Here is a 72,089-nt window from a genome sequence, read left to right as displayed (position 1 = left end):
AAAAAAAGGAAAATTAAGGCAAGGTCTACAACCCATCTTCCTAGACACTGTCAGTTTACCTGTCTAAATACTACAGTCCTGCTTTGAACACAAAGAGTAGCAAACTAGTACAAATTTTCACTTTACTATGCCTCCTTGTCAAAAATTTAACATAAAAATTGAAACTAGCCATATTTTTTCCCCACACGTGCAAGTTTCTTTAAGGTTTTGTACTCCTCTTATCTTGAAGGACCTAATACAGCTCTCAGAATGGCTTCAGTATTTGAATGCTGATCTTCAGCCTTTCACAGTATATCTCTAGCTTTCACAAGCAGAATCAGCCTATTGCTTCTCCTATTGCACTCCAAGGGAAGGACAACACCTGGGTTAGATTCTGAAAGTAGCAGAGGAAGTCAAGTGATCTTTAACCATAATCTGGAGGTGGTGGCAAATCTCCAAGTCTTTCCACCCAGATGCTGTGTTACTTGGTTACAAAAGAACTGATACAGGCTCTTCTGCTCTTTGAAACCAAGGTAAGAAAAAAGAATCCTGTTTTGTCCTCAATGCTGAAGCCCAGTCTTTTTCAACATTGAATTAAAAAGGAGGAAGAGAAGAGGTTGGAAAAAAAGACAGTCAGAATGCTAGTTGTAAACATGGTCTTGCCGATTTATTTTTTTATTAATTTGAGCTTTTCCCTCTGTTTAAGCTTCACTTCATTATTTGCAGTTAAGTGTAATGCAGCTGGAAGATAACGGTTCCTCTCTGAAAATTAGATGCTATTACGTGAGTTGTTTCAGATTGGCATCTTGATATTAAAAGATAATTATATTTTTAGAAGTAACCAGGAAATTTGTGCTTTTACTTCAGAAGCCACAAGCAAAATTTTGCTCTTTCAAAATGCATACATTCATGAATGGTTAAAAAAGCCAATTTCCCCTTGGACATCCATCATTTATCAAGCATCTTGAAGAATCTGATCCTACAACCCTTGTCATAAAAGAGTCCCATTGAGGCCAGTAAGGTCAATCTCAGAGCTACAGAATCAGGTCTTCACATCTGAAACAATCTTAACAGGCAAAAAAATGTTTTGCAGGCTACACTAAATCTACTGTCCTGAAATATCCTAAGCTTCCAGTGGTGATTTCTGGATAAGCTCTCACTGCTGATCTGTCCTGACAATTTGGCAACAATCTCCACACTTGGAATTTCAAAACTACAAATAGAGATTGTGAGGATCATCTGTCTCTCTGCAGTATGAATGTGATGTGTTCATCGGCAGATAAAAAAAAAAGAAAAGAAAAGAAAAGAAAAGAAAAGAAAGAAAAGAAAAAGAAAAGAAAAGAAAAGAAAAGAAAGAAAAGAAAAGAAAAGAAAGAAAAGAAAAGAAAGAAAAGAAAAGAAAAGAAAAGAAAAGAAAAGAAAAGAAAAAGAAAAGAAAAGAAAAGCTCATCTTAAGAAAAAAGTACATCTAGGACAGCTAGGAAAGGAAGTCTAGTAGTCCTACCTCATCCAGTTAGTTCTAGGTGCAACCTTTGTCTGAAGGAGAGAGTAAAAGGGCGTAGACTTCTGTCCCTTCCTGTACATAAACAATCTGGCACCACACCAAGATGTAGTACTACCAGGATCAGAGGTTAGCAAACTATTTTTACTTCTTTCTTCCTTTTTGCACAGTCTTATGTAGTCTATTGTAGAAGTTTATACAATTATATAAATATGCAAAACAGGGGTAGATTTACGAAATAATAATTTTCTTTCTTGTTAATTCTCCAGGTGCTTTTGACAGTGTTGACAACTACCCATGTAGAACATTTTCAACCTAACTAACAAATTCAGATGACTCAGAATTGGTCTGAAAAAGACTAGTAAGGTAAGCATGGTAAAATTTGGAGTGCTGAACAAGGATTTAATCGGGTTGTACTCTATTGGCCCTGTAGGCCCCTTATACTGACAAGAAGCTCTCCAGCATTCTTTGTGGATGACCCCACCACCACCATGTCCTCAGAGGAGTCACAGCAGGAGCTGGGACAGGCAATGGCAGCAGAGCCCTTCACCCAGGGCAGGGACAGTCAAAGAATCACAGGATCACAGAATTGTAGGGGTTGGAAGGGAACTCTAGAGATCATCGAGTCCAACCCCCCTGCCAAAGCAGGCTCCCTACACCACATCACACAGGTAGGCATCCAGGCGGGTCTTGAATATCTCCAGAGGAGGAGACTCCACCACCTCCCTGGGCAGCTGTTCCAGTCGTCCAGATGGGGATTCACAAGAGCAGAGAATAGGGGGATAATCACTTCCCTTGCTTTGTTGGCCACTCCTCTTTTGATGCAGCCCAAGACAGCACTGGTCTTCTGCTCTGCAAGTGCACACTGCTAGCTCATGTCAAGTTTAACATCTATCAGGACCCTGAAGTCCTCAACAGGGCTTCTCTCAAGGAGCTATTCTCACAGTCTGTAGTTACACCTGGGATTGCCCTGACTGAAGTGCAAGCCTTGCACTTAGCCTTTGTTGAACCTTATTATGTTCACGTGGGCCCACCTTTCAAGCTTGTTTATCCTTCCTTTGGATGGCTATCACTTCCTTTTGTCACATGAATGCACCATTCAGTTTGGTGTCACCTACAAATCTGCGTAGGGAACACCTGATCCCATCATCTATGTCACTGATAAAGATGCCAAAGAGTAACAGCCCCAGGACAAACCCCCTGAGGTCACCGCTTGTCACCAGCCTTCACGTGGATATAGAGCCATTGACCAAGTAATCCCCTATGGAGCAGATCTGCTGAAAGACTTCAGTGGTAATAAATGACATCAAGCTGAATGTGATCCAGCAGCATGCCTTGTCTGCACAGGTGGTTGTATAGCAATCCTCAGCCACATTATCAGGATAACATTCAGTAGATCAAGAGAAACTCTTATTCCTCTTTGCTAAGCACTCTGGTTATTTAGAATGCTGTATAACAGTTCTGGGCTACAGAACAATTTCAGCTGGGGGCAACCAGAACAGTCAGGGCTGAAGTGCTAGCCTTGTGAAGATAGTCTGAGAAAACAGTTCAACCTGGATACAAGACAGGTTCAAGGACACTCAAAATCAGTACCTATGAGATTACTCTGTTAACAAAGAGATGCACTTCACAGAAACGCATGGTAAGAAGATACCGAGGCATAAACAGAAGTGAGAGGCACAAACTGGTTGTGAGTAGAATTTTTATAAATCATGAGGACAAACACTGAACCAAACTCACCAGACTGTGCATGCTCAGTCCTTGGAGGTTTTAAAGACCAGAAAGTCCTAAGCAACATGACCTGATGTCACAGTTCACTTTGCTTGGAGCAATATGCTGCACTAGAGACATTCCAGTATTCTCCCCAACATCAAGTATCTATTTCACTTCACCTTAAGTCCCTTCCCTGAATTTGGTATTAATACAAGTCCATAAAACATAAACTAACCTCAAAAGGCCATGTAATAGTTGCACTGCTTGCACACTGCCAGCTCATCTTCCCCACAGGTGGGCAGACAGGGCTCTAGCCTGATAACTGGGGCATTTCTTTGAGGCTAAGAACTGCAGGTACAAGAGCAGAAGGGTCTCCCACTTCCCAGACAAGAAGCGAGCAAGAACAGCACAAACACCACTAGCTGCCATAGCACTGGGCATAAGCTGAACACAAAGCTACCTGTGTCTCCAACAATGCCTAGAGGTTGAGCAGAAGTCAGCTCTGCCTCAAAAGCCAACGTACCTGTCAGAAACAAGTAGGCCATTATTGAACAACCAAAGTACCTAAGCCTGGAGTGCCACCATTTTTTCCTGAAGGAAAGGCTCTCTTGGACTTCAGAGGTCACCACTGGCAAATGTCACTGTGCACAGGTTGTCTGAGGAGCTTTCCTGGCCATAGGAGCTAACATTTCAACTAAGATGGACTTACAGCCCCTGTAGGCAACCCATAGCTTTTTGCTGAATTTAAGTGGGGGAGCTGTCAGTATTCAGTGCCTATTGCATAGCAGAGCTCTCAGAAAAAAAGAAAATCATAGGCTTATATTTAGCAAGTGAGCAATGAAGCAAAATGGCATAGCAAATGCTGACGGTAGTGGTGAGGGTGTGGGGGTGTGTGGGGGGCGTGAAATCTGGCAAGAGTTTCAGGAGAGTGAGTTTTGGTATTTGAGTTTGAGAGGTAAGGACTAGATGCCTCTTACACCCTCTGCAGCAGGTACTGAAATTCCAGTGTTGCAGATTTAACACCATCTGAGATTTCTTCCATCTCCCACCCCTCTATCTTGTTTGAAAAATATTTACAAGGAGATGAAAGGCCACCTTCAGACATGTGACCATATATGCATGCTGATGCTTTCTATAAATACAGTTTTGCTAACGCGCTAAGCTATGTTTTACTGCAGTGTGGCATCATGGTTTCTGCTTCACAAAAGCTGTTTCTTTCTCTTTTCAGACCCCTGCTACCCTTAGCATCCAGCTCTCAGCAACATGACTTTTGCCCTACCTTTCCAGAGCATAGGAAAGCAAATATCCTCTTTGCAGCAGCTGCAAAGAACAAGGTCAGGTTCTGTATCTCAGACCAACCTAATAGACACAAATACAGCAGTGATTTAAGAAGTCTGATGATTCCAGTCTATATTTGGGGTTGCAAATCATTTTGTGTTTAGTCATCACTCATTCCGGGTTTCTGCTTGGATTCACACAGAGTTCTCTGATGTGTAATTCAGACAGTTCAGGCAAAACGCACTGTCCTCATTTCCCTAACTTTCCTTTTGTATTTTCAACAACCCTGTCACATGTATGTGTTAGTAAGCCTATTTGAAACCTGTTTGCCCTTGCATATCAGCATGGATAAATTTGTGTGCCTGGCTATTTTGTGATGACAAGATGCTTTTAGAACTTGCTTTTATTCCCCCACTGTTCCACACCGTGAAGTAAAGGTTATCTAATAGAGATAGAAAATCTGTTACCCTAAAGATAGGAAAAGGTTTGCACAAATGTGACAATCATTTGTGTTTAACAGCACTAAGCTCAAAACAAAATACCGGAAACATCTAATAACAAATCTGCAGTTATACATACAATCAGCAGTCAATGTTGTGCTGCTTGTTTGCATAATCTTCCTCTATTTAGTAATCAAATAAAGCCAATGAAATGCTTTCAAGCATTCTAAGAAGAAAAACAACAACCCAATGAGAAACAAAATATCCAAAGCAGAAGCCATACTTCTGCCTTCCTATTCTTTCTTCTTTCCTCTTGCTACTACTAAATATGCTGCTTTTCCCATGCAATTTTTTCCTTTGAAGTGAAAGTAGAATGTATGTACTTAGTTTTATCTATCAAAGAAAAACAAAAACAAACAACAAAAGCAGGTACAATTTGTTACTTACTTCATTTGGTTCACACATTATGAGTTCATAAGGCCTATGCTGTTCACCATGAAGATTTCCCTCAGACGATATGGGACTGCATGATTCTGTATGTGCCCACTTATGAAATAACCTTACACTGGACCTAGCCACAGAATGGCTTCAAAATTCTATCTGCTTGTTTTCATGTCTACACAGATATGCACTGATGATCTGGCTAACAGCCAAGGAGATAAAATTTGTTTTACTTTAAATCACTGTCTATAAACATCTGTTTTGGACACTTCTGGGAAGAAGCTTTGGGGCTAGATGGACTTCTGGTATGGCTATTTTTATGCGTCATCTAAGGACTAGTACTCATGAGGGCTGTGAAAGACAAAGAGTTGGAACCCCTACTCAAGAACTAATAAAGCACGGCAGAAAGACATGTGAAAGGGACAACTGGAAGCAACAAAAGAAGGCCATAAGAAAACAATGAATATTAGTTATTCTAAAAGTTCAGGAAACAGTCATTGAGAACAGATTTATAACCGTACTCCCTTCCTTCCAGTATTTGGTTTTTAATGTTATTCTAACATACAATACTGGCTTCTAAAGATTAAAAAGAAAGGAAGAAATAATGAAAACAATTCAGAAGCAAGAAACAGCTATACAAATCCAACCTTGAAATAAGACGCATTTTACTAGCTGTGAGAATAAACAGATTTGGAAACAGCTTATGCAGTAAGTGGTAGATTCAGCATAGACTGGAGCTTTTAAAGATTAGATATCTAAAGTGTCCTCAATCCAGTGAGGAGGAAAAAAATAAAGTCATTGATTAGATGACCAGAGTAGTCTCTTCTGACCTTCAAATCAGTGATTATATAGATATCCTTATTTTCCCTTATTCACTAGCCTTGTAGGGGAAAATTTCAGAACCCAGGGAAGAATCATTCCCTTCTCCTGAGCTTTGCAATGCACTGCTAGATAGGAGCTAACTTGAGCCTGTGCAACCCCATAGATAAATCTATCCCTGCTTCAGGCATCCCCATGCAGGGAACAGATATGCTTGGTAACTGGACGGATATGTTCTAGAGCTTTCATGTCATTTTCTCATCCTGTCAGTCTTGTCTACTGAGACAACCAGCTGGCTGAAGGGTGGATCTGGTAGGCCAGTGCTTTGAAAAACTGCAAGAAACCTTTTTCATAGATGCCCAACTGAAGACGAAGCCAAACACCATGCTTAGGAGAACAGTGTTTTCTCCAGATGCTTTAGCCTCTGAGCAAAGGCGATTTTCTACTATCATATACTGGCAGACTCCAGCATAATTCCCCTCTTCACACAATCTGCATGTCCCAGGTTTCCTGCTATTTCAGGAGTCCTACACCATAGCAGCAGCCATAATTGCGCCCTCCTTACAGAAGAGACTGAATTGTCCTGGACTAATGCAAGTCACTGGGCACAGATGAGGTTATTCAGGGGAATCTGAATAGCTTGAAGTGCAGAAACAGTCAGGTGAGCTGACTTGTAACCCTGGAAAGCCTATACAAGCTGCAAGTTTGCTCTTTACTGCAGCTTTCTGTCACATCAGAAGCAAAGCAGCAGAGGGAAAGCACAGTGTGCTATTCTTATGAGTCATTCCCCTGTTCTGCTGCTTTATTTGCATTTAACATATGACATTAAGGCCTTTTGAGAGTGACTAGAATCAAGAGCAAATTAGGATAATGTCATATCAAACAGTCTTCCAAGAATATCTTTAATATCTTCTTTCACACGAGCCTTCCTGTAGCATGCATATACACAGATCACCGTAAAGTAATGCCTCCTGTGTATTTCCATGGAAACTACAAACAGTACAGAGAGCATAAGAGTTTGGCAGTGTACCTGAGAATGTTCTCTATTTTTCCATATAGTCACCACTTTTAGCTACACATTTTCACCAGCCATGAACAAGAACTACAAGCCAAGTACATGAAAACCAGCACCAGTGGAAGCAACTCACTGTCACCACTGCTGAAACACACCACCCATTGCCTCACTGTGCTCACAGACACTGTTTGGTCTCCAGAAATGTTCAGCACAAATCAATGAATGTCAGCAAGTGCAGTTTTTCCCCCACTCCCCCTACGTGGAGGAATTCAAACCCCTGCCTCCCTGTTTACCTCATATGCACTTCCACATCAGACATCATTCTGTCAGACCGCCTCCCTGCTGCCATCTGTCACATGGCAATGAAATGTAATAGAACATCGGTGGGAAGGTTCCACCTCTACTGCCAGATCACCAACATTCACCTCTGACTTTGTGGGCAAAAATAACAACACAGGAGGTATTAGTTTTGAAGGAGCTCTCATACATAGCTTTAGAAAAAGCTTCTGGCTACTTAACTGCCTCACAGTGCTCTTGAAAACATTAAACATCTATTCAAGACTCTCAGAAAAATGTGTGTGAAAGATGAACATGTTGCAAAGCACCTGTTCTCCTGAATCTACTAAGGACCTAAAGATATTTTTATCTTTTAAATTTTTCTTACTGTTTTTCAGAAGGCCCATTGTCAGTTTCAGGTTTTCTGTTCTCACACAAAGGCAGCAGTCACCACAGGGCTCCATTTTACTTTATTTTCAAGCTGTATCCCCCAAGCACATCCAGAAGTAAGGGCAGAAGTTATCAAACGGTACAACTGACACTCTTCATCTCAACAAGGCCTGAATATATACAGGAAAATAGTTCTGTGCCAATAGTAACAGAAAGCTCTTTTAAACAGAAACCAATTATTTTGCACCAGTACTAAGAAATTTTGTGAGTTATTTATGATTTAGCCACCTCTAACCCTAGACCATCTTAGTGCCTCACCGTTCAGGCCTGTTTAAGGTCCTGTAGTCTCTCCATAGCAAAATGAAGTCCGGTGCAAGCAACCTTGTATTCTCTGTCACACCAAGTAACTCAGCACAAGAGCTCTTGAGAAATAGTGCCCATCAAGAGCCCCACACAAGGGATCCTCTTGGTAAGGATGACTTATATATGGGGAGGGGAAGAAGGATACTGTCACACTAAACAGACAGAATTATCAAGGTTGGAAAAGACCTAGAAGATCAGCTAGTCCAACCATTACCAATACTTCCAGGCTAAATCATATTCCTCAGCACCACATCCAAGCGTTTCTTGAACACTCCCATGGTTGGTGACTCCACCACCTCCCTGGGCAGTGCATTCCAATGCCTGACTACTCTTTCCAAAAAGTAATACTTCCTAATGTCCAGCCTGAATCTCCCCTGACGCAGCTTAAAACCATTCCCTCTAGTTCTATCACTGATTACACGAGAGAAGAGGCCAACCCCCAGCTCACTTCAGGAAGCTATAGAGAGCTATAAGGTCTCCCCTGAACCTCCTCTTCTCCAGGCTGAACAATCCTAGCTCCCTCAGCCTTTTCTCATAAGGCCTGTGCTCCAGACCCCTCACCAGCTTTGTAGTCCTCCTCTGAACACGTTCCAGGGCCGCAATGTCTTTCTTGCAGTGAGGGGCCCAAAACTGAACACAGTACTCAAGGTGCAGCCACACCAATGCCGAGCACAGGGGGACAATTACCTCCCTGTTCTTGCTAGTAACACTGTTTTTGATGCAAGCCAGGATGCCATTGGCCTTCCTGGCCACCCGGGCACACTGTTGGCTCATGTTCAGCCGAGCATCAATCAGTACCCCCAGATCCGTTTCCACAACACAGTCCTCTAGCCACTCCGCCCCAGGCCTATAGCGCTGCCTGGGGTTGTTGTGGCCAAAGTGCAGGACCCGGCATTTGGTCTTGTTGAACCTCATCCCGTTGGCTTCGGCCCAGCTCTCCAGCCTATCCAGATCCCTCTGCAGGGCCTCTCTACCCTCAGGCAGATCGACACTCCCTGCCAATTTGGTGTCATCTGCAAACTTATTGAGGGTGCACTCAATGCCTTCATCCAAGACATCAATAAAGATGTTGAAGAAGACAGGTCCCAGCACCGACCCCTGGGGAACACCACTCATGACTGGTCCCCAACTGGATTTAACTCCATTTACCACCACTCTCTGGGCCCGGCCCTCCAGCCAACTCCTTACCCAGCCAAGAGTATACTCATCCAAGCCACGGGCTGCCAGCTTTTGTAGGAGAACAGCATGGGAGACAGTGTCAAAGGCTTTGCTGAGGTCTAAGTAGACCACATCAACAGCCTTTCCTTCATCTATTAGACGGGTCACAGGATGGTAGAAGGAGATCAGATTGGTCAAGCAGGACCTGCCCTTCATGAACCCATGCTGGCTAGGTCTGATCTCCTGGTCATCCCACACCTGCCTCGTGATCTCCCTCAAGACAATTTGTTCAATTACCTTCCCTGGCACCGAGGTCAGGCTAACAGGCCTGTAGTTCCCCGGATCCTCCTTACAAACTTTCTTGTAAATGGGAGTCACGTTGGCAAGCCTCCAGTCTTCCGGGACCTCACCCGTTAACAGGGAGCACTGAAAGATAACGGAAAGCGGCTCAGCGATCACCTCCGCCAGTTCCTTCAGCACTCTCAGGTGAATCACATCTGGACCCATGGACTTGTGACAGTCCAGTTGGAGTAGTAATTCCCTGACCACTTCTTCAAGAATCACAGGGGGTTCAGTCTGCTCCCCAGCCGAGACTACCAGGTCAGAGCGTGGGGAGCCCTGGGAAGGACCGAGACGACTTTTAAAGACAGACGTAAAGAAGGCATTCAGAACCTCTGCCTTTTCCTTATCCCTCTTCTGGGGAGCTCCTACTCAGAGCAACTTAGCCAGGCATTGGTAAATCTCAGCTCCCAGCCTCCAGGGACTGGCGAGCTCTCCACAATACAGCTTCAACACATCTTTTCTCATTACCACCATTTTTTTTTTTTTCATTTTTTTTTTAAACCTTCTGTTTACCAAGCTTACCTCCAAAAACTTCAAAAATCCAAATTCAAGCCAACTCAGGCACTTTGTCTCCAAATCCAGGTGCATGTACCACAGCCGTACAGAAGCAAAACACTAGCTGTTTTCTCTTAAAGAGCAACACGCACCATGATTGCCCACAAGATGAACACTACTACAAGCATTCACATTAGGAGAGGAAAGGCATGGGGAAAAAAAGAATCCACATGGCAAACATTAATGGGCTGTGCTGCCAGCTGCACAGCAGTAAGGCAGGCTGAACAAACAAGGGTCCATGAGTCTGTGTGATACCTATGCTCATCCCTGCAAATTTGTTTGGCCCTTGCATGGAGAATATGCGAAAGAGTTGATCACAGTTTTCCTCCTCCAGTATAATTTCAGTTTTTAGGTAAATGATACCCAGGAGATAGATAGCCAAAAATCCATTCTTACTAATAATACCAGAAAAAAAGAATAGAGCCTCTAGCATTTCAGACATTATAGCTGTGAGCTAGGCAGAACATCTACACATCTATACATCTCACTTCAGTAGCTTGTCCAAGAAAGACTTCCAGCAACAACACAAATCTCAAAATCAACCCATTACTGCAAAATGCTCAAACAGCTCTGCCTGTCTCTGGTTTTAATGCAATATATAAAGTTTCTTACCTTCCTAAAAACAGAAGAGATTTCTGTTTAATAACTGTTAATGAAAGTTTGGTGCAAGTCAAATTAGGAGCAAAAAAAAACCAAAAAAAAAACAACTAAAAAACAAAACTTAAGTGTTCATTCAGTTGCTTTTGAAACTTCAGAAGCTGGTCTAAAATATAAAGTTTCAGTTTAATCTCTTCTAGTACTTTAACCAGTGATGCAATGTTAGTGTCTCAAGACACAGGATGGTGCTATTTGGTACACCTTTATTCCATTATCAGAAGGCTCCTACTGATAGTTGTCCCACTTGCTGGATATGAATCTGGGGCCATTCATTACTTCTGTAGTGTTTTTTAAATGGCCACAGCCTGGCTCCTCAAATGTTCTTGACCAGGTCAGTCGTTTTAATTCTGCTTTTTAATTCCCTGCAGTCACAAGGCCTTTGACACCTTATTCATTGTAAGCCTTAACACAACTCCACAGCTTCCCAAGCACTCAGTATGCTGGAATGATGAGGTCAAAGACTAGAACAGGCTGTGAATTTGACTTCCTGCTGCTGACCCTGGAGTTCAGAAGCTGCCCTTGTCAAGCCAGAAGGAAGCTGAAAGTAGTGAGTACAGCCACATCTCCCTGCTGCTGCTTTGGGCAGGGGCTGCAGTGGTGTAACAGTTCAGCACTGCACAAGTGATCATTCGCTCCCTCCAGATGAGTGAAAAAGTACTCATTCTTCTCTTGTTGACCAAGAACATTCAGCCAGATACCTGCCAACATTTTGCAGTTTGCTGAATATTTATCTGTTAAAGGGAGATGCTGAAAGTCTTGGGTGTAATGCCTCAGTTAGAACCATTAGCTCTAGCCACAGCATCTTTTAGATACTGATATACTTTGGATCGAGACTTCTGTTTAGTGATATCTTGTGAAAGCTGACACCTGCCCATGGGAAAAAAAAAAAAAAAAATTAAAGCAAGTGAATTGGAGACCTTTTGTATGAGTTATTCCAGTCAAAATATAGGAAAGACTAATTGAGACTTGTGATATGCAGTTGTTTTTTTTTCCCTGAAGTGACTTGCATTAACAACGCAAGATATATCAAATATCAGGTATTTTCCACCAAGCTAAGTTACATTAGGTCACCCTAACAGCTCTACGTAAGCTGTATCTAGAAAATGGGGTCAGCCTTCACAAATATCTAGGTTTAAATGAAAGAATCTTCAGAAGGTGTTGATATGACCAAGGTATTCTCTAATTACACATTCAAGATCTGTGCTGGCACGCATTCTTATTTAGCACATGAAGTCAGTCCACACCACTTTCAAACACCTATTTCTGAATCATAGAATTACTCAGGTTGGAAAAGACCATAAAGATCATCAAGTATAACCACAGTTAACCACCTACAGCCTAACCACAGTACCCTAACTCTAACAACCCTCTGCTAAATCATATCTCTGATCACCACATCCAAATGGCTCTTAAACACATCCAGGGACAGTGACTCAACCACCTCCCTGGGGAGCCTATTCCAGTACATACCTACCCTTTTAGTAAAGAAGTATTTCCTAACGTACAACCTAAACTTACCTTGGTGCAACTTGATGCCATTTGCCCTCATCCTGTCACCTGTCACCAGTGAGAAGAGACTTGCCCCACTCTCACTCTAAGAACCTTTCAGATACTGGATGAGAGCAATAAGGTCCCCCCTCAGCATCCTTCTCCCCAGACTAAACAGCCCCAGCTCCCTCAGCCTTTCCTCATAGGGTTGATTCTCCAAGCCCTTCACAAGCCTCGCTGCCCTTCTCTGGACCTGCACCAGCACCTCCATGTCCTTTTTGTACTGAGGTGCCCAAAACTGAACACAGTACTGGAGGTGAGGCCTCACCAATGCCGAGTACAGGGGCAGGATGACTTCCCTAGTCCAGCTCACCACACCATTCCCGATACAAGCCAGGATGCCATTGGCCTTCTTGGCCACCTGGGCACACTGCTGGCTCATATTCAGCTGACTGTCCATCACCACACCAAGGTCCCTTTCCATCAGGCAACTTTACAGCCACACCTCCCCAAGCCTGTAGGGGTGCCTGGGGTTATTGTAACCAAAGTTTGCTTCACAATCAGTATCAGCTGATGGAGAGCCTTCTAGAATTCCTTAGGACTTATGTCTTCCTTCAAATTCAGATCTCAAACCTTGATTTGTACTTATTGACTTTCTGTAAAGAAAGGAGTGCTGGTGCATCTATTTTCTCTCAAGCTCCTATGTTAAAAATCTCAAACATCTATTTCCTTGCCTTCCTCACCCTCTTCCAACTCCTGGTCCTTTATCTTTGTGCTCTCTGTATTCCATTGTTTATTGCACTCAACTCTGCTCCTTAGTGTAATAAAGCACTCCCTTCTGCAACCCCCTAGATTTTGACAGCTTAATTGCAGCTAGGCATCAGCTGAACAAAGCAGGGGAACAGGGATACAACAAACTAAATACTGTGCTCTGCAGTCTTCAGCCACAGAACTCTCCTTGCACCCTGAAGATGCAGGTGGTCACATACGATTTTGATCAGCATGTAGGCACTGAAGGGGAAGAACAGTGGCTATTCACCACCAGCAGACAGAATATTCTGAGCATTCATCACAAATGAAGACATATACAAGGATATGCAAACAGCTTTTTTTCTTCAGATATTTAACTAATCCAAGTGAAAATCTTCATTCCCTTTTGAAGCCCATTTTCTGCCAAACTTGCACAGAATCCATTTAAAGGAATTATGAGCTTCTCCACACAAAGACGGGGAAAGGGAAACAAACAACAAACCAAAAACAAGAACATTCTGAGTTACCTTTACCTTCATCTAACATAATTCTGCTATTTCTCAAGACAGCCAAAGTCAGTGTAAATAGGTCAAGTGGGAAGATTTTTGAACAACTGAAAAATGATGAATAACTGAAAGCAATGTCTTAAAACTGCTGAGTATGCCCAATTGACAGTGCACTGCCCAAGTATAGTCCCAATCACCACTGCATCAAAGATTTTACCATAGATAAATCCAAGGAATAAAACATAACAGAGGCAAAAGTTAAGGCCGAAGTTTTATTTGGTATTCGTTCCTAGTATCCTACCTGGAAGGTCCATATAAGTTGAAAGGGAAGATTCCTGTGGTTTATTTCTGCTCTTTTGAACCAGAAAGTATAATTTATTCTCCCACCAAGAAGCACAACTGCCTACATCAATCTCAGGTGCATTAGCGGGAAAAATAAATGTTTTGAAATGCAGGGAGAAATATATATATATATGTAAAATATGAATGAATCACCAAAAAGCACATAATCAGATGCTTCTGCAGTCACAGTTATAATTACACACAGTGCCCTGCAGGGCAGTCATACAGAGGTGAATACATTTTACTATGTCATTGGGGTAATACACTGCTAGCTGGAGTGAAAGCATCAGTCTATGATAAAAGTCAGTGTGGAACATCTAAAGGGTTTTCTTTTTTTAAAATCCTATGTACAGCTCAGGTACACATGATCAGAAATATTCATCTTAGAAAAGACCAATATACCAAGATTATTGCTGCCTAAAATTACTTTCCAATCCCATTTTACTAACAGCTTCTGACAAAGCTAGTGACAGCCTTGTCACAAAGCAGTAGGTAAAACTGCAAGAATTAATGACGTGTTATTTATTTAACTTCCCTTGTAATCTGATTCGAACCCTTCTATTTGAAAATTCATTGTTTCACCTAAATCATCTTTTCTTCATTCACACTGTGCTACTTGGTCTCACAAGTGCATTAAACACTTACCTCCTTTTGTTTAGGAATGAATTTAAACAAATGGAAAACACTTAACCTGTTTACGCTCCACTAGAACTTAATTCTGCTTTTAATCCTGAGCCAGATTCCTGATAGATTCATTTCTACTATCAAGTTGAACTTGAGTCCCTTTCTTCCTGATGAGGCTAACAGAGGAAGAAGATGCTACTCAGCACAAGCAGTGATATCAATTTTTGCTCCCGCTATTTGATTCTACTTTATTAGTCATACTCAAAGCCGCATTTCATCTTGTAGTTTCCTTCTCAACTTCCTCTCCTTAGCTACACTGCCACAGCTCCCACTTCTAACAATACACTATGGGAAAGTAATAACTACAAGAGTTACTGAGGAAGAAGAAAGTCAAAGGAGAGGCAGACTAGAAACACTTTTCTCTCTGATTAGAGCGCAGTTGTATGGATAAATATTGCTCCTATCATGCCCGGTTATCCCTAACTAACTGTCAAATCCGATGTACAGATCCAGCCATTACTTACTGATAAGCTGCAACACAATAATCCAGCCAAAAACAAACAAACAAACCAAAAACAGTCAACAAACCCTATTATGAAAAAAAATCCTGCCCAAGTACCTATCAGCACAGTTCAGCCGCCATCTTCTAGGCCCAGTAAGACCATAGAAGCAACAAACATTCAGCCAAATCACATTGTTTTCTTAATTGTATAGCATTTAACTGGGTTTTTTTGTTGTTGTGTTATTTTTATTTCTTTTTCTGAGGGCTAAATATGACTTTGAAAAAATCTTCTTGTCTAATGACCTGCAAGAACCAAACTTTCGCTTCACACTTTTTAGCCATGAAGTCACCAGCAGATGAACCCTTTCCCTGTTGAATGAAAGCTGCACTCTGGGCAACCTCACACTCAGGACTTCCTGCACTTGGCTCCTAGGGTGTTTGCTCTGAGATCACAAACAAGCACAAACCTTGATGCCCCAGTCAGTCAAGCACTGTCCTCTTCCCCTGGTTTTCTGCCATCCATATAGAAAGTTGTTGTTTCTCTTGTTAAGGGTGCCATGCTGACAGTCAGGACAGCATCTCGCCTGCAAGGCAGGCAGCTGCTCCCACTGCTGCAGGAGCTGTGCATCAGAGCCCGTTCATCCCTGCTGACCCTGATGCTGCCTGCCTAATCCCAATAAATCATAGGCTCAGACAGCTCCTGCAAACACCCCCTGATGGGCACTAAAAGCAAAGAGGAAGTAGAGCACAGATTTTTTATCTTTGTCATTCCTGCAGTTGTACCAGCTGAGTGCTGCCTTACAATATTCACTCCTGCAAGTACTCTCCCAAGAGGAACTTGTACTGGGGAAGATCAAGCTGTGCTTTCTGCTGAGCACAAAAGTCATACAGGATGACCAGACCTTGACTGCCACACAACTTTCCTTTCAGCAATGTTTTTCCCTGGAAAAGCACAGCCTGTTTTCTTTAGAACATTCCCATATAACAGTGGCCAGATAAAGTCAGTGCCCTGAGCACCTTGTGATGGCATTTCTTCCAGGTTGCCCCGTGAGATCTCAGGACTTGTCTGTGCTTTGCTGCTCAAGAGTGAGTGCAAGAAACATGCACTTCAGCTGTCCCAGGAGGACAAGCCCTGTCTGGAGCTTTTAAAGCACGTCTGCAACATTTAGTTAAATGTTCATCTGGGCATGGAAAGACAAGGCACTGCTTTTCCTCCAGATAGGAGGTGGCAACATTAAAGGGAAATAAGACAGATGAACTGGGGTCCTGTCAGTAGAAAGTTACCTGGATTTAAATCCTACCACTGACACCTACTCTAACATATAAGATTTCTACTATCCTGTGTGGCACAGAAGCAGCAGCATACCCAAATACAGGCCAGTACCTGCAGGTGCAGCTTGTAGTCTCTTAGGCAAGAGTAGCAGAAATTACTCAGAGGATAACACATGAATGAGCCCAAATGAGTCCAGAAACAGACTACTTAGGCATACCCACAAAGGCACTGAGATCCAGGTTGAGGGCTTGGATTTAGATAACATAGTTCCATTGATCACTGCTGCAGTATCTACAAAATAATTTGCTTTTTCACTTCATAATCACAACTGAGCCTATAATTATTTAGCACCACATGCCAGCCTCCAAGCAAGTTAAAGATAAGGCACATTCATCAACACTGCCATTGGTTTGCTTATGCAGAGTCAATGCCAGCCACACCACCACTGGCTGTGGGTCAGGCACCCTGCAACTCCTTAGCTACAGGATACATGTAAAACAAGCATAGAAACATCTAAAGTGACTATGAAAACAGGAGAGGGAGAAAAAATAATAAAAAAGGAAAACCAGCACAGTAATATTTGCTGGAAGCAACAGATTGTTTTGGGTCAGGATGATTTATATAATAATTGCATTTTGAGCAAAATCTTCCAGATGATATGTGCAAAACATAAATCACAACTGACTGAACTTGTTCATCAACAATGGGATGCTTCCTTCTTGGAGAGGGAAGAGAAGAATTAGAAGCATTTATTGCAGTGTGCTGAAAAATAACATAATACAAGCTTTCTATTAACACATTTTCTTCTGAATTCATCTATCTTTATAAGAGATCCATTCCTTTCTGTAGTCCCCACATGAAACCTCAGCTTCTTTCTGTTCTGTTTCCTGCAAACTCTTTCAGCCAGCATTACACCTGACACCAAGCAGCTGTTTACTTTTAATTGATATCAGCAGTGATCAGGACAGGAAAAAAAAGAATATTCACCAAACTGCAGCCAGGATGCAGAGCAGGTAAGTCTCATCTGGCCAGGGTCCCTCCATGCTTCCTCCTTGCCCTCCGGGGCTGTTGGAGATGCATGCAGATAAACACCTTCGTGATGTCCTCACCTTGAGCACTGTGTGTAGTTTGAAGCACAACAGCACAAAGAGAGCATAAAACTGTTAGGGAACGTCCAAAGGAAAGCTACAGAGATGGTGAAGCACCCAGAGGACAAGTGAGGAACAGCTGAGGTCCCTGCATTTGCTCAGTGCAGAGCAGAGGAGCTGAGGGGAGGCATGATGGCAGCTGCAGCTCCTCACAAGGAGAGGATGGAAAGCGCTGAGCTCTGCTCTATGTGACAGCATGGAACTGTGTCAGGGGAGGGACAGCTGGGGGTTGGGGACAGGTGCTGCACCAGAGGATGGCAGGCATGGAACGGGCTGCACAGGGCTGTGGGCACAGCCTCAAGCTGCCTGAGTGCAAGGGGCATCTTCAGACATTATTGGAGTGCGTGACAGAGATTTGGATGGTGCTGCGTGGAGGCAAAAGTTAGATTTAATCCTTATGCATCTCTTCCAACTTGGGATATTCTATGATTTTCTTAAACAGCACGAAGTTAGTCATAGCTTGCCTGAATTCCAAATGATGGTCTATTAACTTCTCTTTACAAAACACCTGCAATTCTAGAGAGAAGAGTCGGGGGTAAACGTGTTCCTTCTCTCCAAGTATCTGTCTCCAAGCTGTGAATTACAAGGCACATTTGAACAGCTTGAGCACTAATTCAGAAAGATGAGCTGTTGTAACTTCACGCAAAGAAGTTGAAGAGATTTCACTACAGCATACTTTTCTTTCGGTTACTTTAGTTATTGAACACTGTATCCAAACAAACTCAGCAGGCACAAACAATCCACAGACAAATCCCCAGGATGATATTTGAAGGCAGGAGCTGTAAATAACACATAGGAATGACAGCTGGAGTCTTTAGCAACATGGGATGATTCGAGTCCTCTGTCCCCATGCTCTGAATTTGTCCTGCAGAATCCAATGGCAATTTCTACACCAAGGTATTTGTGACACTTCACTGCCACCAAGAGTTTCCAGAGCCATAGTGTACTTTTTTATTTTTCTTTTTTAAAGCATTTTTTTTTCTCCTGATTTCAGGGGAGAAGACACCAAAAAACAACGAGTAAATGCTACTTCAGTCTGAGCCATTCTTTTCTCACACCAATGCAAGTTTTCCTCACTCCCAGCCTGTTTCATCTCAGCAGTCTGGGAAGGCATTGTTTTGCTCCTAGGGATTCCTGTACTTGTTCAATGTCAATGACTCCTGCTGCTAACACAGGGATTGTTATGGTTGAAGTGAATCAGAAGTTCAGAAAACAAGCAGCAAGAACAAAAGTTATTTGTTTGTAAATATTGTAACAAAAAAATAATAATACTGATCATATTAATAAAAAAAATCAGAAGACAAATGGAAAGTTCACATTGAAGTATATCAAGATGACCAGTAGCAGCTCATAACTGAAGTCAACAGGTGTTTTGTGAAGAGGACTCCTATCACAGATTGTAGAAGTCAATGACAAACTCTCATCCTACACACACATCCAAAAGTTTTCACAAGACGTAGTCATCATTTATTACAGATGTAGCAGCCTCGCATTCCCACCCACTACATAGCTTTAATGTTTCATATGTGAGAAGAGAAAGGGAACTGAATCTGCCCCAGAAGGTCTGCTCCCCTACTCCTGTCAGCGCTACCTCCAAGTCATAACATAGGCACCTTAAGAGGCAAGCAAATGACAAAGCACTATAGTTCCCTAAAAGCAAATCCTTCCAAAGATGCTGACTTCTAATTTTATTATCAAATGAGCAAGCGCTCATTATTTGATAAGATAGAAAGTGAAATACTCAGCAAAATTATGATGTCTAGGTACACTTTGGCACTAAGGAGAACAAACAAAAAAACCCCACACTTCAGTTTTTCTCTAATCTTTCATTGGAATATGCAATGAGTGATATTTCAAATAGATAAATGCTGCTTCATTTAAAAACATTAGGCTTTTCAGAATTTTAATCCTTGTTTTTATAACAGCCACTAACACAGAGGCACTAAGAGTAATACAAAGCCTGCTCTCTAGTAGGTACTATTGTTTCCCAAGAGAAATTTGCTCCCCTTCCCTCCCAGTGTAATAGGACACAATACATCACTTAGCAGCAGACCTTATTTGCACGTTTCCAGAAGCAGTAAACATTTAGAAGACAATTTCCTTCTATGTTTTTTTCCTTATTTGATTAATTCATAATGATGAAATTAGAGATTTCCTCCTCACTTAAACTTGATATAAGCCTCGTTTATGGAAATTCAAGATTAGGATAATTTGAATGATTCCATACTTTTGATGTTTTATAAGCATAATGAGAGGAAACAACTTCATATGTTGTTTACTTCATTATCTAGAGGTCAAGTAGTTATTTGGGATGCAAGGGATAACAGTAATGAATTATAGAGTAAACAAAGTAACATCATAATTGCTTATACATATTAAAATAATGCCTGAAGACAAGCTACTATTCTGGCAACACACAAACAACTCAGCCCTTATCCATAAGGAACTGTTAAGCTTTAAATACCTGAGACAGCAGAGGACGAGCACAGTAACAACAAAGTAGTCTAGAAATAGAACAAGAAGAGTTATGACGCTCAAGTATCAGGTAGTTGGCTTCTTGGTTTGTTTTGTTTCCTCCTTTTAAGTCTTTGCTCTAGGGCTCACTTAGAAAAGCAACATCTAAATAAGAGAGAAAGCCTAATGAAAGGTAGGAAATCAAGGTGAATAGCCAGAAGAAAGGAGTCAGCCTAGTGCACAGAAAGAATGAAGCATAATAAATAAAGCGTATCAAAAATGCCCTGTTCCCAAAAGGCAGCACAGCCTCCACAGCTACAACAGATGCTCTAAGCCTGCTACCAGCAACCACAGTACCTTTTCCTGGTGCCTATGCTTTCCAGTCCTTAAGGTACAGCTTCTTCCTGGATTAACCCCAAGTTCTTGCCAGCTAATCTAGCTGAAACAGAAATCGTGGTTTACAGCATTGCTGTCCTGCAGCTGAGAGTGGTAAGGAGATGAATGGTCCCAGGTGGAGTGTCTTGCCTCTGCAGTGGCAAATGAGGTAGCACAATCTACTTTCCCATCCTTCACAGGTTAACATGGAGTTCATCATATTCATTGAGGAAAATAGCTTGAATCACTCAGTAGAGTCTTATCTAAATATAAATGTTGTAAGAGCAAAGATAAGTGATTAAGCTATGTTTAATTAGTATAAATGCATATAGCATACTTGTGAAACTCCTTATCTTTTTCTTCTTTGATGTCCTGATTGATAAGCCTCTGGAGTGTGCAAGCATTTCAGAGGTTACTAGCAAGCCTAAAAGGGGCAAAGGAGTAAAAAGAGGGATAGATAGTACAGTAAATGCAGTAACAGTTAGCAATATTGAAAACAGTATGAGGAAAACAAATGTGAGCCTCGAGCTCTGAACTGGGAGCCTTCCACTTTCTAGCCCAAACAGTAAGAACCTTTTATAAACATCTAAGTACCAACAAGCACAAGCTCTACAAATTGCCTCAGTTCCCAGATACTGTATATGGTGATCCTGTGCCTATAAATTCATCTCATACCAAATTTAAAGTGATGTAACCTGAGGAACACTTCTACATGATGCTTTCAGACCTTTGACAGGATCCCTAGAGTGGTGGGAAGCATCTGAGATAGACTGTGCAGCACTGCAGTCACAACCATGCCACCCCTAGAGAGAGCAATGGGGGAAACGTGAAGGGAAACTCAGATGAGAGGAAAAGTGCCTGTGGTGTTGAGGCAGGGCAATGGGTGCATGATGTGAGAGGGAAACTAGGCTTCATGTGGCCATTGTTTCTCTAAGGAAGCTGTAATTGTCACAGAAATCACTTGGGCTTTCCTCTATCTGAAATTACACTCTCAGATGGTGGTTACTTGCTGATAATGGACTGCAGCTTCATTTGCTATAAAACAGGGTGCAAATGCCAAGGCAGTTAGTTATATTGATTTAAACCAGCTGAGTATCTCGCCCTGAACATCATGCAAACATGTACCACAAAGGTGTCATCTGCTCAGTGAATTTACAGACATTCTCTGCTAGCATGGGTGGGCTTGTCCTTACAATTCACTGCTTCCTATGTCACCAGCGTTCTGAGCCCAGAGCTGGCACAGCCATACTACAGCTTGCAGGCTTGGTCTGGACCAGAGTGCCTTGCTCACAATTTTGCCATACAGAGAGGCAGGGATACTGCACCCCAATACCCAGACAGGATGTGCCCAAGGTGGGGACTCTATCCCAGGGCTGGGAATCTCTCTGCCTCCCTCCTTGATCCAACTCCAGAGCCCCTATCCCATTGAGGAACAACCCTCACCCACTGCATTTGGTCAGCACTGCAGCAAAAACCAAGGAACTCATGGGTTCACATGCAGAGCTTCCCAGTATGTGAATCCCAGCCCTGTGGTACCATTAATGAGCATTAGAGAAGGCATTAACTGCTGCTGGGAAATTACAGTTTTCCTGGCTATTTTTGTCTCAGGGTTTTCTGTGTAAAGCTAACTTGGCACCATGTCTCTGTGATGACTATTTACATAATTACAACTGGCTTCTGCTCCAACCCACCACCTAAGGAGTCCCAGACTTTTTCACATGGATGAAGGAGAACAAAACATGTACATTGCTTTTGAAGTCTGTCTCTGAAAATCTCTGTTAGCAGCAAGCACTGATTACATCACACAAACAGACACGTTTTTCAATACGGATTTCAGATTTCCTATTCCTAATTATTTATAGAAATGCCCTTTCCCTCTGGTATATATAATCTCCTCAAACCCTAGTGCTTTCTTGCTGTGAAAAATGATTCATGCGGGGCTGCATGTATTGTGTTACTGTGTGTTTGTTCATTGCCACGCATTTGCTGATCCAGAAAACTGAGTCTGAAAATGGTTTCTGGGGAACAGCTCCCAATAAAAACAGTGCCAGTGGCCTCATCCAGACTGCAGATCCTTGAGGTACTACTGAAATTAACTTGAACTGCATGCAGAAGCATAAGTGAATGTTTTTACATGTTTTCTATCAAATATTTATAGCATCTATTTTATCCTCATTGGCAGATTTTGCAGCAGATGTTTTAATGAGTTTACCCTCACGGAAGATTAGCTCTGTTAATTTACAGAGTTAATTGTAGTGCTGGATGAACCTGCCATGATTTAAGCAGGCAGTCAAGATGAGAACTGGAGTTTAAACATTTCTTTGAACTTTGATCAAATCAGTTTGGACCATGAAACCAGACAGAAGCCGGGATTCCTATGGGACCACGGTCAAGATCCTGCCAATACATCACGGAGGTGCAAAGGAAAATAAGTGCTGAGGAAAGAACTTAGGCATAGTTTTGGTGAGCCTAAAGTGTTACTACAGGACCAGACCAGCCTGCAGATAGACTGCAGAAAGATGTGCACAGTCTTCAGACTGCCCTTTTCCCCATTTCACCAAAATTTTGTTGCTTTTCTCAGGAGCTGAGCAAATGCTGGCACCCAGCTGGTGCAGGGATGTTTGCCTCATGCTGAAAGCTGACTCCCAGGGCCCCACTCTGATTTAATGACTTCACATCAAGTGTCTTACTACCCTGTAGCAACAAAGCAAAATCTGATTCTCAGTGATGCTGAGACAGCTCCTGCAGATCTCAGGAAGGCTGCACGCAGCAGAAACCTCTGTGAGTTAGTGCTGTAGGGAGCTTTGCTGCCCTCTGTCACACACTCACTACTCTCCAGTGAAATTATCTACAGCATATTTTTAAAAGACCAATGGAATGTGAAAAAATCCAATGACTAAGTGTTGTTTTCACCTTTTATAATGGACTGCTGAGAGAAGTGTACTTTGTCACCAATGAAAAGTGTATTTTAAGAGGTGGAATTGTTTGTTATGAGAAATCACTAAGGTGATCCATTTTGACATCTTAATTATCCTGCAGCACTGATGAGACCTCACCTGGAGTACTGTGCCCGGATGTGGAGCCTTTAAAACAGAAGAGGGAGCATTGCATCCAGAGGAAGGCCACAGAAATGACCCAAGGGATGGAACACCTCTCTTGAGAGACAGGCTGAGAGAGCTGTGGCTGTTCAGCCTGGAGAAGAGAAGGCTCTGAGATGATCTGATAGTAGCCTTCCAGTACCTAAAGGGAGGCTATAGGAAAGAAGGGGACAGACTCTCTAGCAGGGTCTGTTGTGACAGGACAAGGGGAAATTATTTCCAACTAAAAGAGGGTAGATTCAGATTGGATATAAGGAAAAAGTTGCTGTTTTTTTCTTTTATCATAAGGGTAGTAAGGGACTGGAACAAATTGCCCACAGTGCTGGTGGAAGTCCTGTCCCCAGAAATACTCAGTCAGGCTGGACAGGGCTCTGAGCAACTCAGTCTAGCTGTGCATTGCAGGGGAGTTGGAACAGATGACCTTTAAAGGTCTCTTCCCACTCAAATCATTCTATGACTCTGTGATGCAACAAGATTTCCACAGCAGCCTAAAAATAATGCTAATTTATTTACATTTTGAAAAGAAAACACCTCTTGAAGCACAGTAAATGGAACATGAAGCAGTAATGGAGCACTTTGCTTTGTGACATGACATCCTAAGTAGGGAGCAATGTAACCACACAAAGAGCATTACACGTCAGGTTGGGGCAGGGGAAGTTTCCCTTCTGTACTGGAGCTGGTCTATATAACCACAGCATGGGATAGACTGCAAAAAAAGAGCACAGCTAGGCAGCTCAGATCTCATCAATAACTCAACTCATTAGCGGTGTGTGGTGACTTGAACTGCCATTTACCTCAGTAGACTTAGAGGAGTGAATTGGAGCCTTTTCTGATTTTTCTTTCAAACATTGCTGCTGCTCTGTGTAAATACTTCTTCACAGGCAATTAAAAGACCAAAGACAGGAGCAGGAGTTAGAGAGACAACACTGTGTTAATTAGATTTTTTGCAAGTAATTGACCCAGTCATGCAAATGGGCATCAGAGATTTGTTACCGCTGTTGCTGTTTTATCTGAAATTTTTTTCATTGAATTAACTTAAGGGCTTTTTTGTTTAGTTTTTTGTTTTGTTTTTGTTTGTTTGTTTGTTTGTTTTTAACCAGACTTGAAGATTTTCAATAACAAAAGATTTTGATTCTTTTAGGTTTGGGGGGTGGAAAACAGCACTCACTTCTTGACTGCATCTAAAATTCACTCTAAAAACAATCTAAACTGAAATAATACTAATGTTGTTCCACAGAATGAGAAGTATGAGCATATGAATAAGTATAAAAGTTATCTTCACAATGAAACAAACATTAAACATCCCAATAATTTATTGTTGAAGCGTACAGTATTCAAAAATGAATATGAATGTGAAAATCTTACCAGCTGGAATATCAATCTACATCGTTTGTTTTTATAAAATTAGTGAAGAGCACCAATAAGAAGAAAAGCCTATTTCTTGAAACTAGATCTGTACCATTAAAGCATCTGTGTATCTGCTGCATTCCCATCCCTTCTTCTCTCACAGCTTCTGGAGGCTGCTGAGCAGCACTGGAGAGGTGACTGGCAGAGGAATGTGCCAGAAGTCGAACAGAAGTTTCACTGGAACATCAAGCGAGATGTCTGACCAAAGAGAATTCTGATTAATGTTCACAGAAGACACACACAGAAAGTGCGCAGAAAAACAAATGCTGAACATCAGGTTTCACCGTCAAACAGCAGGAGGTGCTGTGTTCACTCCATAGTGGGCTCTCTGCTTCTGCGTGGGAGTAGCTCTACCCTGTGGGAGAGCTGAGGCATCTGTATCTGTAAATAATCACAGAAGAAAGTTTAGACAGCACTGAAACATGCCGCAATGAAGGGTTGACAGAGGGTGTTGGAGGGGGAGGGAAGACATTTGTGTTGTGCTTTGTTTCCTTAATTTATTCTCCTAGCTGGGACTTTGTTGGTTAAGTCTTGTTCCCCAACTAACATCTCAAAGCCTGCAGGGGCACTGCATGTTTAAGCATTCTGTAAATCTAGATTTGGATGTATGTGGCCTTCTTCCACATGTGTGCAGGATTTATTTCAGCAACAGAAAATCTATCTTTTACCCAAGCACTTCTTCCCTGTCATGCCACTAAATCCCACCTCCCTCCTTATCTGGAGGCCATTAATTCCCACCACGCCTGGAGACGTGTGACTTGTGGCCTGGCAATAAGGCTCTTTCATCTGTAAAAGGACCCAGCTTTGTGTTAGCTGGGAGTGTGAGCAGAGAGGCTGAAGCATTAACAAGCAGAATTAGTGGGTTTGCCAGCAGCTATTTAGATGAGATTAAAGAAGGTGTTAGGAGAGATTAGGTGCGGATGGGTTTGGAGATAGTGATAGGGGTCAGTGGGGACATTAGGGAGCATACAGGGACGGCACCGTGGAATCCCCTGGATGAGGACAAGGTTTGTATCAATGACAAGCAGTGGAAGTGGGAAGGCAGGGCATGAAGTGACTGTGTCCTGCAGGATCTGTATGACAATTTCTATATACTCCTGTCCTAGCCCATGAATGGCTGGTCCAACCCTAGAAGTCATCTTTTCTCTGCTGCTCTTCCATCTATTGTCTGTAAGTGATGGAAATTAGTCTTGAGAGCATACTAAAAGCTACTAAAAGTGCCCCCCCCCCCAACCTTCTTTTTTCTAAAGTTAATAAGTTCGTGCTTCCTGCCTCTCTACCCCTCCACCCCTCCTCTCACTTTTAAGCGCTCCCAATGATTACAATAACAAGATCCACAAAAGAGTGAAACAGGAACCCTGTAAGTTCTTAGCTTTGCAGTCATTTCTAACAGTTGTGACTCTGCCCAGGTCATACACGTCTATTTTTCAGAAAATGCAGATGATGCAGAAAACACCTGCAGGGCTACAGAGTCTCTTCACAGCATGACGGCATGACTGAGGCAGGCGGGGCACTCTGGGTCTCTCCGTTCTTAGCCCTCGTTACTCTACAGCCCCCTGCTGTAAGCAGGCGGCAGGCTGAGACGGCTCGGAGCAGCGGAACGAGCGGAGTCAAGAGAGTGGAGGCGGCGGGAGGCCGCCAGGTGGCGGCATTGCACCGCCCGGGGAGCCCCGGCGGGGTTTCCTGGCCTTATTTCCGTAAAGCTCGTTTGTCCTATCTACACATCGCTCTCATTACCTGTCCAACGAGCTGTTTGCATTGAGTATTTTATGAGGCTGCGTGCCCTGTCCTTTTCCTCCCATCTCGGCTTGGTTGCCTGCATTTTTCACCAAAGGGATTCAGCACACCATCTCTGCAAATAAACAATTATCTGGGTGTGAATTTACACCACTTAGAATCATTGAATTATTAAGGTTGGAAAAGACCACTAAGATCATCTAGTCCAACCACCAACTCACCACCATCCATTAGGTTACCTCAAGTATCAAAGTCTTCAAGGTCACAGCTTTCTGTGGCAACCCACAGACCAAAAATGTAGAAGTCTGATTTAGAAATTCCAACCTTGGAAATGATAATGATTTGAGGGAGAAAAATCCCAGAGCAAAACAAAAGATTATGTAATGTTTATAAATATATAGAGGGTGAGTGTTATGGGGATGGAGCCAGGCTCTTCTCACTGTCATCCAATGATAGGACAAAGGGGGAATGGGTGCAAGCTTGAACACAGGAGGTTCCACATAAATATGAGAAAAATGTTCTTCGTTGTGAGGATGACAGAACACTGGAAGGGGCTGCCCAGAGAGGTTGTGGAGTCTCCTTCTCTGGAGACATTCAAAACCCACCTGGATGCATTCCTGCGTGACCTAATCTAGGTGTTCCCGCTAAGGCAGAGAGATTGGACAAGATAATCCTTCATGGTCTCTTGCAATCACTGACATTCTGTGATTCTATGATTAAAGAAAAGGAGAGCCACATTAACCACTTGCTAAAACCTCCCAGCATTTTGATAAAAGAAAGGAGTACTTGGTACACATTTTATGAGGAGTTGGGTTTTTCTTCTTCCAGATGTGGAGGTGGTGTGTGAGATACAAAATATTACAATCAAAAGCTAAAAGGCAGTTTGCTACCCAAACTGTTTTGCAAGCAATGGGAATTTGTTGGTCTGTGGTTCACCATGTACCTTCTATCTCAGTGTGTTCACATAAATGAAGTGTGCAAAATAACTACTTTCTCCATGAATTAGTGCTTATTTCTTAGTACAGACTCTGACGTGGATATAAAAACTCAATTTCTGAATGAGAGAAAAATCCACCATTGCTGGGAAACAACTGGGATGTTTCTGCTTTGTCAGACCAGTCAGCAATGCCTGTAGGAGCTGGTGCGTGAAGGTAGTTGAGACAAAACACATCACTAGACATGGCTGCACGGAGCTCGTTGGGCTTTGTCCTTCTGCATTTCATCTGGCCTTCCTACACACTGCTCTGAGAAGCTCCTCAAGGGGAAAAAACAGTAATTAAAAATAAGCAGGAGTGATTTTTTTTCTCTTTCAATTTCTTTCTTTCTATAATTTAGGTATGTTTTCCACAGTTTTATGAAATACAGTTACCTAACACAATTTGCCCCAAGCTCTTCCCTTTAAGATAAATGTTACTGGACCACTTCTCAGGGTAACTGTAGAAAAACCCTCTTCAGCTGAGAGGGTTGTGTTGATTTCCATGCTAGAGCTAGGGATGAAGTCCCTGCTGGGATATCCACACATTTTTATGAAGCTCTTGTTCATACAAATACAAGTGATGTTCAGAAATTCCTTTTCAACTTCAGCTCTGAAAACTCTCTGGTTTTGTTTTTAAATAGCTTCTACTCTCATAATTAGGACCAGAGGGAATGGTTTCAAGCTATGGCAGGGAAGATTCAAGCTGGACATTAGGAAGTATTACTTCTCAGAAGGGGTGGTCAGGTACTGGAATGGACTGCCCAGGGAGGTGGTGGAGTCACCGAGCCTGGAGGTGTTCAAGGAATGCCTGGATGTTGTGCTGAGGAACATGTTTTAGTGAGAGCTATTGGTAATAGGTGAACGGTTGGACTGGATGATCTTTTAGGTCTTTTCCAACCTTGGTAATTCTATGATTCTATGATTCTATGAATTGGCTGTCCCTTTCTCATTGCTTTATTCTGCTACTTCTGTGGTGTTTGTTCTCATTGCCTACTGAAATTGTTGGACATGAATCATTCAGCAATGTCATTTCCAGAACTGAGTTCAAATATCTTTAACTAATCAAGTCCTGGGCAGTAATTTCCCAGAAATGGTGCTGAAAACATTGGTCTCAGACAGCAACAGCAGTAAGGCTTTGCAGTTAGATTGACCCAGAATGCTCACGGAGCACACTCAGTGTGTCTATACCCAGTTCAGAGAGGATAACACTCTGTGCACTGGAAAATAAAGACCATATTTGTGGAGCAATTATTAATCCCATCTTCTATCTATTTGTGTCTTCCTTGAAGTTTGTGACCTGGAAGCCTAACAGAGACTTGCAGGGCTGGATATCTGGCCTTTGTGTCCACACTGCAATGCCTCTCTGGAGAAGATCCAAGCACCAAAACTGGCTTTCAGCATAAATTGGGCTGTCTCAGTTTCATACTTAATGAACAGTAAGTAATCAGTGTCAGCCTTATTGAATAGTATCCCTCTCCTTAATGAAAGCTGCATATATTCACTAGCATGCTATAGAGAGGTTAGCAAAGATTTATGCTCTTCTTCAAGCACACTCTAGAATGTTCTCTGTATTCACATAATCAGTAGCTTATAAAACCTTAAAGGGAATTTTTATCCCAGAGACTCCTATCTGTCCCTACTGACCCAAGAGAACATAATGGAGCTGTGTCAGGAAAGGCTCATGTTGGTAAAGTTTCCTCCTCAAGAAGGTGGTTGGACACTGGAACAGGTTCCCCCGGCCAGTGGTTACAGACCCAAGCTGCTGGAGTTCAAGCAGCATTTAAGCAATGCTTTCAAATGTTTGAGCAATGCTTTCAAATATAGGATTTGAATTTTGGGTGGTTCTATGTGGAGTCAGAAGTTAGACTTGATGTGGCCTCATTCCCCTCCTTGTGGGTCACAAGGTTAATGGCATTCATTTTTACCAGACCATTTTCAGTCACACCATACATAGAAAAATATGCGAGCAGCTTTAGTTACCTTGTTAGATAAGTTAAGGAGCCTATAAAGCTAAGTTTTACTGGCAGCATTAAGGGGCAGTGCATCTTTAACAGTCACACAGTACTGCAATTGTAACTGTTTCTCTGAGCATTAGGCCTGAATAACTATCTCTGTGGTACCTTTTACTATTTCCAGCTCTATGAACATCTCTTCCATTTTTTCAGCTAATGGAAACCCTACTATATTCCTTTTTGCAAAAGCAGCCCTACTTTTTCCTTCTGTTCTCTATGTTCCCCCATTACATGTGTTCAAATTAAATGGTGTTGTATACCTAAGCATTTTTTTTCCAAGACAAGCTTTATGGATTCCTAAATGTTAATAGTTTTCAGGGAGAAAAACAACAAAAATGCCTTTCAGTCCATATGTTTCTCAATAGTAATAATAACTCTTGTGCTGTTCTGTTAAAGGAACGTGTTTCTATGCTGTCACCCAAATCATGAGGTTTTTCCCATGTCATAGCATTAAAGGCTTAGTTGATCAACAAAGAGAGTACAGGGTGAGCAAGAGCACTGTGAACAAATAGCACAATCTGTGACCAAATATCTCTCAACACCCTAATTGCAAGGAAACCACCACATGCTGGTGGCATTGCAGAATACTTTAACCTGTATACGTAGCCTGCAGCCTTCACTAAAGATAACTTCATGACATCTTGCTAACAAACCAAAGCACTGGTAACACAAATTATTCCCGCTGTGCTGAGTGATACCCAAATGCACTGTGAACTCAACCTTATTTTTCTACCTAAAGCATTTGTGCCATCCCATGCCTGTAGGGTTTGGGACACCAACTTATGTAGTCACAGTTTAATGCTGCTGAACACTACAGTGTCAAGATGCTCTGCTTTGACACTTTAGAAGAACATTTCACAATTACAATTTAATCTTCTCACATGTCTGTGGTTTAGGATTTCCCACCTCATGCACAGATAAAGAATTTCAGCAGATGCTATCCTAACTCTCTGAAGCCAAAGAATTAAACTATATAACTCTTGTTCTTACCTGCAAGCATTAGAACACAGATGGTTGTTAATATTTAACTGTACCTTAATCTTTTGCTCATGAAAAATATTTACACATCTCATATTAGGGTAAGAGATACTTCAGGCAATCAGGATTTGGATATTGTCCTGTATTCTTGTGTTTACACATCTCAGCTGGTATCAGAAGCCTTCTCAATCCCTGCCATACATTGTATCCTGATGTTCTAAAATTGAAAGTGTATGGTAGACTCTGTCTGCTATATTCATGCACCTAGAAACAGACCAGTTTCTTGGAGGTGATGCAAGTGCACTGCTTTGTGAATTTCCATAGAAGATGTGGGCAATTGTTGCCTACAGAAAAACCTCAGCTGGAGCCTGTCCATACTCACTATGCAGTCCAGCATGGAAGTTTACCTGCTGGAAGCTACAGCAGTATAAGTCCTGCCATACTCACAGATATTTGTCCTATCTCACAGTCTTGCCATTTTTAATTTTTTTTTTCAGCACTTTTAAAAGTTATTATTTCAATGTGGACACAAACTAAAAATTCCAAAATGGTGACTGATTCTGAGCAGCTGATTTGTCATTTCTCCAAGGCCTTTATTTTCAGAGGGTTCCTGGTCAACCTTTTATGACTCTCAGATCACATTAAAACATCACAAGCCAGATAAAATACATACTTTTATAATGCCCACTTTTAAATGGCATTACTGGCAGAGCCAGAAATGAGATGAAGAGATTCTATTATGAGAAACATTTAGGAGGTTGCATTAAAAGAAATGTTCAGCATAAGGCTTTTGTAAATGCATGGCTAGGGAGCTTTCTGGTCTCTAACCCTCAAAGAGAAATGGGAAGGTGAATTCTTTTTAACAGAAATATACATATATATACATATGTGGACAAAACTTGTGTGCCTCCGGTGGCGCAAGTGGTAGGAATTCCGCCTTGCAACACTGGAGGCCCAGGTTCGAATCCCCCCTGTGGCGCAAGTGGTAGAAGTGCCGCTCTGCTACACAGGAGGCTCGAATTCCGGGGGTTGGACTCGATGATCTCTAAGGTCCCTTCCAACCCGCATGAGACTGTGATACTGTGTGATACTGTGAAGCTTCACGACTGGAAAAGAGTGAGATTTCATAGTTATCCGCATCCAAATGTGGTAAGGTTTGGATCTGATTTCAGAAGCAGACAAATAAGTCTCTACTTAAATATTTTGTGAAGTTATGTTGAAGTCTCATAACTATTGAGTCTTCTGTGTGGTTTCCATACAGTTTTGACAAGGATCTATCAATTCCAGACAAATTAAGCTCTCTCAAAGTCTGTGAAATAGACAGCTGCATAGACTGTTCACATACCCCAGCTCAGGGAAAGACAGCAGTGGGAGCTCCTGTGTTAATGGACCCTGGGGAATCCACTTAGGAGAAAAATTACTCCACAAGCCATCATTCAGGGAAATACTTACTTCTTTTATATACCAGTCACATGATATAAATTATGAAGACGGTTACAGTAGCATTGTGCTTTCAGAACAAATTTTAACTTATGTTTTTACAGTACCTCAGTTGCTTCAGACATTTTTCCACCAACATGAGGCCCTTAGACCACTTCTGAGTTCTTCTGCTGGCCTCTGCTTGTAAGGGATATTATTTTCTTCTCAAGGGTAATGTAGCAAACTTTCCTGACACTGTGAAAGTCACAAAAATGCAGACTTCAGGTCTTTAGAACATGCTAGGTGGATGAAACAGACATCAAATGTCTCTCTTGCCATTTCCAGAGGTTCTCAGCTTCTACTAGAAATAGTACAAGTGCATTGATCTGTTTATTGACTAAATTCCTACCAATTTCCCCCCCCCCCCCCCCCCCCCCAACTCTTTCTGTTCTGATATACATCACTGACTTAGGCACACAATTCTCACTAACTGTAGAGTAGTATCCTTCATCCTTATCACTGACAGCTCTCTTCCCACTTGCATTTACCAATCTAGTTTCTTGGGTTTCCAAAAACAAAACAAAACAGAAACCACAAAACAAAACAAAACAATAACCATCTTTCACTGCATGTTGGTGAGACTCATAGACAAGGGCTGGAAATGAGGACCGTTCCCTGAGGATAGCTCAATGGTGTTGAAATGAAATAAATGATTTCAAGTTTTGTCTGGGGAATACATTCAGCTGGAAGATTTACCATTTATTGAATCTTTAGAACACATTAAAAATTAAAGATTGTGATAAATATTCAAAAGAGAAAAAAATCATTCTAAGTGTCACGTGATATTTCAACATACAATGCCAAGAAGCAGAAAAGGTGTTCATATGTGGAAAATTCTTAATTAATATTCCAGTAAGTATTCTCTGGCTACTTCCTCTCCTGCCTTTCACTTACTGTGTAAGATTTTATTCTGTGAGTCATAAATCCTCAATCCACACAGGAAAATGCCTGTTATAGGGGTAGGGTAATAGGGTAATAGTTTCTCATAAAAATTGTGATGGGCACTATCAGCCTATCTACCAATAGGATACTTACCTCTTATTTGAAATGCATATTCATTAAGCAATAATTCTTTTTTTAAGAAAAAAAAAAAGCTGGATTCTCAGCCTCAGCAATTAAGCATGTTAATTATCACCAGTATTCTTAAGTAATCAAAGCATTACTTCACCTTTAGAGAAGATTCTCTAAAAAACAAAAGAATATAGTTCTCAAATATCAAAATTACTTTATTTTATATTAAAAGAACTTGTAAATAACTTCTCTGTTTGTCAAGTGATGAGGAAATCCTATTTTAACTGCTGAAAAGAGGACTGAACTCCACTGGAACTCTGCATTTCCCCTTTTGACTTTCCGTGCTAGCAGGGATGCAGTTCATTTTGATATAAAATGACAATAGTAGGTGAAGGACAGAAGTAGGGGATCTTCATTCGGTTTCTGGTCTACTTCTTATCTGTTTCTTTGTAAAACAGCAGACACCTGTCTGGTGATCAGAATTGCTACCTGCTGCTGGTTTCTTTTAAACTGCCTTTTATTACCTCTCTTCCAGCTTCACAGCCCAACACTGAGGTTTCTGTGACAGAAAACTGCAGGTTCCAGAAACAAAACCAACCTGGGGCTGTCAGAGCAGGCTATCAGAGATGGGATAGGTGGGTGGCTGAACTGCAGCTGTCAGAGCCAGGAGAGAGCTGTGCCTCTCTTCTCACTCCTGAGCCACTTGAACACCCTTTGTAGGAATCAGAGACAATTGCAACTTCAAAACTATTCTCTATATTGTCTGGGTATACAGTATTGTCTTAAGATGCCTGAAGAAAAAAAAAAAAAAAAAAGAAAAAAAAAAAAAAAAAACAAAGAAAAGAAGAAAAAAAAAAAAAAAAAAGAAAAGAAAGAAAAAAAAGACAGAAAGAGAAGAAATAGCCTTGAAAAGGAAGGTAAGAAAGATACTCAAGAATCACAGGAGAGCTTTTTCTCCTTGCAAGACAGTCAACATTTGAACTGACTTGCCATATAAATGAGGAGAATCTAACCTCAGTGATGACTTCATGAAAAATCTGTAGACTCACACTGTTTGTAATACCTAAAAATGAAATTAAGGCCTGTCATTCAAACCTACTGCTATAGCCTTCTAAAATCACAGCTTTTCATCTTTGAGAAATCCATTCTTGTGTTTTTCCTCCTTTTCTGAAGAGAGGAAAATAGCAGGATTTGCAGTTCATTCAGCCAGCACTTCAAGAAGTATTATTATTATTGCCATTACAATGTGGATATCTATGTTTAAACACAGATTATGAGCAGCATATCTCTGCTTTCTCAGTCAAGCTGCTCAGCGACTAGTGAACTGAAGAGTTCACATCTGATTGCGTACATTCATTTCCCCAAGGATATCCCATCCTTTGTCCTGCCTCTGCTGGGAGTTCCTCAGACTGATGTATGGCCACGTGAGTAGGGCTGACTGCAGTACTTTGCTTTTGCCATCTTACACAACTGCTCTGTGATCCTTTCATTTGCTTACGAGCCAAGTGGAAGATTTTCAGACGAAAGATGCCTGGGAGAGGGAGAGCCCAGGGACCCCAAGACAGTGCAAGCTTAAGCCATTGGTAACAGAACTGTGCTGCAGTGCTATCCTGAATCCCACATTTTACACACTTCTGCAAAAGCATAGGAGTAAGTTTATATTTATTTTGTGGACCAGACATAGGCTGCCAGTCTGAGGCTGGGCAAACTGCTCTGTTTGGAGTGTTGACCAAAGAATGCTGCAACTCTGACTGAAGGGTCAGGATATACTTAATTGATGACTGCACCAAGCAATAGGAAATATCTGAACATTGGAAATGCTTTTTAATTCCTAAACCCAGCACACTTTCCTGATCAATGTATACAACCCAAAACTCCTCCTTGTCTCAGGCATCAGAATCATTCTCTTGAGAGCAGAAGGCAAGCTCATAGTTGGTGCCACACAGTTTTCAGACTGCCTCCAGCCTGCTGCAACACTTTGTATAGAGCAGACTTTTGACTACTGTGAATCAGCAAGATGAGGAGCAAGGCCAGGGAGTGCTGCCACACAAGCACCTCAACATCATCTTACAGACTCCTGTATTTTCAGATATTTTCTGTTCAGAGCATGTATGGGAAAAGCATTTTGTCTGCTCTTAATCCCACCTGTAGGATTTCTATCTGTTTCCCTTTTCTGAGGAAACTTTATAATATCACTTCCTCTGAATTAGCTGAAGGGCAATAGAAGAATAAGGAATTCAACTGAACGGCATTTTCTCTGCTGTGTTCAGAATAATTTACTCATTCAGGGAGAAAAATAAACAAAGATCATCTGCATTACTGATTTGGAGGGGCATCTTGCTTATGTCTCACAGGCTGAAGAGGTTTTCATGTGATGCTTCTCAGACAGAGCCTTCCTTATCTTCCATCCACAACACCTCTGGGTACCTGTTCCAGCACCTCTCCGCTCTCTCAGTAAAGAACTTCATCATAACATCCAACTTAAATCTCCCTTATTTTAGTTTAAAACCATTCCCTCCTCGACCTGCTACTATCTACCCATGTAAAAAGTTGATTTCCCTCATGTTTATAAACTTCCTTTAAATACTGGAAATCCACAATGAGGTCTCCCCACAGCCTTCTCTTTTCCAGGCTGAACAAGTCCAGTTCCTTCAGCCTATCTTTGTAGGAGAGGCTTCATAGGATCATTTCTATTGCCCTCCTCTGGATCCTCTCCAAAAGCTCCACATTTTACCTGTGTTTGGAGCCCCAGATTTGGATGCATCACTCTAGCTGGGGCCACTTGGTGGCAGAATATTTAATCTAAATCTCTTGTCTTTTAGTTTTAAACCATTTTCCTTGTCCTATCACAACAGACCCCATTAAAAGTGCCTGGAATATCATCAGCAGCTTTACTGATTTTTTTTTTTGCAGTGTTATTTTCATCTTGGAAAGTGGTTCAGAAAATGCCAAGGCTGTAAGAGCAGCCTGTTTTCAGCAGCAACCTTTTGGGATCATTGAAAACAATGACTTTGGTCAGAGACATGCTGACCAAATGAGCCCTTGCTGCTCTTCCCTGCTCCATGAGAGCACCCACCCTACATTGCAGCTCCTCCTGAGACAGGAGGGAAATTAGTCCACTTTAAACAGCTCTCATATAAACCAGACTGCAGTCATGTTAAAAATAAATAAATAAAATACGTCTGTTTCTGGAACCTGACTGAAGTCCAATTTCTTTAAAGGTTGCATGATACAGATATCCCATTAACATCTCTGCAGCTGCAGGAGAGATTGATTCTACTTCCCCTCTTTTGCCAGGGAATAGCCTTAGCAGAACTTTCAAATTGATGGTAATTCACCAGTTTCAAAGGGCAGATGAAATAAATCTTTAGTAAAGAGGTTTGCCCCAAGAAGAAACTGCCAGTTTAAAGAGCTTAGAGCTCCAAGTCATCGGCCTGTGTGCTCTGTGTAATTTAATACTGGAGGATCTTGGCTAACTTCATTAAAAGGATGACAGTGAAATTGAGATAAATCATCCCATGAGGGGGAAGGGAAACAATTTGGAAAAATAAAATAATCAGCAGGACAAGCTGGTTATATTACAACACAGATAACTTCTACATTAAAGTGAGTTTCACTGACATAAACTATAGAGTTTCACTGACATAAACTATATGTTTTTGCTTCAGAGCCTATGCTGTTGGGAAATGAGATATATTGTATAATTCATATACGTGCATCTGTAGTTGCTGGATCCTTATTATGTTCAGTTTTGACTACTTTCAATCCACTAATTGAGTGAATTTTGTTCTTTTTTTATAGTCATTTTTATATATTCACAAGCCAAGTAACTAAGGATTAGCTTCTGATAATTAAAAATAATTACCTTTTTTTTCTAAAGCATGAAAATATTGCCATGCTCTACCACCTCTTAATATATTCATGCTATGCAAAGCCTCCAAAAACGTCTAACCATGGTAAGAAAAAAAAAGCAAAACACAATAAGAAAATTAACCCCATTGTACAGCACTGCAATTCTATAACTGCTGACCATATATATGTATATATATTTATATATGTTGATATACCCTACAAGTGAATAGATATGTGTATATATATGTATATATACACACATATATATGTACAAGTGAATGTGTATGTATATATATGTATATATATGTATATATATATATATACACACACACATATATATTCACTTGTAGGGAACATCAACCATTTGTGTAAAGAAATTTTCTCCAGAAAGCTGAGTCACTGGCTTTGTTTAACACATTCAGCATAAATTCTGCATTTAAATAATGCCTTTTCCTGCATTTTGACAAAAGTAGCCCTGCACAACATTCAGTTCTTCCAAGTGAGCAAGATTTTAAGTTCAGAAACTTTATTTCAGGCTTTGAATTTGCAGCTTTTCATCATGAGTCCTCTGTAGCACCCCTTTCACTGATGTCTATTCCTTTTTAGAGGTATCATGCTGGATGCTGAGGGAACAGCTGCTCTGGTTTAACCATTCTCTCACTTCAACTTTGGGCAATAATTGATGGTGCAAATCTGCAGGGTGGTCTTCGCTCTATACTGGAGGTAGTGGCTGAAGAGGAGCAGGCATGGATTGTCACTCAAGTTCCAGATGAGCCTTGCCCTTCTCCTCTCATCTTTTCATCTCTGCATTCCCCACAGACTACTAGTCCCTTAGGATGGGAGTCTCTGTGGTTACCATTTTTCACTTTGGGTAAACGCAGAGTACTACACAATAGTGCCCCAACAGTCACTTCCAAAGGCTTCACTGCTGTTTCCAGCCTCAGTATTGCCATGATTTACACGGTGGCCAGATGCACTAATGCCAGTGCAGAGACCTGCCAGTCACCCTGCATTGCAGGAGGTGGATACAACTTTAGCTTGATTGTGACAGCTAAGAAGATCACACACCAATATCTCTGGACTCTGCAATTGTGGATATATACTTTCCTTAAACACAGAGCATAAATAGTCCATATTTTATCATTAAAAATTACAGTGTTAGATTGAATGAAATCCGAGAGCCTTAGCTGAAACAGGAAATTTCTTCTTAATATTTTTATTCCATTTGCATTGACTTACAGCACATTTCCTTAGTGCACAGTACAGGAAAATGTTTCTATAACTGATTGATCAAAGAAGTTTCTGCTCTACATCAGCCACAGGGAATGGTACAGATCTGCAGTGACAGACAACCTGACTTTGAAATAAGAGCACTAAGCATTAATCAGTGCAATAACTGACCTGTCTCATCATCTGCTAAAAGGGACTTAAGCAGGGTCTTTCAACATAAATTACAGAATGGACAATCATTAGTTATATCTGATCCCTTGCTACCTCAAGTTTGAAGGTTGATGGATGCTTTCTGTACAGTTATAGCAGTTACTGGTGCCCCGTGCATGCTTACCTGTTGCCATCAATTGCAGTGGGTTGCTTTGCTTGCTTTTCAGCATCCTCCTCCTTTTTCAGCTTTACCGACAGCCTAAAAAAAACTTCTAATTCTCAGCTGGACGTGAGCTCACATTGAGATCTCTCACAGAGAGGGGTTATCGCAAAGATCCATCTACCACTTTTCTGCCTATCATAAAGTATTCCCTTACTCCAGGGAGAAAATTCCTTATTTTGTTCAGTTCTTATGAATGCATAGCAAGTGAATCAATCAAATTTCACAGAATGGCAGCATGTCTGAGGTGGAAAGGGTTTGCCTGACCCAACCCCTGCTCAAGCAGAGACACCAAGAGTAGAGTGCCCAATTCAACATCCAGGTAGCTTCTGAAGATCTCTCTAGGTTACTTGTGTCTATGCTCACTCATTTTCATATATAATGTACACAGCAACATTAAACAATCATAGAATAATGTAAAAAATAAAAATAAATCTGGAAAGTTGATGGGAAGCTTTCTAATTCCACTCACAATCCTAAAGCAGGAGCAGATATAATTATATAAGTCTTGACAGGCATTTCTCTCATCTGTTCTCTAGGAATTTGGACTTTTTTCTCCAAAAAACTGAGATATTCACCTCACTTGGACTGTTTCAGTGCAACCGTTAACAAAATAGCCCTTTTTATTCCCTAACATCCTCAGACATTAGTGGCATATTCTGATAAAACAAAATTTCTTGTATTGCCAGCCTCTCCCAAAGCAGAAAGAAATCACTTAAAACAAATATGAGGAAACTTATATTTTTCCTCTGATGCCTCAGTTCACAGAAACATCAACAATTTCACAGAGTTTTTGAAACATTCCTGAATTACTTCTCATTAGCAGGGATAGTATTCTTCACCATCTGAATATCTCCACTCAGCAGAAAAGGGGAAATAGGATTATTTAGAAATACAGAGATTGACTAGAGTGGCAAAAAGCCAATCAATAGCTAGTAATGTGGGAAACTATTATAACAGGGAAAATATTCTGTATATGGGTCATCATTTAGATTTTCAATCATTTTCCAAGTGTTTCAGACTGTAAGGGATATTTCACTTAAACATGGAAAAATGCTGAAGAATTGCTTGTTTTTTAAGCATGAAAAGAACTGAGGGAAATCTCCAGTGAATAAATTTATCATGCCGATGTTTCTTTCACAGAATGAGGAGTTTCTTATTTAATAGTCTGAATGTTAAGAGCAATCAGAATTTACATTTGCTGCAGCTTATATTATAAAGCATTCTCAGAAGAATATTATGCAGCAGAGAGTAAGCAATATTTTCTCTGGTCATGAATAGGTCTTTCAACTAAAAGAAATAATGGCAAAGGAGAAAGTAAGGAATGAAATTTCATTCATGTAGATTGGTACTCAAGCATTTGTATTTGGCTTTTTCTGATTTTTTTATTTTTATCTTACAGTATCTTAGTCTTTATTAATGGTATAAAATTTAATAAAATTGGGGTGTACCATGCTCACATGAAGAATACTGTGTGATCATAGAATGGCCTGGGTTGAAAAGCACCATAATAATGATCAACGCCCCTACTACATTCATGGTCACCAGCCACCAGACCAGGCTGCCCAGAGCCACATCCAGCCTGGCCTTGAATGCCTCCAGGGTGTGAGTAATGCCTCTCAAGGTGTAAGTGATGAGATGCCCATATTTTAGGAACTACTGACTTCTAAGATCCCAGTTTATGTATTGAAATGAAGACAAAACCAATTAAATATAATGACAGAGATCTTGTAATTTATGTGTCAGGGAGGAGTGTGTAGTTTAAATATGCTAATAGATGGGATAGATACCAAATGGAGATGGGATAGAAAATACGATGGATATGCTAAGTAATATGCTAAGTATGGGAAGTAGCTTTTCCTTAAAATGTTCCTAAAAATAAAGCCTTTCCCAGGACTTTTCCCCATGATGATCCAGCCTCAAGCAGGAAGGAGCATTGCATCCTGAGACCCTTCTGTCAGGTTTTGTTGCACGAGCCAGCAGACACAAAAACTGTTGGGAGGCACCAACACAGGCAGCCTACATAAGCATGCAAACCTTTTTTTCTTAGGAAATTGGGCAAAGAAAACTCCATTGCTGACCTCAGATGTCCAAATAAATGAGCAACTCAGGCTTAGCTGAGCTCTATGTGCATTGTGCTCCATAATGCGTTGCCAAGATATAAACTATGACTTGTATAACATTTAAGCAGCAGCTGTAGCTTTTAAAACAGTGTTATAAGTGTAATTGGGTGAAATTCAGCCTCTTTTGAGATTATGAGAATCCTGGTAAGAGCTTTTAGAAGCGAATACTCCAGTCAGTAACTGCAACCTGCTCTGCAATAGGAAGAACGCAACTAAGATTTGCTCAGCTCCTAGAAGAAAATTCCTAGACCTCATTCAAAGTATTGATTCTTCTATATAACTCTTAAAGTAATAGTAAAGAACATGCTACAGATTTCATAACAGAAGTGAGCTAAGGCCAGTGCTCTTTCAAATGTCATTTTCAGAGAAACATTGTGTACCTTCAACGCAATTAAAATGTAGGTAAATAATTTCTAAACCTCATTTGGGACCTACAGCTTTTTTCCCCCTTAATTTGCAGTGATTGGTGTAGTATGATGCATAATGGCTCACTTGGCAGACTGCCTTTTTGCTGAAGAACAGGTAGACCTCATCTGTAAGTGAGATAGAGTATAATGATGTTTCATCCCATTTGCTAGAAAATGATTCCCTATCACTGATTTATCTCTAGGAGATGGATTTGTGAATATATGCAAAATTAGAAGCTGTTCACATGACGTTTCAGAACCACTGTGGATGGCAGAGTAAGATCATAAGTGCATTTAGAAGCACATAGGAAAGGTTCTTGTTGAAAGCAAAGTCTACTAAAAATTTATTACTTACACCTGTTCTAGCACGCTCCAGATTTCCTTGGAAATCTTCATTTTCTGAAGTTACTAATGCTTTCTGAACCTATGAATACAAAGTGCAGCTGCTGTTTTATCCCTTGATCTTCAACTGCTGTCAGAACAAGTGTTATTACCAAATAGGTTAATGGTTTTCACTTAACAGTAAAAGCAGTACTTCAGAAACAAGACAAATAATGGTATCAACCTGTCACCCTCTCTCACAGACACAAAAATGTATTCAGCAAAATAGAAACAGGAACAGCGTACAGGACTTGTGATGTATGCTTGCAACAGACTCTGAAAACAATATTGACAGCCTGGCACGGCTCTTCAGTTGCAGCTGTGTGTCACAAAACACACATATCACCTGTAACAGGTTGTTCACCTCCAGATTACTCTCTTCTTTAATGCATAAAGTGATTAGTAGGCAATGACGGAGCTGGGAGGATCTGTTCAAGGAAGAAAACGTTTCTTTGGGTAAGTAATTTATTTCACAAAAGAGAATGCACCTTTATTTCACTTTGAAGAATATACTCTGCAAAAACATACTTTAAAGTGGTTTTTGTTATAGGGGATAAAGAGACCTAAGGAAAGACTAGGAAAAATCTGTAGGAAAATTGCTTCTTTAGAGCAGCCCCACAGCTCTAACACCATCCCAGTTCAGACTTATTTTCTCAGGGTCATTTGGTGCCCACTTGTGGCCTTTTATCCTGTTCTTTTTTGCCTTTGTTGTCTCTTTGAGAGACTTTAGTCAAGAAGATCATGTACCAGAAGAGAGAATGGTACCCAAGAGCTGTCCCTTCAACTATTGCTCTATAACTGTGTGCTAGAAAGACTGGGAAGGGGCAAGCTTTTTAGCTATACTCCCACACTGCTGGTGACTAATAATTGCTAATTAACAATCCTTGCTACCAGATGTCATTTTCTTCTCATCTGTACTTTTGGAGTTTCAGATTAAGGTGAAGCAGAAGAGATGTAATGCCTCCTCAGTCTGATGCATTGTTCCTCTAGAGAGATGTTCTGAAAGAAACTGAGTTTTGTTGCCCTTCTGTAGAGCATTTGGTATCTCCTGGAGTGGAGCGCTGATATATTCTTTGTCACCAACAATTCCATAAATTCACATGGAAGGTTTTTTTTTTTTTTTTTTTTTTTTTTTTTTTTGCTGTTGTGGAGATGGGCACTTGGGTAAAATGAATAGATCACTAAATAATAAGGAATAGGACAATTACGAGCAGAACTCATTTGTTATCTGCTGTCAAACCTCAGCAGTCAAGGGAACACAGTCATACATGCACCCAAATGAAATGTGACAGGTGTTTAGAGACCAAAGGCTGACATTCACTGACAGCATTGCCATCTGCAAGGGAAAGCTGTTAGCATCCAGAAATCATAATCTGTTCAGGACTGTTTATTATGGTACCTTCAAATTGCAAATCACAAAGATCCTGAGGTTGCATCTCATCAGCTCTGCATGCAGCCCTGTTACTGCAGCTTGGATCTTAATTCGTAGTCACACAGTGTGCTACCTAGCTGCATGATTAACTTTCCAAATCAAGTGTCCTAATAATCTGAGATACTGATATTTGAAAGTGGGAAGAAAATACACAAAATAAAAACAGCAGACACACACACACACACCAACAAGCCTTCTAGCCTGCCAGCAGGCAAAACAGAAGTTAACCTAATTCTTACCAGGACAGACGGAGTTATATAATCTGATTTATAAGAGTAAGGGGTTTTTCAAGGAAGTGAGGATTTAGCATATATAGTTGCTTTAATAGCTCCAGAATCAAAACACAGCTTTAGTTTCTACAGTCCTAGATCTATACACACGATGCAGGCACAGGAAAAACCATTTTGAAAGAAAATGAAACATGTATTAAAGGCATAGACTTGTTTTCGTTTGGGTGAGGGTTTTTTTTTCGTTTTGACCATATCAAAGAAAAGCATTACCCAAGTTGTGCTGGAATACAGATTCCAACAGAGACTAGAGGACCAATTCTATATATATATATTTTTTCCCCCTCAGACTTTTATCAGGGCAAGGAAGAAGGTGACCTTGAGCAATAATGCACAGGTCAGGTGCAGTGAAAAAGAGCAGGCAAAACAAAAACATCAGTTTAATTTAACTTAATCCTGCAGGCTTTGATGTTTCCTTGAATTACAAAGAAGAAAAGCCTGAAGGCATGCATCAGGTTACAGAAGATGTGCTAATTTTAGCCTGGAAGAAAGTTATTTCCCCCCATGCATCAGGTATGCTGAAGGCTGGTCCTGAACTCCTGACTCGCTTGTTAGTGCGCTTTATTTCCTGCCTGACAGTGAACAAGGAATACCCAAGGGCTTGTTGCTAAAAACAAACAAACCAACCAGTACAACAGCAGACAAAGCAGGACTTGCTTAGCCGCTCAGCTCAGTGCAGGAATCTTTCTGGGCAGGTAGAAGGCCAGTGGTCTTTGCAGATATCTGCTCATTAGAGCCTGGCTCCCTGCCTATTCTCATCCAGACAGCTCCTCTGAGAATGGTGATGAGCCATCACTGGATCCTCTCAAAAACCTCTCTTTTGTAGAGAGGTATTTGACTTTTTTTTTTTTTTTTGGTGAAAATATAGAAATAAAACAATGTACAAGGTCAAGAAAAGAGCTGCAGGGTCAACTTGCATCAAGAGGGCCACCTTACGAGGCATTGCAGCTTCCATTGCTGCCTGCAGCTTTCAATGACCTAAACTAAAGAAGACAATAAGACTTCGTGTTCCCACCCAATGCTCAGTAACACAGTCTGTGGAAAGTCAAATGTCAGATAGACCCGGTCAACTGTCATAATTCAGGGCAAACTGTTTCCCAGGCATAGGTTTTACCCTAGAAGTATTAAAGATGAGTATTCTGTGGGTACATCAGCAAGAGGCTAAGGGTGCACTGACTAACACACTTCTCCTTGGAAATAAACCTGTACAATAAGCTGTGGGAAAAAGTCAATATCCTGCCAAAGAAGTAAGATTTATTATATTCACTTTCCTTGTTCTGGAAGCAGATACTTCATCTTGTACCTGAGGCTTTTCAGAATGAGCTGTCTTATGTGAAAGAAATGAAGGAAAACAGAGCTAGTAAGAGATATGTTTACTAAGAAATTATAAATATATGGCAGGGGCAACTACTCTGGCAACTGGAGACTGGGGCTTAATCTTCTGGGATGCAAAGAATAGTAGCTATTGACTCCCAAGGGCAGTAGCAAATGTTTCACTCTGCCAAAGGATGCCGTTTAAAATCTTCAAGAGATGCAAGGAAGTAGCATTTAAGTCTTCAGAACAATACAGTAATGTGCATCTTCCACCTCAGATCACAAAGCATACAATTAGAGACTTCACTAGCTGATGTTCCTAAATGGATTTCAACTCTAAAAGCACACATAGATCATTTTCCTTAAAACTACTAGGAGCATCTTACTTCAATGTTTTTAGAATCAAATTAGGTGGTTTCTGCCTCCAGCTTGTACAGGGAGAAAATTAGCTCTCATGCAAGATCTACAGCCAGCTACTTTCACCACATATGTAAATGATTCATGATAATCTGAAATCTTTTGCCTCCTGCTATAGTCCACGGAGGAAAAACAAACAAAAAAAGCCTGCAACTTTCTTCCCTCTAGGACATTACTTATTACTGCTACTTACCTTGAGTGAAAGAAAAAAACCAACACAACAAGAAAGCCACATCACAGTGGAACACACAATTCCACAGGGTCACTAAAAGTGAACTAACATTGTTTTAATGTTAAAGCTTGCAAGCTAATATACAAAATCCAGGTAGCAAGCCACTGGAGAAAACATTAATTTAAAAAAAAAAGCAAGCAAAGCTGCTTACGTTAATTAAACAAAGAATCTGTCTTTACAAGCAAATGCATTTAAAACCATCTATTTCTCAGTGTTCCCCAGAGAACTCTGGCATAGCTGATGTGTGTTAATCCATCCTTCTGTGGAAAGAAGGAAACTGACTAAATCTGGCGGAGGTGCAGGTGTCTTCAAAAGCAGAAGCCTATACACACTGATGTCCAGGAAGCTTCATGAAAGTAGTTACAGAAATAGAGAAATTGCTGTTACTGCCTTAGAATGGGATACAGTTCAAATTCAAAAACAATAGGCCACAGAGAAACCCTTTGTTCTGGAAAACATAAAACAAGGCAGAAAGTTCTCTCAGCACTTATCTGATGGGTGCTAAGAGAGCCAGCTATGAAAAACGTATCCATTGGAAGCCAGGCTCCATCAGTACTGCTGCTCCTTACTCTGGTNACATTATCAACAGCTCAGATCTCCTTTTCACTTCTACATACTCTTATAACAATTTAATTCATGTTTTGCAGGAACCAACTGAGAGAAATTAGGCTATTCCAGTATATAGATCTACACTGATTTCATTTTTTTTCCTCAGCCCCAAAATGGTAACCAACTGAAAAAGGGTGAATCCTATATTCTTTCAAGAATATACTTTATTTCTTCATACCCTTCTCTGAAATTTAGATTAAGCACTGTCAGAAAAAGCCTTTAGTAACATCTCGTTACCTCCTGTGCTTGACATTACCATTCATGGAAAGAACAACTGCAGTATATTTCATGGTAGTCACATTAAGAACAGCTACTCTGCTATTTCCATATTCTTATTATTATAGATACGTTATAGTCAGACATGCATAAGAATACAGTTAAAAAAAAAAAAAAGGCCTCAAAAAAAACTTAGATTTAAGGATGGTAATAACACTTCCAGTTATGTAAATTAAGAGGGCAAAAAAAAAAAAAAAAGAATCAGAGATAACAGTAGATACTTCAATTAAGACTTTTAGGTGCATCATTTACTGTTGGTTATACATTCAGGATTTTCCAGTTCTTAGTGATAATGTTACCACAGAATGCTGTTTTCTTTTTTTTAAATGTTAAAATGAAAATGTTAGTTTCCAAGATAAACTGCATTTTCCATTTTATAGTAAGGATTTCGAGTGTAACTGCCCAGAGCCACGAACTTCATGAACAGTGCTATTTAGAAATCTCTTACAACATTTTGCTGCATCCATGCAAATTTCCATTTAAGTAGTGCTGCTTTATGAACAGTATCTGATTACATTACAAGGAACAAAAACACAGTAATAAAACCACGATAATCAACCTAAATGAAAATAAAACAAGTGCAGCAGCAGGATAGATACAGGTACCTGATTCTGCTTCATGAGAAGAGATACAGTAAGTGTACTTTCATATTAATGCATCCTACTTATTGACAAGTGCTAAAGTGTGGTGAATTTAATTATGTCTAGAAACCATTTTGATTGTCTTGCATTTTTAAGATATAAACTGCTGTAGTGAATATTCTTTCAGTACCACAAACCTCCACACCACTGTTCTCAAAAGAGTTTCTACATCATCTGAACATTTTCCTCTTCCTTTGATGAGAAATCGGAGTCATATAAGGTGTTGAAGTTTCTTTATTTGTAATCAGATCTGCATCACATCTGTAATAATTTATAATCTGTGTTTTTCTCCCAGAAATATGATCCACCCATGAATTTACTAAAATTAGCTGCTTTCTCACTTACAGTATAGATCTCAGCTACATACATCAGATGCAAATGGTGTGCAGGACACCTTTGTCAATAGATCGGAGATACCAAATGCATGCCTTAATTTAGTGACACATACTATAGATAGGAAATGCATTATTTGGGTCTAAAGGAAAACTACAATATTTATAAGAGGGTATAAACCTGCTAAGAGTTCTGTGAGGCTTCCTATCATTTTTCTCTGTGTTCGACTTCTGACAGCACTGAAGTGGAGGGCACAAGGTACTGGACAAATAACAGTGTATCTAAAAGGGCCAGAACAGTAAAGAGATAATGCAGAAGAGCACAGCAGGGGTTGGGTAAAATAGGCTCTTATGAAGTAGTGGCAAAAATCCTGGATTCACAAGTTTTTGAAATTCTTATTTGCATAATATGGGGATTAAGAAGAAAATAGGGACATCTAAACAAAGTTCCAGACGACTAAAGATAGGAGCACCAGAAACATGTCCTGCAAGGTATGTTTGTTTGTGTGTGGGGGGGGGGGGGGGGGGGGGGGGGGGGGGGGGAGAGGCAGTAGAATAATTCCTAGTAGGTTTTTATTGTCCTACAGTTCTCCCTCGGGGGGGGGGGGGGGGGAGAGGCAGTAGAATAATTCCTAGTAGGTTTTTATTGTCCTACAGTTCTCCCTCTTACATCCCTGTTAGCAAACACCATTTAGCATCACAAAGCCTCCTCAACAGGCTTACTTTCCTTCATCCACTTCTCTTGACTGCTCCACAGCCCTCAGAACTGAACCTCGACTCACAGTCAGGTTTCTTAGGCTCTCAGAATGCAAAGATACAGCGAGTGTTCAGAAAAGAGCTACCTCCTAACTGAAGGACAGTTGATGAAAAAGTTATTAGTAAAAAATAATTATCAGGACAAACACATGCATGCTTCAAGACCAAGCGGTTCCTCCTTTCACAGCCTGCTTGACTGAGGAAACCCAGTCATCACCTAGAGAAACAAACTAACTGTATACTTGCAGTACAGCTCAATTTTAATTATTAGAGAATTTATAACAACTTCACGTTGAATTTATCTTCGCATTTTTAAATGAAATGAAGATGAAGCTAGAGCATTTTCTGGTATAACTCAATGCTGTTTAAAAAAAAAAACACACACACAAAAAAACAAAACAAAACAAAAAAACCAACAAGGCATGACACTGTAATACAATGGAAAGCATAACAATGACAGCACAGTAGCAAATTCCTAGGCTACAGCAGATGAGAATATGCTCAAACACAGCAGCAGGGCAGGGGACACAAAAACAAGAATCTGCTTACCCTTAGAAGGCTTCAAGTACATAAGAATCTCCAGCAAGAAATAACCTTGCTTCCACTGCCAGCCCTTAAATGAGGTCTGGGAAAGGATGGATCCTGGCTCTACCCGTTCTGGTCACTCAGAGGCATTGCATGCACCTGAGCTCCCCTGGGTTGGCCCTGCCTTCCCACCAGGTGCTCAATCAAGCTGTGACTTAGCATTTCCACTATACAAGCAAATTTAAGAGGCTTACTATTACAATATGTGGCTATTCGTGACTAAGCCCTTGGCCATTAGAAAGAATCCTTAAATTGATCAACACAAGCAGTAGAATGTAGTACATAATAGCCAATTACTTAAATCAAAATTCACTTTGAGACACATCTTGCTGAGTAAAAAAGCAATTATGAAAGTTTGTATCCTAATTTGCAGATTCTTTGCACCTGCTTCTAATATATTTCTAGGTATATTTCTACAAGAATTCAGATGAAATAGAGCTACAGGCCATTTCCAGAATGAAATAAACTATTATTCATTTCAGCTGTGTAATAGTGCAGTCATCATTACAGTAAGAAAGCATAAAAGTGAAATATATATTTATTTAATGTGTATTTTCAGAAATATCACAGATTTCTTCAGCTATATATTGTAGTTAAAGGATAAGTTCTGCATTACTAGCTTAAAGCAGTTCTATTTGAGGTCAATCCATGTGACAATTGCAAATATCTAAAGTCACTTTATGCCCAGCAGGTGAGAAACCTCTACCATGAGAGAATTCAGACACAGTGTATTTCCATCCTTCAAATATTAATAAAGTCAAAATCTTTTTTTTGTAAATCCACTTCAGTATTCATTTCTGTAAATCAAGTCACAGGAAACTTTCAAAACTGGCATAGCTAGCAAACTCTGTATAAGCACATTGATTTCTCTTCTCTCAATATCAAGAAAATTAAAGGGAGTGGTTGAGGCACAAGTGATTTTTGTACAGAAGTTCAGAAGTACTTCAAAACGAGTAGTACTTATTTTAACTTCTTAAAAGAAAGAGACTAAGATCACAGATCTACGATCACAGTCATAGACCGTAGTAGCTGTAAAGTCATAGTAGATGCTTTTCTTTTTTCCCGGATGAAAAGAAAAAAAGAAAATTGTTCATGGAACTTACCAAATCCATTTTATACTGCCATTTCACTTCCATGGTTAATCCATGGTTAATCAAAACAAATGACAATCTCATCTCTCAAAGCAGCCTGAGAGCATTCTGCTACACTCAATAGTAAACTGCTTCTGCTGTGAAGACAGCTTCAGTGACTTCGGTAAGACAGAGGAAAGTCTGGCCAGCTGGCATGGCAGCTGCTTGCAGAACTGATGGGGAAGTGCACTGACAACAAGCTTTGGAAAATAAGTCCATATCATAAAAGCTTGTGCTTGAAATACCTTTATAGCTATGGTTATTGTTTCTCTTAAGAGGCACTGCATAAATATGGAGTTAGTCATCTAATGCACTTAATATTTTTTCAGCCAAGGACTATTGCAGCTTTACTCTATGCCTAAGGAAGTGTTGATTATACTTTGGTTTGCTTCACAACAGTAACACAGCACTAGCAGTACAGCTGATACTAAAGAGAAGGCTGAAATCATGGCAGACGGAAGAATCAATATGCACAAGCTGCTCCTTTACTTTTTTTCATGCTTCTTGGTTAACTTTCCTCTTTCTAGCTGGAGGCTCACACTGCTGTTTGTTCGCTTCTCCTTTTGTTGGTTCTCCCGAGAAACTTGCTGGACAGCTTGGAGGATAGCAGTCTGCACTATCTGCTTGCTGGCATTCTGTAGCTTAACCTCATCTTGCTCTGGTACTGGTTTCTCACCTGTCAGAAACAAACAACAAATAAACAAGATGATTTAAGCATTTGTGGCTACCCTGTGAATGCAAGAAAGATAGAGAAGGGGGTAGGGAGGGTGGGAGATAGGAGTACTTGAGGACAGCTTATGACATAGAAAACCATAGGAGATGCTGTAGTAGGATACAAAATGCCTGCTGCATGCTCAGTATTATCTGAATGAAGAGGAAGACTGAGTCATAGACCTCAGCTACCCACTTTCCAGCCCCAGGACAGCTGCGTCTTCACAGCTGAAACAAGTACTGTTCTATTTTGCAGCATGAGAGTGTTTTTTCTTTTTCTTTCCCCTCATCTATCTCTGAATCATATCCTTTTCTATGGGGATTTTGACTTCATTTTGTGGTTCCAATGCATTTTCCTTTGTGATCATAAAAGGAAAAAGTTTTCATTAAGGTTTCTATTTACTTAAAATTAAAAGCCTTCACTCATTGAATTCCACTTGGCTTTAAGGTAAAAATTTTCTTAAGTGTAAGTTCATTACACTTAGCTACACTTCCAAAAGCATTTGAAAACACTGTTAAAGTAGGAAAACAAATAAACAGAATTCCAACATCAATAGCAACCTACAAAAACCCATACACTTCTTATGTGATAATTTCTTGTTTTGCTAAAACACTGAAACCCGGAGGAAACAAAGTAATGTTTTATGACAAGTTACACAGTAATGAAGAAAAGTAGATCAGAGACTACTTTATCTCCTAGCAGAAAAGATGACTTGGTAGATAACAAGGAATGCTGTAAAATGGTCAAGGTTTATCTTGATATAATAATTTTGAATTAGTCAGATGTCCACCTACAGGAATTTAAGAAAACATACACTTGCTATCGGAAATACTTAGGTTAGGTGCTTATTTGTATTACTAGATTTCATTTTAAAGGCTTTTGAGATAATCTTCCCAGTTCTTTCTTGATCAACTATGTTATACTCAAGTAGTTCATGAAATGGGATTTGTATTTCACTGTCTGTTTTGAAGCCATTCGTTAAGAATTATGTCCTGAGAGAAGTAAAACAGAGTGAATGAAAGATCAGATGCTTTCATAAGAGATCCACATCTGGAATTGTGAGACATGGTGTTCCTTAAGAAATATTTTGAAACAAAATAGAAACAAAAAGTAAAGTAAAATCACCAGTTTAAAAGATCTGTGAGACCAAGCCAAACATTAGCAAAATAATTAAACCTTATTCATTATCTCAAAAATTATCTTTCTTTGAAAGAAGTTCAAAAATATACTTATGTTTTTTTCTATCGATGATATACATATTATACAATTTCTTGCTAAAAGTAAAAATGCAAGCATGTTTTTTTTTCTACTGAAATAAAATATATGAAATTTAAAAGTGGCATGCAGCTGTATCAAGATTATTAGCTTTAGTAAGTTAGTGGGTAGTAATGGTGATATGAGGATGGTTGGACAAGATGATGTATAACCTTTGCAACCTTGTGATTATATGTTTCTATTTAACAGTAATGTACAGATATTACTCTACTGCTCAAATATGAAGTCACAGTTATTACACAATGAACCAGTCTTGCTGGGCTGAAAAATATCAGCCAACTCAGCTTGTGTTCAGAAGATACATTAGAAAAAGTATGGATAAATATGAAATTTTCAATGAGAGTGAATCTGTAAATATGGGTGAATATGCTGGATTGGGGCACAAGTGTATATGATATGTGATGAATTTACCAGCACTTGTGACCAAAAAAAAATAAATCAGATTTTTAAAAGCATACTGTCTGTGATCATGCTGTTGTTGAAAATTACTGATTTTTCTTTCTTTTGGAGCACTTCATGATTTATTTTATTCTTCTTAATATACAAAATCTGAATTTTATATATATACATATATATATATATACACACAAACATACGTTCTATGATTACCTGTGTTTTTCAGTTATTTGTCATAGAGCAAAGCCCACATTTAAATACAGTTCATTTAAGCGAGACCTTGATTATGTCTGCTTGTTAGACAATATTGGTATATGCCAGGAAAATAAACCAAGCAGATAGAAACCAGAACCTCTGGACTACTTCTGATAGTTTATATATGAACAAAAAGGAAATAAAGAAGCACAATCAAACATGTAAAAACTTTCCATCAGTATTACATGCTTAGGATGATAGTAACCCAGGTTAAAATAAAATAATAAAATAAAAATCTAAATGACTTTGATTATGAAGAAGTCAAAGATGTTGACCTGGTTGTTGTAAGTAATGAGCCACTGGGAGTTTATGTTGACTAACTGCATCTGAAATTAGCAATGAGAAAATAAAAAGGGCATGAGAGAAAATACAGAAAACTACAGACCTGTTAGTCTACCAACAGTACTTGGAGAAATTATAGAGAAGATTATGCTGGATACTACAGAAAGACATTTAAAGAACAAAGCTATTATCAGGCATAGTCAACATGGGTTCATGAAGAGAAAGTCCTGCCTTAGTAATTTGACCTTATATGACATGATAATCCAGTCAGCGGATATAGTATTTCTAGATTTTAGCAAGGCCTTTGATGCTCTCTCTCACAGCATCCTACTAGACAAATTGCCCAGTTGTAGCATGATCTTTTCTCCTTTTCTTTCCTCTCTTCCTTTCACCTTTTGAGTTGGACATAAAACATAGTGCAGAGGTCTGACCCTATAGAGTGACTACCATATGTGGGAGCTGGACTGACAGCCAGGATCTAGATATCTCAGTCCATCACATATGAATACCTAGTTCCTCTTGGACTGTAATGCCTGTCACAGCTGTCCCAGAGGAGCAAGAAATTAGTTTGGTGTGTGTTCCCAACAAAATATAGGAAGTAAATGTAAAACATAACCTCTATAATACAAAACACTATCCACTTATTATACCCACTCTGCTTAACAAATACTCTAAAATTTATGGTCACTGTGTGGCGTAGTCCTGTCCTTGTGGCTACCACACTCTAAAATTCCTCCATGGGGCTACTAAGTCTTTTATTCACCATGGAAAAATTAAGAGGAAATTTGCCTTTCTCAGTCTCCCTCTGTCTTCTCCACTTTTGATACTACTTTATGTAGAGGTCTGGATGGAGGGATGCTATCATTTATTGGAAGGAATTAGAAAATTCAAGGTAACAGATGGGATTATGAATATGATGACTAGGACCTCTACACTACACATTACGTAAAGTGGAAATTGAGAGAGTGTTGGGCATGAAGGGAAGCCCATACTTTGACCTGGAAAACAGTGGGAAGTACGGTCTGAAATGCCAGCTGTTTTTCAGAACAATGGCTCTGCTCATGAAGATTTTTAGGACCTAGAGCTATGTGATGCATTTTTTATTCTTTAAGTCTAGAATAAGTCTTTCACTGTATTTTTCTTTCCAGTCATGACTGATAAATGGGGATAAATGCATCAACAACAAAATGTTTTTTGTTTGTTTGTTTGTTTCTGACCTTACCTCAGCTTTTCTTTTATGGCTTAAGCTTTCAATTGTAGTTAATGCCATCATCAGGCTGAAGACAGTCAAAATTTTAACTTCTCTTATCAAATTCAGAGCTATAGGGTATTTTCAAAATTATAATCTTCCAAACCATTTGTGAAACTAGGTTATTTTGCCCTAACTCAGATAAAGAATCTCTCACAATTTGTGAAGCCCTAAGAATTCCAGGCATTGAAGTTGCTGTAAAAGAACTCTGCTTCAAGAGGACTACAAAAACGGCAATTTCTTCACTTCTTCCTCTTATCTCTCATCAGATAATGAATGGCTTAATAAAGCTGAACACAGGAAAGTCCAGCATTAATTCACCTGAGAAATGTGGGTTTGGCTGCCTTCTTGTTTCCAGTGCGTGAAGGTAGGTGATCCTTCCCCTCTCCTCAGCACTGGTGAGACTGCTTCTGGGGTACTGTATCCAGTTCTGCCTCACCTTTCCTCATGCAGTAGAGACATAAACACATAGGATTAAGCCCAGCAAAGGGCGAAAAAGATGATGAAAGACTGGAGCATCTCTCTCAAGGAGAAAGTTGAGAGGCTGAAAGCTGGAACTGTCTAGCCTGGAGGAGGCTCAGCAGGGTCTCAAAAATGTTTATAAACATCTGGAGAGTGAAAATAGGATGGAGCCAAGTCCTTTCCAGAGGTGCCCAGTGCCAGAACAAGAGGCAGTGGACACAAATTGGAACACAGGAGGTTCAGTCAAAACATCAGAAAGCACTTCTGTGCTGTGCAAGTGATGAAGCACTGGCAACTCTGCCCATAGAGGCTGTGGAATTTTCTCCCACAGAGATCATCAAAAGCTGCTGAGACGTGGGCCTCGGCACCCTTCTCTGGGTGGCCTGCTTGAAGGTGGTGTTGAACCAGGTGACCTCCACAAGTGATTTCCAGTCTCAACCATCTTGTGACTCTGTGACTCCATCTGGTAAGGCTGCCATAAAACTCAACTTTTTCACTTCCTGAAGGAGTAAACAGCAGGTTCTAAAAGGCTGTTCCCATTATTCTCTCTTTCTCCATTTCAAAGGAAACAGCCAGCACAAAGCTGTTTTCTGAGAAGCACACTTCTTTATTGATATGCTGCACTTAGAAGAGAGGGACTAAGGAAAGCAGCAATGACTCATGCAAGTATCCCAGAGGGACTGAGCTGGAAAATGTCTATCAAACTGCTCCACTTTCCTGAGATACAGACTGTTGTGGACATGAATAAAAGCAGAATTTTGAGTGCCTATAGAATTAATAAGGCATTTTAAGGATCACATACTTATACAGTTACCAATAAGGTAAAATACAGAAATATCTCCTGCTGCCTACGCATTTGGTATTTTGCTAATCAAATCAAGAGTCAATAAGTTACAGCTAAGTTTTATTATTATTTTTTTAAGATTTGAAGAATAATTTTAATAAAAATTCCGTGACAAATTTCAGTTGAACTACGTGCTGGTAAAACATTACATTACAGCAGAAATAGCATTCTGCTTATAGGTTACTTTTGTCTAATGGCCACATCAAGATGAAAAATCCTCTTCATGTCAGAAAACCTTTTCTAGTTATTCTCTGCAGTTATTCTGCAAACCCCACTTTGGTTCTGCAATTGAAAATACAATTTGAAAGATGTGCAAAACTTCAAAGTCTTAGAATGGCTTTGGGAATCAGTCACATATTCCACTTTCATGTAAAATTAGTGCCATATATCAGTACCTACAAATTTCTTTGGCTTTTCTGAAGCTTCATGAAGAAAAAAATGACTAGCAGTTTGGAAAAATTAAAACAACAACAACAAAACATTAACAAACAACACACACACACACACAAATCCCAAACCTAAACAAATAAACACATTTAAAGCAAGTTCAAAAAACCCATTTAAATTCCTAGAATGAATATTCGTTTAGGTCCAAAAATACCTTGTGTGGGAGATCCTAAACTCTGATGTTTCTAGATTACGGAATATACCTAGAAAAGTAAACACTGAAATCAGTAACTACAGAGAAAGAGTGCTGAACACAGATTAAGTCTTGAAGAAATTCTATCTGATTGCAGATGGACCTTTTTCTCATTTACTCACTTCACTTTCTTTAGAGCACCAAGATTTGCTTCCTTTCCAGCCTGAGATCAAAGCAGTCTCCTGTGCCTTCTCCCTTTCAGTTTACTGCTTGTTAAATTTAATTAAATGTATAAACATCCTTACTAAATAACACTTAGCAACCCATCATTGATGTGAATCAGCAGTTCGGAACGTTATCCACCACATATTTTCATAGAACTGTTGGGGCTACTATCATGAAGCTACACAACCACAGACCTTGTTTTTACCATGATGTAAGTCCTTCCCAGATCACCTGATTATAGCAATAAACTTTGGGGAAACACAATATCTTTCAATGGACGAAATATCATATTTTAAAGGAAACAGAAGTAAAATTTTTCACATGGAATCAGGGAGGGGGCAAAATGGTGAATGAGCTGTGGAAGGAAAGAACTTCAGACTCTTGGAAAGCATAGGCTACAAATAATTTATCCCATACTTTTTGAGAAGGGATTAGTCACATATGAGCATGAATGACCATAAACATGACATCCTATCTCTGTAATCTAAACAAATTTCTATTGTCTCTCAGTTTTCTTTTTTTACTTTACTTACTTTACTTACTTACTTTACTTTACTTTACTTTTTCAGTAAGTTTATTGTTTTTCCTAGAAGAAAAATTAATTTTAATTATTTTTAATTTTAAATCCACTTTTCTCAAAACTTGGGACACATATGCATGTCTCATTTGGCCTTGTGACGCAATACAAACACTGCATTTGAAGAGAACAACTTAACTTTACCATCAGATTCCGTGAATCCCAAGGGCCATGCATCAGAGGTCAAAAGTGTAAGTTCTTCTTCACAGGAATAACAAATGTAGTTTAATTCTAGCAAGTGAATACCTCTAAAGCTGTTCTAGAAAGAGGCTGGGGTTTTTGTTGTTGTTTTGTTTTTTAAACAGCTTTGAGTCTAACCATTTTTAAATACAGAGAAACCATATTTCTCTAAGCAAGTATCAGAGCAATTTAGAATTCACAGTTACCCAAAATATATTCCCATTAGCTATAAGTTTGATTTATGCAAAATTTCTGAATTTGGAAGAGATACAAAGCAAAAATTATCTCCCAATATTTTGCAAAAGATTATGTAAATACATCTCTTAACTAGAAACATTACCATTTGTTTCAAGAATACATTACTTTGGTTTGGAATAGTTAACCATTATACTTTTTCTTCTTCAGCACTGCAATATTAGAATTTTTTTCCTCATGATTAAGAAAAGTAACAACAATCCAACAAAAATATCCCTCTCTTGTAAGTCCATTTTCAATTCCATTGGAAAATACTACTGATAGTTTTACAAACAAACCAATAGTACTGGTGACATTTAAATTGCAATGAATGTACCTATAAGCAAGACTGTGATGATAAAATTTTATCATAGGATCAAGTATATGTTTATTAGAAAATCAGCTGATTTTTGTCTATGAACTGTAATTCTCACAAAAGTGAAGATTCTGACAAGTTTGCAATGACATGTGGTAGTAATTAATATTCACTGCATCAACATTTCTCTTCTACAGAAGAGTTAAAGTCTGTTTTTTAACCTCCCACTGGCTTTAGGCAGTGCCATATCTCTCAGTTTTCCTATTCACAGAATGGAAATTACAGGTGAGAATCTACTAGGGAACATTTTATAACCTGCAAATCGCAATGGTTAAAAATCTCCTTCTCTTCACTGCTTAATTGGTTTGTGCTAGGTTTCCAGCACTTGAATCCATAATTGGAAAAAGGAATATAAAAGATGAGGCTGCACATCATCCATAATCAGGAAATGTTGATGAGTCATATTAATTACATCCACACAATTACACATCAGTTAACCAGGGCTGCAGACTTCTGAGCATGCTCACAAAACTAACTTTATGCATGTGTCATTTAAGATTAGAGATCCAATTTATAGCAGTATCAGTAATGATGCCAGTTCAGATCTAATGAAAAGGTCCTAGACCAAAGCATTAAGGGGAGAAAAATAGAAAACAGAAAAACAAACAAACAAAACAGCATATGCATTCCTTGCTGTACTAAAATTAGTTTTGTCCACTGCTGTTACTCATGCCCCAAAATGGAGCTCTACGAGTTTCTGAATGATAGCTGTCAGGTTTCTAAGGGCACTCAGTTGCTCCTGAAGAAGGAGAAAGTAAACTGAAGGTCTAGTATTAGATATAGAAGTTGGTGGCCCTGCCTGTGGCAGCAGCTTGGAGCTTCTTGATCCTTGAGGTCCTTTCGAACCCAAGCCATTCTATGCTTCTAAGATAGCAGAAATGCTTTCATGTAGGACTACCAGGTTTTTCTAGTTCCCTTTTCTAGTGGTCAGAATATTCACTTTCACCAGAAAAGCTACAGTTCAGTTACATTTCCCCAACCCCAGTCCTTGACTACTACTGTGCAACCACCACTTAGGAAGAGAGCCAACACAGACTACTTTGGATAAAAGAGAATGCATAAAAATGAAATAAGAACAGCTTTGCTTTGAACACAAATCAAGGAATGATGGGAAGGGAAACAGAAGAACAGAAACACAGACAGACTTTCCCAAAGGACATAATATATCCGAAGTAATATTTAACCATATCCATATCACCTTTTCATAATATTTTGTCCATAGATTTCAGTTTGGTTTTATATATCAATATTAATTTTTTATAAGTCCTCGGTGAGTTAACCCATAATACTTGAAATACACCAGCCAATATGAAGCTTTCAACATCTTTCAGATTAAGAAGTTGTTGAGATCTTCAGATATTTAAGCTATTTAATTTTTTTTTCAACATGTTTTGTAAGATTTATTGCTGTATTTCAATAAGATTAACTAAAACAGATAATAAACTTCAGTTTATACATTTACTCAGTATTTTTATTCATAACAATGGTTTCACTTTGTGTTCACAGCTTTGAAGACTGGATGCAGTTCAAAGTAGTAGTGACTGAATATTCTGCCATACGTAAATCTGTTAGTATGATACTCAGATTTTGTTGTCAGAAGAAAAATTTTGTGAACTATCAGTACAGGCCAACATTAACTAATTTTTCAACTCCTAAGGTAGAGCTCAGTGCATTGAAAATAAGATACTTTCTAAAAAATATGTGGGACCAGCTTCTCTAAAATTAAAAAACAACAACAACAACAACAAAAAACAACTTAATCTGCACAATTTTGCTATTTCTTTTAGGAGACACACTTCAAATAGGAAGTAAGAAACATCTCTTCATCAAATGTAGTGCTTCTCCAAGGGAAGGAGAAGTCTAATGTTACAGATACAGGTAGATTGTGTGCCATTCAACTTCTATTTTCTATCGCTTAAGTGCTCAGAGGTTACTAGCCAAAATGAACATTTTAGGCACAGAAAGTGAGATAAAATTTCGGCCTTCTAATTCTGTATCAAAAAATATCATCTATGGGCTCACACAGAGCCTCACTGAATCCCCCACCTTTCATAGACATTATATGGCTTTTGCTATCCATCACTGTGTAGCATGGGTAAAAGTATTCAAAGGTGCCACGCTCCACTGCTAGCTGTTGTGTTCATATTTCTGCAGTGCTGCACAGTTTTTGGTCTTCAGCTCTGTACAACTTAATCAAAATCTGCAATATTCCACTCTGTTTTTTGGTCATTGTTTGTTTGTTTGTTTGTTGTTATTGTTGTTGTTGTTTCTGTTTGTTTGTTTTAATGTAAAGAAAATAAGGAAGAGGTTATATAATTGGCCAAAAGCCAGCCAAGCAGTGATAACATTCTGCAAACTATAATAACTGCATAGGAAAAGTGTCCTGCTTATTTCTGAATGTGAACTGCATATTAAGGACATTCAAAATTTTGGCTGAATATACATACATATATATGTATGTGCATATGCAAAGTTACAAGACAAAGTGTATAAAAGATTACATAAGTTTAGAGTGCGCCTTCAAAGAGGTGCATTCTCACAGCTCTAATCCGACATCATCTCTATAAATACATGCTGCAAGAAACAGGATGCAATTGGAATGTTGTTTTCCTCTCTTGGATCAAACTTCCCAGATAAGTATTTTCTCCTCTGAGGAGAAAGCTTACTTCAGGACAGAAGGTAAAGTTAATCTGATTATTTAATAGATGCAGTAATTGATATGCACCACCTTCACACCGAAAAATGGTAAGTTGATTCCCTGATCAAAGCAAGAAAATAGTGTTATTCTATCAAATATGCATACTACAAAGTGAAGCAAATGAAAGTAATCCACAGGAGATTACACTTGCCTTACCATTACAGAAATATCTGCAAGGTTCAACTTACTTCTTCAGGTGGAAAATTTCAGACTCTCTTTAAGAAAGAAGACAGCATCTTCTGACAACATGACTACAAGCATTAGCCAAGTCAGATGACAGCAGCACAGAGCTCACCTGCATTGACTTCCCTAGTAAGGCATTCTGTAGGAATTTTACAGCTATTCAGGTCACCTTCTCGTTTCTGTTAACATCAATAAATATTCCGTTCCAATTATAACCCCTTAAAAAATAGCAAATCTTATTCTTACAAATACTAATAGTAGTGATAAAATCTTAGTCTTATTCTTGCAAAATATTAGGGAAGGAACATAACTGCAAATGGCTAGCCTCAATTTCAGAAAGCATATAAAGAAATTACTTCATACACTGCTTGCAAAGAACTCTTGCTTAACTTCTTATGTGTAAACATGATATGTTAAGTCCTTAATAAAATACCTAATGTATAAGATTGAAGATATAGAAAGAAATCTAAAGCTTTGCTGTATTATACGGTATTTAATTTCCATTATCTGTTAAAGCTTACAAGGCTAGAATCATATTATTTATGTCTGTGAGACCTACAACAAAGCAATTCATATGGAAGAATAACAGTCTGGAGGAAGAAACTTTACAGGTCAATGTAACTCATTCCCATTGCACACTCACAATTTGGCTGTCAGAAAACAGTGCTAGTAAGGACATTAATAATGACTGCATGATTTATTACCAACTCTTAGCTATGAACAATTCCTTTGATATAAGCCAGTACTCAGCCACCATGAAGAGTGAATTCTTTCTGCAGGTCATCTGAATAAGATTCAACCCTGCAATCTCGAATTGAGAGGTGCCATTTGCTATTGCTTAAGATTGAACTTCTGGTACAAATAATTGGAAAAAGTAAATTCTGTGCTAGTTTTTAACAGCGTTGATTCATACTTCAAAGTAACATTGCATCTAGTACTGATTATTACTTTTTAAGCTTGCTAATCTAATGTAGAACAACAATTAGGGAACAAATAAAGAAAAAGACTGTACCCTGCCATCCTACAATTGTTTTTATGGGTGAAAGAAACTTCATCAGTGAAAGTGCCAGAGTGCCATACTCAGCACAAACACTAGAGTAATCCCATGATAATTTATATTAAGAAAAGTAAAAACATTGGTAGTGTTTTTTCCATTCATTATGTCCCTCCATAGTATCTCGGTCTGTGTATTGTGGAAAGAGTTCTCCAAAGTATCTCCGATGCTGTAATTAAAAAATGAAAGGCTATCAAGAAATTTAATGTCTTCACACCCCACAGCACACCAGCTTTCCCACTTGAGAAGATCAAGACTACTCAAAAGAGTAGGCACATCTGTTTTAGTGTGCAGCTGCTACATCATGAATTGCATTTTAATGATTCCTCCAATGTTTGGTACAGGATGTGCTTCTGAACTTCAGTGTCATTACACAGGTCTGCTAGACTGTTCCTGGCTTTAAAAAGTCAAGAACAGATGTGCTTCTGAAGAGGTAGCTGAAAAGCTCTTTGAATTGCTGTTGCAGAAGAAAGGTGCCGAGCAGTGAACATTCTGACTTCTGTAGTGTCTAAATATCATTAAACTTCAAGTGTTTTCACACATCTTTTTTATAGAAAAATATTGATTAAAAAATGATTTTACTATCTCTTCCTCCTTTTGGGATTGGAGGGCCATGAGTAAAGCAAATGAGTTTCTGGATTTAGGTAAGAAGGAATCTTCAAAATTACACTGAAAAATAACAAGAATCATGTGAAAGATGAAACTGCACAATTCAAAGGATTAAAGGATAGAAATGTTCTGATAAGTTGCAAATATGAATGCTGAAATTTTTCTTGATATATAGAGAACAAATTATTTTCTGAAAACAATATACTATCTAGTAAAAAAATAAAATTCATATTTAACAAAACATAGCATAGTACAGTATTGACTCGGTGAAACAGTAATAACCTGCCATGTGATTCTAACTTGGTAATAATTATAGTCTTACATTATAGAGTAAAAATCTCAACAGATACTAAAATAATCTCTTAAGTGAAGTCCTAGTAAGAGAGATGCTTAGGAAACCCGTTTGGTAGCATACACCCTTAACAAGATTCCAAGCTAGTTTTGAAAATGCAGACAACTTTTGTGCTTTATCAGTGCAGACACGCAGAGGGTAGAAGGTTAAGGCAAAAATGTTTGAGTGATTCATGTGCAAAATAGCATTAGAAAAAATCCTGGGAGAATGACAAACCCCTTTTGTATCCCCCTTGTTCAGATGAATCAGAAAAAAAAAAACCAAAACAAAAAAAAAACAACACTTTTTTCCATTTTTATTTTAATGTTTCATATAAAAAGTTTTAAGGCCTTGATTACACATGGAGTATTTCCAAAACCTTCTGTTTGTTGGTTTGTTTTTGATTTTTTTCTTTTTTCTTTTTCTTTTTTTAAAGTAACTGGAAGGAACTTGAAAAGTGGTATAATGTTGATTAGGAACATTTAAAATGATTGATAGATATTGATATTATTGATAGATGGCCTGATGTTGGAAGTGACTTCTTCTTTCCAAACTAATGATAGGGCTTGCTTGCTGCATTCAAAAGTAATCTCTTCATGATTTTTCCTGATGCTTTAGAAAACAAGAAAGATTTCAGTAATTCTTCATTTATTACCTTGCAACAAGTTGTAGAATTATTTACAAATATCAATCCTTTGTATGCTAATAGGACAACTACGATTTTTATTTTTAAAGTTCAGAATCTATAATCTTCTGAAGTCTCCTAAGAAAACCTTTCACTTCAACAACTTCTTTATGGCCTAAACCAAAAACTCGAAATGTCATGTTTCTATACTGCAGTCTTCTGCATACCTCCATCCTTACGTTTGATGATAAGTAAAACCTCCTTGTCTACTTCTGCCTGAAGCAATTAAATTTAGGAAAATTAAACAAGCTAAACATTGCAAAGTAATAGTTTGTCTACATTTCCATTACATGGATCATCTCCTGTTATAACAGTAGCATAATGAACAGCTATACCACATGGGAATCCTCTAAGTAGAATGAACTCCCATACATTTCATAGTGTTGGCATTTCATTACCCATACCTACCTACATACCATAAGCTAAAATCACCACAAAATCAGATTAAATCATGCAAGGAAAAATGTCCTTCTTCTCAGTTCTTTTCTCCAGCAGATTATATAGCAGTTTAAGCCAAGAGTCAAAGTCAGTGAAAATTGGGTGTGAAGAAAGATCAGATTTGAATAGTAGCTTTTTGCACACCTGTAAATAGCAACATACTTGCCAGAACAAGACAGAGTGAGCAAGAATGTCTATTTTTCTTTAGTAACATAATGATCCTGTGTGTGATATTTTTTTTTACAAATCCATTTCAATAATAATGAAGTCTGTGGTTTTGGTTTATTTTGGTCTGAAGATGTTGGATTTTTTTGTTTGTTTGTTTTTTAGCAGCTGGTTGTAAGAGCTAAGGAAAAGAGTTGAAGATTAAAAGTAAAATCTCTATTCAGTCAATAGGTAGTTGTTTTCACCTTTAAAAATATTCATTTTAATTTGGTAGGCTTTTTTTTACTTACCAGTTTATGAACATAACACATTAAACCAGTGCTCTTCAATAATGTAAATCCTCATCTTGTTGACATGCAAGTAATTACCTTTGTCTTCAGCTAAACAAACTTCTCCTTGAAGAGATTTTTTTTAGTTTGTTTTCTTTGTATGCACGTGTGTGTGTGTCTGTATTTTTCCCCTTCTTAAAGCACTCTACACCTAAATAATAATATCACTCTAAACCTAAATAATATAATGTACAACCATTTATAAACAGACAAATCTTTTTCTCCTTCACCCTCCCTGCCCCCTCCCCCCCGCCCCCCACCACCACCAACAATGAGAAACAAATCAGTGAAACTGAAATCAGGTCATTCATCACAATAAGATAAAATTATGAAGACAAGAAAATGAAACTCAACTTCTTAGTAAATGTATAGAATACCTATGTGATACAGCCACATCTATAGCTACTACAAAGATGTTAAAGGCGTACAAACCCCTGATTTTTAAAATATACACATATAGAGACAAGAGACAATGCCAGGGCAAGGCTGACTGACAGTGAAGAAAAGTGATCAGCAAAAATGTAATCTAATCAGGTTTGCTCTGCAGATTGTCAGACATCTCTGATTGTTTTATCATCTGTTCTACAAATTCCTATTTAGTTACCCTATGTATATTATGACATTTGCAAAGAAACCAAGGGCTTTTCTTCATGTAAAAATAGGCTGAGAAGAATGATTATGCAAGACAGATTCTTTTCTTTATGGATTAGGGTTGTGAAAAGAACAATTTATGCAGCTATTAATGAGATTTGGGTTTTAATAATTGTCAGTCTTTGGGGACGAAAAAAACCAATGTGTTTACATTATTTTAGAGGTAATCTCATCCTGCAGTACTCCAGTCCCATAGTGCATTTAAAAAATGAATTTGGTTAGTGGTGACAGACTGTCAGATAAAAGGAATTCAGAAAAAAGCCACTAATACTGAAAAGTGTACTACATAAAACAGTGGCTGGTTCTGTTGAGATAAACAACTTGATCCCAGCTTCAAGACAGTCTCTGTGGGAAAGCAGTATATTAGTCCACAACTTGGTAGTATGAGAGACACAATGAACTTCCAGTTACTGAAGTGGGATATTAATCTCCCAAACATTTAGCCCTTTAGTTGTTCAGTTAGAAAAATGAACACCAAGATATATATATATATATATATATATATATATATATATATATATATATATATATGCATTAATGAGAGTGCAAAAGTTTTGGATTCTTACCCTTTCACAGGAGAGACATGAAATTTCAAAGGAAAGCAAAACTTCTGTAAGCTTTACAAAACAAAGGTTTTAATAATTCTTCATTGTCAAGTTGCAGCATTCACTTTCCCTTTTCTATTGACCCACTATTTTACTGTCAGCTATGCATTTTTTAAGAAATGCATTGCAAGTCATTTCACTACAGAAAATGTTATACATGACTATAATATCTGAGAGCTACCAGGCCTCTCATCCATTTCTGAACAACAAACTGCCAACTTGCAAGCAGAATATATTATATCCAATGCAGCTTCTCTTCAGTTTCTTTCTGGTGTAGCAAAGCTATACTATGTAGCAAAACTCCTCCATGTAGTGAGGTGTCACATGAGATTCTGCTGAAGTCTTCAATTTTGTTCCAGTAACAACTGGCCTGAACAAACTTTCTGTACTAACACTTTGAGGGGAATAAGGGAGAGGGGGAGCAGTGACAGTGGAATTTTGTAAAACTACTCGTTTAATTCAGAGCTTGTTTCATTGACAGCCAACAGTGTGAGTGCTGGGGGCACTCACTCCCCAGGCATTGCAAGGCCCCATTCCCCTTCCTGACCCTTCTTTTGTGCAGTCTAACGTGTAAATCTGCTTGCGCACTTGCACGTGTAAGGTTCCTGTCCCCGATGGAAACCATAGGGGTGACCCTTATAGCCTTCAGCTGAGTACCTCTCTATGAAACCGCCTATCTCTGCCCAGCAGTAGAACTAGTGCAGATGGTACTCATTCTCCCATAGACCCCAGGGCAAACCCTCCGGCACGACCATGTCCTTCCCGCTGGTCTCCCTGGGGTAGGCACCCGAAGCGGCTGCCCTTACCTGGAGCAAACACCATGATGACGCCCGGGCGCGGCGCTGCTCAGCACCTCGGACAGCTACCAGCCCCGCACAGCTCAGCACCTCGGACAGCTGCCAGCCCCGCACGGCTCAGCACCTCGGACAACTGCAAGTCCCGCACTGCTCAGCACCACGGACAGCTCCGGGGTCCCGCACGGCTCAGCACCTCGGACAGCTCCAGGTCCCGCACGATTCAGCACCTCGGACAGCTCCAGGTCCCGCACGATTCAGCACCTCGGACAGCTGCCGGCCCCGCACAGCGGCGGAGGCGGCTGCGGGCCGCGGTCCCTCCCTCCACAATGCGGCGGGGCGGGGAGGGGGCCGGGGCGCAGCGCGCCCGCACGGACACACACACACACACACACACACACACACACACACGCACTCTGAGAAGCATCGCTGCCACAACTCGCTTCTCTGCAACCACAGCAGGGGGAAGGGTACGGAGGAGAAAGGTAATAGGGATCTGCCCAGCGGGGAGACCTGCTAATTGCTCCTAATTAGCTCTCGGCAACAGCCCTGCTGCCTGACATTTCGGGGTGCACTGCTTTCACCACAAGCTAGTTGCCCTGCTAACAGGCTTCAGCCATGCCAGACTTTGTCACAATATTTAAGCTTTCAAATGGAAAGCAGAGGGATTTCTCCTCTAATTTCACAGGCCTGTTAGCCCACCTCTAGCAACAGAAACACTTTGAATTAAAAGGAAACATTAGCATTTGAAAATAGAAAGCATGACATCAAGGACAAAAGGTAAATCAATAAGTGAATAAATAACTAAATAAGGAAGAGAAGAGCAAACCATGGGAGATGACCAAATTTAAAAATTTCCATAACTTTTGTACTGCTTGTTTAATTTGATTTTATTTACAAAACCCATGTTCAGATTTGCTGTGGGCCAAGAACTTCTGCAATATAAGTGAGAAGTTCGGACAACAGTCAGTTGAGATACAGTTTAACAAAATATCTGTTCTGCTTAAGCTTACACTTGCAAGCATTAATTTGAAAAACAATGATTAAGCAATGCCAATTAGAAAAAGTAAATTAAAATCATATTTTTTGTTTGAAAGTTTGCATGTAAATTTGCCACATATTTTCCATTCATATGTTTACAATAAACACATATTTGTACTTCATTTTTAATTATCAAGCATTTCACACAACTTCCCAATTCAATTTGGAAAATTACAGCTCTCAAATAAGGTCTTAGTCTTAAAATATAGATACAAAAAAGTACTGACCTGCTTAAATAGTTCTGGCTATGTTCTCTAGCAATAACTCAAGTATAGCATCACTTTTAAAGTCAAACTAATCATCTGGTGACAGATTTTATTATTTTTGAAACACCTTATAAGATCATTTCTCCTTGGGAAGGCCTTCAAGATTCATCTTCACATACCAGTTTCACTTATCTCACACAGCAACTGAATTAATGAACTTAAACATTACACTCTTAATTGCTCTGAAATATTGTTCCATTTCAGAATGCTACTAAATAAACTCAATTATAAAAGAACTATACTAGATGTAAAATACATAAAACACAGGAATAAAACAACAACAGTCAGAAATATCTGCACCATTATGAGAAAAATCACATGTATACTATCATCTTTAAAAAACTGACTTTTGAAAAGACAGTAGGAAAATTCACAGTGGTGTTTTTTATGATATCTTTATTACACGGCCCCTACCTCCTTCATTAATGTATTTAATGGAGAATTAGCCTTCAGGTGGAGCAATAAAAATGTCAACTCACTTTTCTAATATATATGTATATATATAATGTATAGGATGTATTTCTATTACATATATCCTCAAAGGAAATTATATTTATACTTCAGAGAGAATGGCTTTCAAGATGATGGCAGAGCTTCTCAAACTTAATAACAGAACCTACAATTTCTTGTTGAAAAAATACAGACTGTTAACTATAATGTTCTACACACATCTTACTTTAAATGCCCTCTAACAACTTACTCAAACCAGGCACACTTTAGAGTCTTTAGTTTTTCTTGTCAAGTTAAAACCTACCAGCAATTTATGTTTTCCACCTGAAGAAAAATGCTATCCAAAATGATACTGGGCTTCTTCTTCTTCTTTTTTTTTTTTTTTTAATCTATCATCTAATGGAATTGTTTTCAAATTCCAGATTTGGTTACAAGTTCAGAAGTACAAAAATAACAGAATTAATTGCACAGCACATAGATCTGTATTAAATTACTACTCAAAAAGACTACAAATGGAGGCACAATTTTCTTTCAATTCATAAAATCTTTGAAGGAATATGCTAAGCAAATGTGCAGATAATGAAATAGAATAATGAAAACAGTGTAATAATAATTACAAATTCAGATCAGTGGACAACCTTAGTTCTACCCCTTTTAAAAAGCTCTTGAGAATGAACCATCTTAAAAATGAGGTAATATAATAAAAATATAATACACACCCTTGTTTTTCTTTAATAATTTGCATGAAAGTGGAAATATGAAAAGACAAATAAATATCTCTATACTTTTACCATTAATTATATAGTCCATTTAAACACAGTTGAGTGAAGAACTAATTATCTCTGTATAACATCAAGACACTGAAAAAAAAATTCATGTACATATTTTCAAATATTCTAAAATAAGTTTTAGCTTATTCAGGGAGGACTATGTTAAGAACATCAATATCTGTAACTAGATAGTGACAAAAAATCTATTGACTGACTGATAAGCTGAGTGACCACCTATTTTTTGCACTTATATAACTGATATAAACCCTTTATTCTAATGGAGTGGAACACAATTATATGAGCTCATGGATTCAGCAGCTTAGTAAACATGTTTTAAGGAAAAAGAGTTTTTTACCTGAAAATGTTCAATGTTTCAACATTTTGTTCACAATAATGTACAGCTAATGTTCTACAGGAAGGCATCCGAATGTTTCTAGAAAGAATAGTTGCTTTCAATCACTCAAATATAAATTAAAAGATTTGATAATATAATATTATAAAGAAAGAGATAATTCAGAAAATGTCATATGTCCATATCAAATGCTAGGAAGAGATTTATATTTTATTAAAAGTTTCCACTACAACTTTGAGAACAAGCTATCTTAGAGCCACTTTTATTTCTTCACACACCTCAGCAATTACTCCAAAAGAAAAACCTCCAATTTTATTACACTGGCACACAAGCCAGAGGTGGATGTTGTTGGGTACAGCAGTTGAGGCTGAACCTTCCTGCAAACATTCCATTACATTTTGTTACTGTGCAATAGACGGCAGCAGGGGGGCAGTTGGACAGAATGGCATCTGACATGGAAGTGTGTATGAAGCAGAAGTGTGGAACTGAACTCTTCCATGAATAAAAAATGACACCCACTGACATTCATTGACACTTGCTGAATGTATATGGAGACCAACCAGTTGCTGTGAGTACAGTGAGGCAGGGGCAGTGACAATGGTGACAGCAGGTCACCTCCGCTAGCAGAGTTTTATGAGCACAGTATGCAGGCTCCTGTTCATTGCAGGTGATAATGCACAGCTAATGGTGGTGACTATGTCAAAAAACAGAATTTTGAAGCTGAGAATTTGGTCTATCAAACAGTTATGGTGTTCTTTGTACTGGATGTAGTTTCCACGGAAAGATATAACAGGCATTACAAGCAACATATATATATTCAAATCATTATACCACAGGGATCACAATTTTCAGTGTCCTAGATTTAAACTAGAACAATTAATGCCTCTGTGATTAATGGGTTTGTAACAAACAGACATAGGGAATAAACACAGTAGGAAAAAGAAAAATCCAATTACCTTTCCATCAGTACTCCAGAAAAACAGCAATGCACAGCCTTCCAGAGCCAAAGATATGACATCTTAAAAGCTAGCAACAAGAACATGAAGTATTTTCAGAGACAGGAGAAAGTGAGCACCATTAAAGGTAAGTGTGCCCATTGGAGTTTTAGTGCATTATTCTATTCATTATTCTTAATTAACTTGATAAACTACACATTAGTCCTGGCTCAAGATTTACAAACATGGTTAAATTTTAGAGTTTATGAGTAACAGAAGTCAAGTTTTACTTTTTTTGTTGTTATTTAAAAATCAGAAAACCCTTGAATGTCTTACAGGAAGTAAAGGGATCCCCAAATAGACTTTTCTAGCCAAGAAATCTCTATAGCTTCTATAGATTCCCCATCTAGAAAATCTGATACATAGCCATAAACACAACATGCCTCACACCTGCTAAGTTTTTAATCTCCTACAGTCCCATCAGAGGTTAAATTGGTATCTGTATGTTACAGATGGGAGTAAAAATTACAGAGAAGCAGAACCAAAAGCAAAAGTCCAGGAAGGAACAAAGACCGAGATAAATTTAGAAGGTCCAAATATGAGACTGAATGGTTCACTTAAAGCATCAACACACAAGCAACTGTGAAAAAATCAACAAAGTCAAAGTAATTGGTGCTCCTAAATGCCACACCTTTGTATACAATTGATCTGTCCGCTGAAATTGATGAATGAGTCACAGTTGAATAACTAGAGCCTTTAGATCACACTAGAATTATGTTCTACTGCAAGGAATTCAGTCCAGTCAAGTTCCAGCCTAACAGATTCAGCAGAGGCATCATAAGCATAGGAAGAGACTTTAAAAAACCTCACATACAGTCCCTGACAAGACCAAACCATTCTGCATCAAGCTAAAGACTTGCTGGATAGTTAGGGAGTAGTTAAACTTTTTTTTAAATTTCACTTCAGATAAAGAATCCTGAGACAGTCACAATGCATTTGTTTATAAAAAAACAAGTCTCATTTTACAAGTAGAATATAAGGCCTCATGTACTTCACTCCACCAAGTTTATGTCTAAAAGTCTTGGTTTACATTCTATAGTATATTTTAAGAGCAAAAATGCAGTAGCCATGATTGTTGCATATATTACTGGGAAAAAAAAAATATGTAAATCTTCCTGGATAAAGAAGTAAAGTATTACTGGATAAAATAACAAAACAGTAACAGCAGTGATATAAAGTCTCTTATAAACAGAAAATATTTAAATATTAGCACTTCAGATTTGGACAAAATGTCATGTTAAAAGTAAAGCACATAACACTGTGAGAAATATCAGAGAACATAATACATTTCTAGGATAGTTTTCTTTTCACTGAAAGAAGGCAACTCAGAACAAAGAAGGCCTTCTGCAGCATCAGCTACACAGCTGAAGAATTATAGTTAAAACTCCTTAATCTGAAGCACCAAAGGAAAATGCACAAATATCTATAATTTTTATATTCAGGCCTTCAAATGAACTCATACTTACTTGGAAGGAAATCAAAGTCACTCATCTTTAAAACTTCAAGTTTGACAGAGAAGCCTAAATTAGGAAGACAGAAAATAGATTTTAGCATGAAATCAGCAGATATCACCGGATGAAATACAGAATCCATTGCTATATACTTCATTTTTATTATTGAGAAAAGCCAAAATGATTGCTTGATTTATATTATTTGCAAAAGTTATTATTTGCAAAAAAACATAAAAAACTAAAACAAAACAACAAACAACAATGACAAAAACATGGCACACACCACCAAATTATTTTCTTTCCATTTTCATCCCCAAAACAACAAAACTAGAAATAAAGCACATACATGTCTCTCTTCAATATTTCCTAAGTTTGCCACCAGAGGATTTTGTGTAGGAGATGTGTCTGGTCTTTTCTGTTGCCTGATTGCCTCTCAGAATAAGTGCTCTGCTTTATCCCCTTGCACTGAATGTGGTGCCAAAGTTGGTTAAGTCCTGCCTCTTTCTTTCTCCTGACTAGCTACATGCTTCTGCCACTTAACTTGGATCAAATCTAATGAACTGCTTTGACCATGTAGGCCATCTTAAAGCTAAGTCTCTGAAGCACCAAATTGCTGCATTACAGAAACTCAGACAGTTGGTTTATCCTAAAGCCAAAAGAGCCATTAAATCTGAGGCAAACGAGATAGGAAACAGGTGCAAAATACACTACAAGGAAAGGGAGATGACAGAAGAGAAGAAAATGGAATTATGCCTCTTAGAGAAAATTTGCAGTTTTACCGTGGCAGGCTAAACATAAAGCTACTATCCTATGCGGCAGTTCCACAGTGCCCAAATGCGACCTAAATTGGTATTGCTCTTCCACTGGCATAGCACTGAGGCAAACATGGAGCGCTGTACTTCAGGGAGCTAACAAGCTTAAGAAAAAAATTGCCTCAGAACAGTTATTAGTTTTCAAGTGGTTCAGCTCCCCATAAAGCAGTTCACAGAGACTTTGCAAGAGTGGTACTGCCAGAGCAGCAGTAAATTGCAGCAACCACAACTCAGGCTCTATTCTATCTCCATGGATCTGAAACCTCAACCTCCTTTAAGTTTTTCCCTTAACTCGCACATAG

General features: G+C 39.2%; 1 protein-coding gene across 2 annotated transcripts; it reads right to left on the bottom strand.

The window, feature by feature from the left end:
- Nucleotides 1-48,851: 48,851 nt before the first annotated feature.
- On the bottom strand, nucleotides 48,852-65,996 carry AKAIN1 (A-kinase anchor inhibitor 1). 2 transcript variants are annotated; one of them, XM_015855380.2, is made up of 3 exons: nucleotides 65,744-65,996; nucleotides 65,663-65,709; nucleotides 48,852-50,137 (listed from the first exon to the last, which is right to left on the bottom strand). In XM_015855380.2, exons 2-3 carry the CDS (start codon nucleotides 65,676-65,678, stop codon nucleotides 49,947-49,949), a joined length of 207 nt encoding a protein of 68 aa, XP_015710866.1. In that variant the 5' UTR covers nucleotides 65,679-65,709; nucleotides 65,744-65,996; the 3' UTR covers nucleotides 48,852-49,946. The 2 variants fall into 2 exon arrangements, with proteins under 2 accessions (XP_015710866.1, XP_032298567.1); XM_032442676.1 differs by having other exon boundaries at nucleotides 65,663-65,991.
- Nucleotides 65,997-72,089: the final 6,093 nt, after the last annotated feature.

Source organism: Coturnix japonica, chromosome 2 (genome assembly GCF_001577835.2).
Source record: "Coturnix japonica isolate 7356 chromosome 2, Coturnix japonica 2.1, whole genome shotgun sequence".
NCBI classification, from domain to species: Eukaryota; Metazoa; Chordata; class Aves; order Galliformes; family Phasianidae; genus Coturnix; species Coturnix japonica.
Note: the sequence above shows the minus strand (reverse complement) of the source record. Positions and strands in the feature narration are given on the sequence as shown.